Source organism: Mercenaria mercenaria, unplaced genomic scaffold, assembly GCF_021730395.1.
Source record: "Mercenaria mercenaria strain notata unplaced genomic scaffold, MADL_Memer_1 contig_1783, whole genome shotgun sequence".
Taxonomy (NCBI): Eukaryota; Metazoa; Mollusca; class Bivalvia; order Venerida; family Veneridae; genus Mercenaria; species Mercenaria mercenaria.
In genome coordinates, this window is record NW_026459787.1 from 528 (window position 1) to 72,616 (window position 72,089).

The 72,089-nt window shown below is 31.0% G+C and overlaps 1 protein-coding gene across 1 annotated transcript; it reads right to left on the reverse strand.

Moving 5' to 3' along the window:
• Positions 1-1,465: 1,465 nt before the first annotated feature.
• LOC128551869 (uncharacterized) lies at positions 1,466-28,865 on the reverse strand (the record flags this gene model as incomplete). Its single annotated transcript, XM_053532796.1, has 5 exons — positions 28,182-28,865; positions 5,290-5,481; positions 3,920-3,935; positions 2,298-2,406; positions 1,466-1,595 (listed from the first exon to the last, which is right to left on the reverse strand). Coding segments are annotated over exons 1-5 (505 nt in total), but the record flags the coding sequence as incomplete, so codon positions are not given.
• Positions 28,866-72,089: the final 43,224 nt, after the last annotated feature.

Sequence of the window (72,089 nt, forward strand, 5' to 3'; positions counted from 1 at the left end):
GCTTAAGGCAAAGAAAGTTAACAAGAGGATCAAATGACCCCAGGTCGCTCGCCTGAGGAACATCTGAAAAATCTCACTGAAAATGTGACTGAAGACACTGTAATTTCTGTATTTTTAAGGAAAGAAACAGAAAGGAATCGTTCCGGCTGCTGCATCCTTAAGGTATTAGATCACTAATAGTAATGTTTACAAAATGGTCTTTGCTTGGTATATTCTGAAAGGTAACCGTGTTTTGCAATATATTGCAATTTTTAAACAACTTTTACTGTGCCGTTTTTTATAAATTTTGTATAACTTATGGTATCTCCTCAAGCTCAAGTAGAGACAAATTCCAAAGTAATAGGCACTATCCAAAACGTTTGCACAGAACTCATTTTACCATTAATTTTAATAAAAGAAACATAAAACTATTGGTAAACAATTATAAAACACAAAATAAAAATGTCAACATCATTTTGTCTATGGTGCCTCAAGTAAACGGATTTAAGGAGACAGAATTCATACTTCAACATTGATAAAATAAGGTTGAATGCTGTGTTTCTGTTTTGAATTTTGTTTACTTCATTTAAAAATAACCTTAGGGCAGACGTAAAACCCACTTAAATTTCTTCCAAAATATAATATCTAAGAGTAAATGCAAAATAACGAACTTTCACCGCGCGTAACTCAATATTTTTAAAGATGTGTAACTCTACCCCTTCTGTTTAAGTAGTAAATTCACTTTGAACACCAAGAAATCACTTATAAGATTCATCTTTTTCAATTTTTGTACAAGAAATCAATAAAAAGTCTTGAAAGAAGTAAAAACTTACTAGAAAAAAAAGGAAAATAAGGAAATAAAATTTTGTCCCAGTAGGGCTTGAACCTACGACCCTTAATAACTGCAGTAAAAGTAGGTTTATCTTAGGAATTGAATACTCTTCAAAAAGGAGGTTTTCTATTAGTGACCTAATACCTTAACCTTTAACATATTGATATTAAAAGCTATAGGGGTTATCTACTCCATTTAGGCAATCATCCCACTAAGTTTGAAGGGTGCAGAGTAAAGGCTTCTCAACAAATACTACGGAAACTCTTTTCAGTGTTTAGACGTCAATGATTTAAACATGTGACCTAGAGATATATCAATTTACCAAACGGCAGATTTCTTAAAAGCGGATTTTTATGTGTTTCTGAAATATTTTGATGTCATAGATGTCGGTTTCTGCCATTCTTCGAACAAAACCGATAGTTCCAGAATACAGATGTACGGTACGGGGATTAGGAGCAACCCAATTAGCACGGTGTTGGGGGTAAATATCGACCCGTCCGAAAAAAACTACCGCGAGCGCCTTTAACGTTTTTGAACCGCAAGATGTAGATAAAAATCAGCTATAGCTCACTCAGTACTACAGATATGGAAAAAAATCCATGGTGAATGCTGTTGTGTTTGGAATAGATAAGTACGAAGCATCATATTACACACCATCCAAGTTAGCCCGATACACAGACATATGCTTTACTCCGCCACACACTAGCCCGATTGGTTTGTAACATTTCAAATTGCATTCAACGTTGTTATAGCTGTTTTCTAGTTCCTTGTCTATGCAAAAACACTGTACAATGATAAAAAAAGGAACTCGATATACATACGCACAATCACTCATTATATATTCAACTACTACAGATACTAAATTGCTTGCCTGGTATTTTTGTTAACATGCCACTATTATTATTATTCGTTTTTACAAAAAAGATGAAAATCAAGCCTGCATTTTTATTACAAAATAAGAAATGTTTCTGTAATGGTTTCTTTTTATATAAAAGTTCTGATCTGGCTTGCAAGTATTCTTTGCGAAGCGGGAAAGCAACGCTTACCTATTGCTTTTTTAACAAAAGCTGTCCTTTAACCCACATACGTTCAACCACCGATGCTATCTTATGCTTTGTTGGATTTAACGTAACAGCGACACAATTATAGGTCATATGGCGACGTTCCAGCTTTTCGTGGTGGAGGAAGACCCCGGGTGGCCCTTCATGCATTATTTTATCACAGGCGGCAGCTAGGTAGAACCACCGACCTTCCTTGAGCCAGCTGGATGTCTCCTCACATGAAGAATTCTACACAAGCGAGTTATAATTGTGTCTAGTTTCTGCTTTTAGCAGTATTTCTCCCTTTGATGTTACTAAACGCTTATATATTTCGGTATTAAGTGCTACACGTTTTTATTATTAAAGTCAAAATTTGCTTTTGCTTAACTATATTGCTTTGATGAAAGGTATACTACTACTTGTTGATCGATCATAAAAGTGACTACCTTCCCTTGGCTTATTCCAACTGTATTTTTTCCGGATCGTCTGCACAGTGTGTAACACGCACCGGGTCCATTTTCTTCCAACGGTAACATATGTGTCGCATGTGCTACATTAAGGAGGTAGGTTACCTTCATATTTGTATGTGCGCATGTCCAACCGGAAGCTAACGTGACGATTTACGACGACGTTTACGACAAACGAAATGTGTTTGTATATTCATTCTTCTGAAAACAAATCATGAACCTGTCTTAGATCTGATGCTTTATGGCTTAATAGTGCAGAAATAATGAATAAATTGCCGCAGAAACGCTTCAAAACAATGTTGCCTTAAAATGACGTCATTGACGTCATGACGTTACGTGTCAGTTACCGCGCAAAATTAATAGCTGTTATCTTGAAAGTACGTAATTCTGTGCATTTTCTTTATTTTAACTATTTTCAAATAACCATTATTTGCTGAAATATTTTTTTATGAGTCTGTTGCCCTGAATAATAATCAATATTTTGCTTCTTTTATGTAGTTATATTGAAATGTTATGCGGAATGTAAGGAAATGGACGATGGTAACCAATGTTATTTGGAATACAATTGGGTGAAAGGTTACTTGTTACGGCCATTTTCAAATAAAAAATCTAGCAGTTTGATTTGTAATACCTATTTTTCAGGTTCCGTTGATAATTTGTAACGTATATACTAAAATTAAGACCCAAAGTTGTTCAAATTTAAGTGGAAAATGTGGTTTCTTGAATTAAATTGATGTTACCATGGAAACGAAGCCCGTGACCTATGTATCTAAATGTAAAATTCAAAAGCGTTGACACTGGTCTATTTAAGAAACACAGCTTCAGCTTTTTATTTTCATTTTAACAATATCCATCAGAATAATAGCAGCATGCTGAACGATTTTTCCATGAAAAATGCCAGACGAGGTGTACTGCTCTGAGTATTCTTAGCTGTGAAATTTGTTTGAATAAATGCAAATAACACGAAAATATAACTTACGTTAGAAATAATATGTTTTAAAGCTACATTAACTAGAAAGATAATCTTATTCAATATTTTTAATAAGAAATTACGACAAAAAGCAAGATACAGGCTATTTTAAACATTTCTGTTGTCACGGTTACTTTAAACTTTGAGAAAAATAGGGTACCATGTAAAGCGCTTGGTATTTTGCTGATAATATTACCAAAATATTCCATGTTGGTCATTAATGGAATGGCACTAAAGCCGTCGAAAACCCGTATTTTATACATAGTTGTTTAAAAATGAGAGAAAATGCGTTACCATGGAAACACGAGCCCCGCGACATATACATTTTAAGCTTATATTAGAAAGCTAACGTACATACTAGTAAAATTATCAATTATGTAGACTTCTACGGATATCAATGAAACTAAAATACACTGAAAAGTGTTAAATATCCGTATTTTCCTTCTTCTTTCAATATGAAATACCTTTTGAGGGTCATGTTCTTCAAACCTGGATAAAAACTGAACTTGAAGGGACAGAGACAAACGAAATTGAAATTGTACCAGTTAAAACTTCATATTAGACGAAATACAAAAACATGCTGCGGCTCAACTAATTTGAATTTACCCTTGTAACAAGGTAACCTACCTCCTTAATAGGCACACACCCTAAAATGCACCATATTTATGAGAAGTTGTACTTTTTCTTGTTAAAAATTGTTTTTTACGGTTGATATTACAGAACCAGAAATAAAGGGTTTCGTAGAATGTGTTTTCTGAACACAAAACAAAATAACATTGTTGTTAGACTAGAAAACAAAAACATTTTTATTGGATAAGTTTTATTTTAAAAATAACTATAGATTCAAAATGCATTTAACACTTCGTTCTGTGGTGCTGAATGTTATTAGTAATTTCAATAACATGGTTAGATATTTTTAATTTTCCGAAATGCCATTTCATTTACACGTGCAATATATTTCTAAAAAAAGATGAAGAACGTAGTTGATGTTTAAAATTTACATAAAGAAGTTATTCATGAAGAATTTGCTCCTACAACGTTCCACCTGATTCCAGAAAATATTAACAAAGGGAAGCAACTACTTCAAACAAAGTAAAACTTTTCAGAATACATAGTTTAGTAAATTTTAGTTTATACTCTTGATATCGAATGGTTCAGAAAAAAAAGAAAAAAAAAGAGTTTCTTCCTAATACTTCATCACTTCATTGGCGCATTTACAGTAACCGTAAAACGATCGGAAATTTTGCAGTCAAATTACTTGTAAATGCGTTGAGAGAAATAATCAAAGACTTAGTGAGGTAATTCCTCATCTGTAAAAAATATCTTTACGTTCTGTTGTAATTCTTAAAACCGACGAGTCATTCCAGCTTTTGATCTCAAAAATTTATTTGGACTACACTGATCTATGTACTTTTTGCATTTTTATAGTTCTTAACATTCATAACAGCTGTAGTATTTATATTCTTCTTAATTGATATTTAAACCTTAAAAGCATGAAATGTAAAGCATGTAATAAGTTCAACTTTGGAATTTATAAAACTTCAGGTAAAGTAAAGCTTATGTAGGCTAAGCCGTAAACTACAATGTCATTTTAAAAAATCAAAGCATTGAGATGTCTAGTGGTTGCGGGTATTGTTAAATTTATTTTCTGTTTAAATGCCAATCAATGCATGAATGAGAAACAAATATACAAATGTGCCTCATATCTAAGATGAACTCTGTCTGACCTAGCTTGTGATGTAACCATGGGCTGGAAAACCTTATCATTGATAGATCGTATGTAATTCAAATGGTCAGTGTGAATGGATACAGGTTGAATCAGAACTACTTGATCATTGGTAATTCATCCGCATTGTTCATGAATGGAACTATTTTGTGTAGCACATGAACATCTTTTGGAAGTGATTTGGAATAAAATAAAGATGCTATATGATTGTCAGAATTACACTTGTAACTCTGGTATTGGGTAAACCCGCAACCAATAAAAGAAATTATTCTTACCAATGTATTCGAACACTGTCATCATTGAATAGTATCCGACCCATACTTCCCTGTTCCTTAGTTCGTGTTCAATTTCAACCGTGTATCTATTTTGTTTCACTGTTACCGCCGGGAGAGCTATATTACAATTCTTTAGCGTAATGGCTTCGTCCCAGAGAACATTGCCGGATAGTTCAAAATATTCCACAGATGCTAAAATATAATATAGAGATATTCTATATTTTAGTAATAATAAAAAGATACGAACAAAATTTAGTGAAGAAGTGAGATAAACAGCAACCCTAATGAACCCCGGCACTTGCTTAATTGGAATTCTGTGATACATACTGTGAAATCATTAATATTCTTCTGGGACTTATTTTCATGGATTTCATGTTTGAGTTAATCAACGAAATTTAATAACAAAGAACATGTAAAATTCCCATTTATTTTATGTTCAAAAGTTGAAATCCACGCATTCATATCCCTAAGAAATTGCAATTTTGACACAAACCACGAAATTTCATGCCTACGATATTAAATGATTTTACAGTATGTACAAGTCCGTCTCATAATCTCATAGCGATTATTCGCATACCCCTATATAAAAACGCACCAGAGATAGATTTCAGAACAAAACATTATTTTATACATATGTAATGCTTTCGTTGTACATATGATGGGCAGCTTTTACCATCTTTCAGTATAAAGACGTATAGTCTAGTAAGTTGCCTGTCAGCCTTATACCGCTGGTAAATGTTTTACAAATCAGCTGCAATTTGCGCTTATATGTGGCAAGTATGAAGTAGAAGGAAAGACATCTTGAGGTCAGCTAACAACAACAGGATCCCCCAAATTGATCATTATTAAAATACAAGAATTTAAAATCTATTGAAAAATAGAAAGCTTGACATATGGGAGCAGGCTTTAAACACGGTTTCAAACCTCCATTTTTTTATTGCCGAAATGTACTTCCTTTTCATGATCAAGATGCAATCATTTTATATCTAATAAACGTTGTTTTAAGAAGCAGCACTACTTCAAAGCATTTAACCTAAGTAACCTATGTCAAATTGAAGGTCGTGTTGGATTTAATACACACATAACTCTTTTATGAGTTACAACAGTTGAGTCTTTGCTTTGTACATATAAAAAAAGTAAAATAAATAACTAACACTCTAAGCATGTTGATTAAATATAGGAAAATATTGACAAAAATCGAATTATGTTTATGGAATATATCTACGCATTTGTGGGTAAGTATCAACGAAGCATCGTAGGCTATGCGAAGAAAAATGACATAAACCGCTATGTAGTTGCATTCTGAGACGGACTATTCTCTATGAGTCCAATAGACAAAGTACAGTGAGACATTCACGGTCGTTACACGGTACTTAAGGACTGTTGTTTTGATAGATAATACAATCTAGTTTAGAAAGAAATTAAATGTAATAATAGCTCACTCGTTTTAACGGAATCTGTTCTTAAATCAACCTGTCCCATTACATAGAAATGCCCTATCTCATGCGAATGAAAATTAAGAATGAATATCCAGGAAGGGAAGTAAAGTTCCAACGTAGCTTCTCCAAACCGCAACTCACTGCAGGTGGATGTACAGTAGAACCTGCATTAAGAGCCCACCCGTGAGTCAAACTAAATGTGCTCTCTTATTACAGGTGGTCTTCTAATTCAGGTGTGATGCTTTTCATATTTCTTTATTTACAACATTGTATGTTGAAATGCTCTAGTTAGTAATTATTATCATTATTATTATTATACCAGATTGATAATGGAAGTTTAAAAACAGAAGTATATATTTTCAGCTTTATTTACACAACCACACATACGCAGAGACAAAGCAAACATACGGGATCAAGGAGAACAAATAAAAGAAAACAATGGGGCACTACCTTGGAACGTCTGATTGCAAAAGAAACCACCAGGGAGCTTAAACTGGTTATGATGCGCATGTAACCTCAATTGTAATTCCGGCCCACCATGTTCCCTCGTAAATCTTACCATCTTCGAAAGTAACAAAACAGTATGAAAATGTCATTTCGACAGTTCAGTCCCTGAGCCATCCATTTCGAGAATGTTTGTGATAAAAGGTTACGTATTTTGTGTTAGCGGAGCACGAAAATCATTAATCTTAGCGTTTACTTCTAGATGTATCTTCCATGAGACGCACCATTCATGTTGACAAAAGAGAAGCCAGTACGGCCAACTTTAAACGTACGGAAACATTATGTATCAAAAATACTTAATACATTTTGGAAAGCATCACGTATTTAGTTCTAAATCTCATTAAATAATCTTATATTTTATATTATAATATTACTTATACTAAATTGTAAAGAAAACAAATACTTAATACTATTCAGAACTTCTAGGAAGATACCGAGTGTCCTCTAAACGACACTGAGAGTTGCTGAAAACATTTGGAACAATAGAAATAACAATAACATCTTACAAAGATCTTTTTGGAAGCATAGAATGCAGCCCCGCTTTGATCGAGTCATTTAATGAGATGTAATGAAATGTGATACGTCCACCTCATCACCGGCTTAAGCGGAATTCTGTTAAATAAAGCTAAATTGAATGGACTTTATGATCCGTAATAACCAGAAAACCTAACAACACTGATTCCAAGTACGTGGGGACTTTCTTAAAACCATTACTTGCCACTTGAAAAATTGTTTTGTGATAGTTATTGAAATTTTTAATATGACTTTTGAAAGCATAGAACACAACGAAGTAAAATTGATTGATGATAAAAAGTGAAACTACCCTCACACCCCTAACACTGGCTTAAACATTAATAATAGTAAAACTGAATGGATTGTATAAAGTCGTTTAAAGTCCTAATCTAAAATCATGAAGAAATATCTGAAAAATATTTACTGCAGCATAGTAACAAGACATCTTGAATTAGATGTGACTTACGATATTTTCTTTAAAGTTTTACTTGATATAGCATATTTGTTCTCTTGCTGGTAAGCTGATATGAATAATGTTTTGCTTTACAACCTAATATTTACAAAATGGAAAGCAAGTGACAAAAGAAAGCCTTAGGCGATCCAAAATCACTAGATTTTTATGAATGACCTTTTGATTACTCTTTGATTCTGACGCAATTTGTATCATTTTATTACAAATGCTCTCCGTGCTCTTACTACTGCTAAGACCTTTAATAAAGAGTGTCCATGCCTTTTCATAGTCTTTTACACCTAATTTAATTGATATTCGAATTTTATTTATCATGATTGATGCATAGTCTCTCATAGTGTTTCTCTATATCTATGAGTGTTCCAACACAAGGAACAATTTAGTCTTAGACTGTTCGATTTAAATATTACAAATATATTTTGTACATTCTTTCATGCTTGACTTTTAAATGTTTCAAAATGACTACAGTTGACTTCTTCATTTCATATCAATCAATATATTTCTTTTATCTTGGTTTGATATTACTTAAAAATCACAATTTTGACAACCTCTAAAAACTTTTAAATCTAAAATTCTTACATATTTTCTTGGGTTGAGCACCGTGTTTCAATAGAAATTCACTTGTATCGATGAGCAGTTAACCTAACAAGTGTTCCTGGATTCACTACCGGTACTAATCAGTTTTATATAAGTAAGCGCTAAGTTCTCCATATTAGAGATTTTCAGCTTACATCGACGCGTACTGCGGACCACGGACTGCGGACTTACTTTAGGGGTTAGCATCCGGTTCTAATGCCGTAATACTGTTTCCATTTGAAATATCTGAGAAAAGACAGTTATAAGATTTATTAATTTTCGCTTTATTGTATATATGAATTCCAATATATTTGGTCTTACAGGCATTCTTAACAGCGTGTGCGTATCTTTTTTAAATATCCTTTTACCTTTTAATGTATTTATTCAAATGTTTCGACTACTGTTTTTTCCTGAAGCAAAGTATCTACACAAACCATACATGCATGTGTTAAAAAAAAGCTTTCGGTCAATAATGTTAAAAGACTAGTCTCGACTACTAAGCTGGTTGTATCAAATGACCACACAGAATTGCTCAAATTGTGTCACTGGTGTTGGCTTAGTCAAAAATATAATTTCGTTGACAATTCTATGCATGTACTGGCCATAAAACATTTTTGAAATATGATTGGAATTTTGACCTTGGACGCTTCCCAGGCCCCATGTTCACAAAACAATTTTCGGTCTCAGCTGGGTGTGGGAACGCTAAATGATACAACTTCGCTAAATGATACAACTGGCGTTAAATGATACAAAACTGACGCTAAATGATACAACCAACGCTACCTGATACAAAATCGATGCTCGCTAAAAGATACAAAACTAATGCTAAATGATACAACATTTTTAGGCTCGCTAAAAGATACAAACCGTTGACGCTAAAAGATACACATTTTCTATAGGGGTATGTGGATAATTCCTACATTTGTTCACGATTCCACAAAAAATATTATCTCATTTTATGCACGGCATGTCAAACGGAAATTTAAATATAGTTTTTTATGATTCCTGTGAAATAAACATATACATGATCCCAATTTTATTTCCCTGAAGTGCTTGCCAGCGTATATAAACGAAGAACAAAGCGGCATGTATTCGGCCTTTATACAATCTCTACGCCATTATTAATACTTTTCAGTGGTATAAATTGAACACAGTGGTACATTTTTTGATTTCGTAAATCCTTCAAACTGAGCTCAAAACGTATCCTTGCCGTAGTAACATGCAAAACGGATACAATTTTTTTAAGAATATGTTATATTTGTGTTGTTGACACTGTTATTATAACAATTCAAACTTATTTTTAGTTCTGCAAATTACCCGCTACAATTGTATACTTTTGTTTTACATGGTTTTAGTAATTCAGCTGCTGCATTGTACTGCCTGCTGTTACCGGTTCTTTCAGAGTTAGTTGTATATTGTAAAGACTTCGAACACTTTGTTTCATGCAACTATTTTTTACATTTTAAAATGTGATTCAAATGCAAGTTCAAAGGAGCCTACTAATGCAATTAGATCATGTGCATCAACTATAAAATGATTTCTACGGACTAATACAAGTTCAGTGAAAATTGTTATATAAATAATTTTATGAGTCAATGATTTAAAAAAAAATATATGGAGAGTGTTGTAGGAAAATAAAAATGTATGACGTGTCAATTTGCAGAACTTTGAAAAAGATAAAAAAAAATGTAGAATGACATGTTTATATACAACTGATGTGAAGATGTGACTTCTGTTGTATTGATGTAAAGGATAGTTGGAAACATTAAAAGCAACAATAAAATTTGCTTCTTATTGAATGAAAATTAAGAATATATCTATGGATTATCGATCTGCATTTACAGAAGTATCGCTCATAGAAGCATCGGTACAAAATGAACACGATGTAGTACAACTCGTGCTGGGAATCATGCTGACGTTGAAACGTGCATGAAGACGCATGTTGTAAGGTGTGCTTTCCAGGCCCGTATCCAGAAATATTTCAATGGGGGCACCAGGTAATCATCGGCAAGGTGCAACGTTGGGATATGTACGGGTTGTACCCCCAACTCAAAATATTGAAATAAAGGTATGAAATGGTAGCTTATGGTGCATTATTGAATCTGCATTTTGACTGCAACTTTGATGAATATAGTTCACCTCTCAGCCGACCGCGGGGAAATGGTGGGCACTCTGGACTCTGGGACTCTGGGCCCTGTTCTGGATCAGAGTCTGTTTTCAATAATTTTCTTTTTCACAAAATGGGCTCAGTACTGCGTATGCCTTTCTCAACATGTCTTTAGAATTTTATTTTCTAGTAGTAAATGATTTTATTACTCCGTATGCATCTGTCAAGTTCATGAAACCTTATTTACAACAATGTCTATGAAAGTGTTGTCCGAGTGTTATCAGAATGGATTAATTCTCCCACATTGAACGTACACGTGCATTGAATGTACACTTACAAACCTAGGTTAAACCTAACCCAAACCTTTTTCAGAATAGAACAAACTCAGTGTGTGCGTACTAACGTTGGTTTGTTTAGTAAATGAATCTTTTTTATTTAAGATTGAATTGTCTCGTGAGCACGACATCGTATCTTGTGCTCCCGACATCTTATCTCGTGCGCACGACAACTTATCTCAAGCGCACGACATCTTATCTTTCTTCACGGCATCTTATCTCGTGCGCACCACATCTTATCTCGTTCGCACGACATGCTATCTTGTGCTCTCGATACCTTATCTCTTGCCCACAACATATTATCTCTTGCGCACAAAAACTTATCTCGAGCGCACGACATCTCATCTTTGCTCTCAACTTCTTATCTCGTGTGAACATCTTATCTCGAGCGCACGACATCTATTTTTTACTCATGACATCTTATCTCGTGTGCATTACATCTTATCCCGAGCGCACGACAGTTTATTTCGAGCGCTCGACTTTTTATCTCGAACACATCTTATCTTGAGCGCACGGCATCTTATCTCCTGCGTACGACATCTTATTTCCTGCTCATGACATTTAGCATTGCTCATGAAATGTTAGAAATTGAATGTTAGAATGGCATGGCACACTGGCCTTCCAAGCCTAATTGTACATGTTATTTAAATGTTATGGTTAAATGATTTTCTCTGGAGTCATGGCCCTTAATTTGTGGCAGCTTGCCTGACAAACTCCCAGATGATATATTTCCAGAGCAAACAATAGCCTGCTACAGGCTTGTCACTTACCTTGAAAGTCAGACGAAAATACTGCTTTTTTGTGTGTTTTTTTTTTCAAGATCAGTGAATTGTTAAGGGATATCTTGATAATGGGCAATGAAAAATGAAATTTTAGAAAAGTCAGGAAAAATCAGAGAAAAAATGACATTCTGGATGACATTCTGGATCGATGTTTAAAATGCACATATTCATATTTCACATTATACGTGCACGTATAAAAACATGCGTACACGTGTAAATATAACGTCCGCGTGTATAATTTATACATGCACGCATAAACAACCACATATTTAAAAGCGTGCGTTTAAAAATATACACGTGGACGTATATATTTAAGCGTGCACACACATTCTAGCTGTACTTACATATACGCATTTACAAGTGTACGAGAAAATATATACGCACACGTGTAATTTAACACGTGCTTGCGCAATTCTGGGTATATTATATATACGCGTGCATCTATATAATTATATACCATTATACACGTATAATCTTATGCGTGCACGCTTGATACTTGATCCTTGTATTTTTAGAAATTTATATTTATTCGTACATAGGTACACGTATATATATATATATATACGTGCACGCATATATGGCCATGCACGAGTGAATTTATACACACGTGCACGTCCATATAAGTATGCACCTACATATTTAAATTTGCACATATATTTTTATCACATGTTTGATGTCATGGGAATGAAATAAAGCCACCACAAGAATTTGATAATACGCTTATGTAACAAAGCTTTAACGTTGACGTCGTTTAAAGTATAAGAGACGTTGGTCGAATTTACTTGGTCTATAATAGTAGCCTATATGTAAAGAAAGAAGAAATTTTAATGTTTCAGCAGACAAAAGTTACATGTGATAAAAAGTATATTGCGTTTGTGTCTTCAGAGCCTCGCATTTTTTTTGTTCTATTTAACTCGTTTAATAAATTCCATATGACATGACACTCATGTAATATCCTCTATATAAGTGCACGTGTATTTTGAAATATGCGCTCATGCAAAGCAGAGACGAAATATGATATATATAACCTGTATTTCCGGCTTATATCCCTGTGCCATCAACTTTTCAATTTTCACTAGTTTATGTAACTAATTTAGAATAAAATGAATGCACGGATGTTACTGGCGAGCACTCCAGGAAAATACAATTGGGATCATGTATATGTTTATTTCAAAGGAAACATACAACACTATACTTAAATTTCCGTTTGACATGTCGTGCATAAAAAAAGATCTTAATTTCGTGGAAACGTCAACAAATGTAGAAATTCTTTATGTATCCCTATAGAAAATGTGTATCTTTTAGCGTCAACGGTTTGTATCATTTAGCGAGCCTAAAAATGTTGTATCATTTAGCGTTAGTTTTATATCTTTTAGCGGGTCTCGATTTTGTATCATGTAGCGTTGGTTGTATCATTTAGCGTCAGTTTTGTATCATTTAACGCCAGTTGTATCATTTAGCGAAGTTGTATCATTTAGCGTTCCCACATGGGTTTTAGATTGAAATTTTGACAGCTAGTTTTAATGGTACATAAAAATTAAATTCCAGCTGAGACTGACAGTCCATACTGAATAGTCTCTAGAAAATAGGCATGAATTTAAAACTTAAATTTTAACATGCAATTCTGATATTAGATTATGAAAATACGAAGTGGCTGTTTCCTTTTTTTTATTTTCAAACATGCTGATATATAAATAATTCAGGATGTTTTCCCTAAATTATGGTAATTTATCGGATATCGCTTCGACGAAGATGAAAGGTAACTTCCTGTATGTTCAGACAGTGAACTAAATTATTTAAGATATTTCATTAAAACGTCTATTTTATGAAAACTTAGATACAATCATCAGAATTAATGAAAAACAATGACCATTTTCGTACAGAAGTCAACGAGAATACAGTACATATACTATGCAACAAAAATTAAACCGACGTTCATTTTATTCAGAAAGTTTAGTTATTTTTTTCACAATATTATTTTGTACTCTGTACTGCGTTTGTATCTTATTTTGTTGCTAGGAAAAACAATTTTAGGAATCCGTATAGAGGAACACAAATTAAAACCAGGAATTGCCTATATCTTCAAATCCATGTTTCAAGTTGCATTTGTTTAATGCATGAACATATTAAGGTAAAGTATTATCGTATATAGTAGTACAGATGGTTCGAAACTTCACATGTCGTGTCGTTTGAGTCGTGCGGACGATAACTAACGCCAGAAATGTCTCGAAATATCATTTATTTTATTTGTTGGGTTTAACGTCGCACCGACACAATTATAGGTCATATCGCGATTTTCCAGCTTTGATGGTGGAGGAAGACTCCAGGTGCCCCTCCGTGCATTATTTCATCAAGAGCGGGCACCTGGGTAGAACCACCGACCTTCTGTAAGCCAGCTGGTTGGCTTCCTCACATGAAGAACTCAACGCCCCGAGTGAGGCTCGAACCCACGTCGGTGAGGGGCAAGTGATTTGAAGTCGGCGACCTTAACCACTCGGCCACGGAGGCCCCCTTCTTTCTTGCGAACCTTTAAGTATTTTGAGAAAACCCCTACTGTAAGTATGCAGTCCGCTGTCCGCATTTCGCGTCGAAGTAAGTTGAAAATCTCTATTAAAGAGAGGTGTAAGTCGAACAACCTTAGACATAATGTCTTTTATCAAATCGTTAGGAAAACAAAGGCATCACCCGGATACTGGGTACTCAAAACGTCTGTGTTCTATCCAGTGAAATGAATGGGTTGGTTTAGTACATTTCCCATAAAACTACTATTTCTGAACTTCAATGTTCTAAGTGAAAAAAAAATCACGATTGTGCTAACTGCTGCATGCGATAATAAATAAATAAATAAGCTTTTTGCAAAGCTTGTTTTCGTAAAAAAATGAATTATTTTGAAAATTTGTGTTGTTTTTTATTCTGCGTAGTAGTACTACGATAATCGTGAAAGTATCATGAAAATCTTATAAATTTTCAGGAAAAGAATAATATCGCGAAAAATTAAAAATGTTTTCATGAAAGATTGATTATTTTCACGAAAACTGTCACAATTTACGCGAGTATTATCTGCTTGTGTTTGCAGAAACATGACAACAGAACATTGTTTTCACCACTCGATGCATATGCCATTAAAAGGTTCATAAAATTGACCTTATTTTTTCAAACACTTTTAACAGAGTTTTAACAGGTCGCCATTACAATTCCCCTCTAGAGCAAATGTTTGAGGGATTGCATTACAAGTAGCTCACCCCAATCAAGCGTACCATACTCTTTGATTCATTGAAACGAAGAAGCCATTGGTCTGCCCATGCCCCAAGTGAATTTAAATCAGACTGTAAATCTTCACAATCATGTGTACTGTTCACTTCTCTATAAACCTTAGTTTCTACTCGAGGATTGGAAAATTTGAAAATCTAAACTTGTCAGAACACAACTCATAATATAAGTTCCTTACCCCACTCACATTCGTACACAAATGCTGATTATTTGGACAGGAAAAACAGAAAACAGAAAAGTGGCAGGCATCAATATATATTTACCCTACCTAAAATAATGAAGATTGATGTTATCAAATAAATTATTATGTTTTCATACGACTTTGATTGAAATAAATCAGACTTTTTGTAGGAACACAATTTAGCAAACATTTGAAGAAAATGGCGTAACTGCATCAAGGGGAAAAACTATAATGCAACTAAATATAACATCATGATATATTATAGACGATGTGTGCATAGTACGTATTTATTGTGATTAAAGTCAAAATTAGAACAATATAGGACTCGAATTATAAGCCCTCAATGAGGAGAGCGCAAGCCAAAAACATAAAAAAAAATTTTTTGTATTTTTGAAAATATACGAATGACATTTTACAGAATGTCAGGATTTAATGGGCATCACATTGCTGTTAATGGCCATTAATCTTACTATTAAATGAAATCGTACAGAACCTAAATATTTAATGGGCATTAAATCAAAGTTAAGAGCCATGAATTATCATGTTAAATCCAAAATATACAGAATTTTATTATTTTTTCAAAGCCATTAACATTTTTAGATACCAAACCAAAATTTTAACGACATGATTCATGGTCGAAATGGGTGTTTTAATGTTATTTTTAAATGCAACCCAATAATATCGTGAAACCTGTTAAATAAAGTGATGCATGAATTAATTGGCTTAATTAACGGTTTTTCCTATTTTAATGGATATTTTACAGGGTTTTAAACCATGTTTAATGGTATGTGCATCCAGTAGTGTTTCCTGGAAAATAAAAAAGTTTTCGCGAAACTTTATTTTTTAATGGAAACAGAAACTGCCTTTATAGATTTATCTTTAAGCAGTACTAAACACTACTTTGGCATATAATCTCGATAACTAGATAATATTTTCACGAAAACATTCTCCTAACTTCACGAAAGTTTATTCAATTTTTCGCGAAAAGTATTGTTCTTTTCCTCGAAAGTTCATAAAATTTTCATGAAAGTTATGTGATTATCGTATGCAGAAATATGCCACCATAGTATTCAATTCATCTTTTCCTTCCCTTGTAACATAACGAGATTTATTCTATGTCTAATTTATCTATCCAGTCGTGAACGTTCTTTTGCAACACGTGACCGTACAATATATTTCCTTATTGGACGCACGTGCGTACAAAAATAACTGTATTCTTCCGTACCTGGACGGTTAAAGAAGTCCCATGTTAAACATACGATAAAGCCCGAAACGGGTGAAAATGTTCCGAATGTTAATCGGGTGAAGTAGGTGCTCTATGCACAGAGTTATATTTTGCGTTTTGAAATGAGGAAGACTTGATACACTATTGAGTGAATCATTTTTAATTTAATCTTAAATAAAATAGATATAGAATAAAAAGGTTTTTATCCCCCGCCGATGAAATCGGGACGGGGGTATTGAAACGGCGTTGTCCGTCCGTCACGTCTGTGCGTCCGTGCGTGCGTCCATCCGCATCCATTTCTCAGTAACTAGCAGATAGAATTTCATGAAACTTGAAATTAACATGCACCAACATACTGCAATGATGCCCAATTTTTTTTTTTTTTTTTGATTGGTTAATTTGCCATAGAGTCATTGCCGTTGATTTAATGAAAATCCACGTCTGCAGCCATTTCTTAGTAACAAGCTGATAGAATTTCATGAACCTTGAAATATATATGAACCAATATACTTTGATGATGTCTTTCATTGTTTTTAATTGGTCAAGTTTCCTTACAGTTATTGCCCTTTAAATGTTTAAAAACAAACCAACCAATTGGTAGAATTTCATTAAACTTCTTTCATTCTTTCCCATAAACATTTATTATAAACATGTGAAGTCATGTACCCACACCTGGTCACCACCTTGCCTTGGTCACCCCCCCCCCCCCCCCCGCCCCCCCCCCCCGACCCCCCCCCCAAAAAAAAAAATAAATAAATATTTTCATTCATTTTTAGTATTTTTTTTCAAACCTTCCATGAATATATATCAACATGCAAAGTTGTACCGTTCCCCCAACTAACTCCTCCACCCAGTCATGACCACCTCCCCCACCACCCCCCCCCCCCCTCCGATAATGCATCACCCCGCCCCTACCCAACCCCACCCTACCACTCTTTTTTTTTAATTTTTAATTTTCTATCAATATTTATAATCAACATGTGATGTTTTGCACCCTCACCCGGCCACCCCCGCTGCCCTCCACCCCAATCAAAAAATAGCATTCATTTTCTGTTAAACTGACTTTGACTAATGGAGTTATTTGCTTCTTAGTAACATCCTTAACTTTTTGCCGGATATATAGAAATTATGTTTTTGCCATTCCTCACTACAAACCCTTTCGGCGGGGGATACCAATTCATCAAATTTGCTTGTTTAACACTGAACTGTACAATACGAGATATATTTGGACCCGTACCCAGCTGGGAAAACCATATTGGACTCGTTATCGGCTCGTCCAATATGGTTTTCACGGCTAGGTACTCGTCCAAATATATCTACGTATTGTACAGAACAATGTTAAATAACCTACTATTATATTGAGTAAATCATATACGGAAGAGAAATGTGATATTTCATTTCACGATGTACCTTTACTATTGCTAATAGTACTATGTTTTAAAATGATAAGATATTGTTGTCAGAAAACTGTTACCTTAAGATTTGTAAAGCCAAATAAAAGGTTATTACAATTTTACATAGCTTTCTAAATTATCTTATCCGCTACGAAAGTTATTATTATAATTATTACTTTAAGTAGAAATCTTTGTTTTATTACAAACTTTTAAGACTTTTCGAGACGTTTAGGTTACTATAGTTTTAGAGAAACAAAAACATCCAATCCCTTGAGTTCAGCTAGAATTTTCTGGAACGAATTTGGCATTTAATTTGCCAAGTTATATATAAGTAATACAATGAACGTGTTTATCTATTCTATAGATTTTATTATTGCTATGTATTATGTATTAGAATTTTTAAAGTTTCCTAGAAGACATTTTAAGGTTTACCCTTATAAGAAAACATGCTACTTTTATCATTAAAATCATCATTATGTTTTTTTTATTATTACAATTATAGTACTATTACAAAATTATTATCATAATGTTGTTATTATTCATTCATTCCATAACATGGATCTTTCAACAATAATAAAAAGAATATAAAAGAAAATGAATTGGCATTTTTGTTTTGGGCAGTGCTTTCAGAGTATCAATATATGTACGGTTTTGCTAAATGCATTTCGATGCATATATTAGTTTTATTAGTAAGTGTTTATATAGAGTTTCAGTTGGACCAGTAAAGTCGGTTTGCTTTCATCTGGATGATATCATCCCATCCCTGAGTACAGTTTATCTTGTTTGTTTCTTCTTAGAACTAATTAATGCCCTGTCTGTTACCACTTTTCTAAATCAATATACAATTAGTTTTAAGCGTTGTTATCCTGTACGAAATGTTACAGCTGTAAAAGACCTGTATTTTTGTTCAAATTACAGTGAAGGTTATTTCAAATTATTTACACCTGTAGATTTTATATAGCAACATTTATTTTCCAGCTGCAGATTTCAATTCACAGCTGTAAAACGATTGTAAAACAGTTCGAATTATACAAACGAGATACAGCTGTGAAACTAGTTACAGCTGCAAAAATGAAAGGTTACAGCTGTAAAACGGCCTCAAAGTTACAGCTGTAGAAATATTACAGGTGATGAAAAAAGAAAAAGTTTTAGGATGAATTTTAAGGGTTAGCAATTACTACAAAAATGGCAAAATAAATGATCATGTAAGGAAAAATAAATATGAGGGCGTTATGACGACAATACTGACGTCAATAAGTCTTCTTGGCTTCGCCTACGTTTATTACTAATCGTATAACATATATATAACAAGACTTGCGGATGTATATCTGTAGTTTATATGTCGCGTGCGATGAAAGCTATTATTTTTCTTCTACAGCACTTATCCTTATACACGAAAAGATATGTACAAGGAAGAATATTCATTTTACTACTTTCATACGAGATGTTTTAGAAGTTATTCAAATATCTGAGGTACATTTTAGGCATGTGCATTTTGATTTGTAATATTTGTTTTATTATATAGGTTGCGTTTATGAAGGGTTTCAGTGTAGGCAAATACAGTCAGTAACAGGATGTATTCTCCTTAAATACAACAGGATGTTTTCCCATCATTGAGATGATGGTGGTGTTACCAAATTTGACAAACTGCTAAGTAGATATCTGTTTTTGTTTTCATTGAACTGGTTCGTCACATAGATTTGCACAACCCAAGTTTATGTTACAGGTATTTTCACAAATACTTCTATCGTGTAGATTTTTCTATAATTCTTTACAGATATAGGTATAAATTCCACAAAATCACTTTCTAATATAAAAAGCACGGTTTGTGTTTTGGAAATTATAGAATTTACAAAACAACATCACCGAAATCTGCATTTCGGTTTACGTCAAAGATAATGCATAATTATTAAAATGTTTCTAAATCCACATGCTGACACATGCAATCTATTTAATTGTTCTGTATGTCACAGCGAATCGAACCAATAACACAATTCGCAGATATTAAACATTAACATGTGTCATTTGCACTAGCACTGCACTTTTCCTCGAGTTAAGCCACGTTAAAAAGGTAAAAAAAAATCAGGCTGGTGATCATCTTGAAGTTCATCAAAAGAAAGAACGGTGAGTAGAATTTTACGCTCCTTTGAATTTCGTAAGATAGTACTTCACACTAGATATAGAATGATATTATTGTCATATGTTTGTTTGTGAAAAAGAAATATTTAGCTTATCCAAATCTGGAAACAAAAACAATTACAGAAAATATGATAATAGCTAACTATTTATCAGAGATACTTTTACCACATGTACACTTTCGTCAATATTTTTCCGTACAATTTGGGACATGAAACAACTTTCAAATGAGAGCAAAAGCTGTTCCATGGTTTTAAATATATCCACAACTTCCAAACAAATTTATTGAACTACACAAAAGTCATATTGAGGACTAAAATATAGAAGAACGTTACAGTAATAATGTTATTACTTATTAATAATTTCTAAAACAAAACTTTTAAATTTACATTTTGACCAATGCAGGGCATAAAATTGTAATTTTAACACCTTGCTGTACTATATTTTTTTCATAAAGAGTTCAGTTCATGTCTATTTTTTACCTCTGCTTTTATGTTGGTTGTGCACAGTGTCCGAAATATAATTATTATTTGAAATTACGTTTGCGTTAGAGATTCGACAAATATGACTTAATGGTTACATTCAAAGCTGAAAAAACAACGTCACTTATCAAAAACACAACTAGCATCTAAAGTATACAACTGCGTTTCTTTGTGTTATTTCGATTTTTAAGGTAGTACTACGCTTTTTCCATTTTCGTTGAGTGGATTTTCAATTCAATAAATACAAAGATACGCAAATTGAATATAATATTTATTTCATAAAATGATCAATACTACAAACGTCGCTAGCATCCATACAAGTTCTTATTTCTATGTATCCCGTTAGTTATCTAACAGGTATTGACCGCAATCAATTAATATCATATGAAAAAGGACATTTTTACACTTTCTACTCGGTTTGTTTTGGGTAATACATATGAATTGTAGTTCTAATAATTTATATATAGTGCACAACAAAATACAAACACCGCGTCTGAACATAATTTACTTCCTCGTTCAGAATTAGAAAACGGGCCATCGAAATCATAATTATATAACAGAAGATTTGTTTATTTTGGATTTAGCACCATTTTTCGACAGTATTAAATAAACAAGTGTTCCTGGATTCTGCACTAGTACAAAACTGTTCTCTAGAAGTTACTGCCAGCTTTCCAACATGAATCAGAGGTAGAGGACGAATGATTTCAAACAGAATATCTTTAAGCAAATCGTCACGGAGAACATGCACCATACCCGGGTATCGAACTCCCAACACCGCGATCCATATATCTGAGCTCTCCCAAGTGTGCTAAGCAGGCGGGTTGTTACAATATAATCAAGGTCCCGTGGATTGCGTTACTTTCCTTAAAACAGAAACTTTTATTATCTTTGTTCTAATTGATGATACAGCAATTTATAATACACACTAAAAACATAAAGCTGCATTTGAGCACTCATAAATTAGTTACATGAGATTAATGCTCACAGATAATCAAAATACTTTCCTTTGATTTTACCGGATGACCTAGTTTTTGACCCCACATGACCTACATTAGACTTGACCTAACAGTTACCGAAATAAACATTTCGACCAAAACTCATGCGTTTCAAACGGATTACATGTGACAATTGATTGGAATCGCTGATAATAAAGTTATATAAAATATAACTATACTGGTATCAAGAAAGGAGAGACTTTTTATGGCGGCTCAACTGCTGTTGGCATAGTTGATAAGTTTTATAAGATCAAAACTCATGCGTTTCAAACGGATTACATGTGACAATTGATTGGAATCGCTGATAATAAAGTTATATAAAATATAACTATACTGGTATCAAGAAAGGAGAGACTTTTTATGGCGGCTCAACTGCTGTTGGCATAGTTGATAAGTTTTATAAGATCAAAACTCATGCGTTTCAAACGGATTACATGTGACAATTGATTGGAATCGCTGATAATAAAGTTATATAAAATATAACTATACTGGTATCAAGAAAGGAGAGACTTTTTATGGCGGCTCAACTGCTGTTGGCATAGTTGATAAGTTTTATAAGATCAAAAACAAGCGAGAATAAAGCATTCTTTATTTACTGAGTCTGTACGTCATTACGACCCATAGCTTCAACAGTGGAGGATTATTGTTATTAGAGACCATTTGCTGGACGATACCAAAGGTGCAAAAATTATAACGATATTTAGTTCAAGTACGGGAAGACATTTGACGGCTGCCTAAAATAATAGATGAATGGGAACTATTATATGGTATGATGATACAGGAACATTGCACACTAAAATTAGGAGCGGTTGCTTGTAATTTGATTGAGGAAATATAACCCGGACACTACTTGATGGTTTTGCCTCCGCATTTTCCAGATTTTGACTACGTCCTTATGGTTACATTACCACACCTACCTTTTAAGTTTGATACAAAGATAATGAAAAAATGTATGCAAATATACGTTCTAAATATGGAGTTACAGAGATGAAATCATATCCTTAAGATAATAATCGCAAATAATAACATGCTACGCGGAAATGTCTTATAATAATTGTTAAATCATGTGGTTCGAAGGATGTGAATCAGCTGGTCAACATAAAAATAGATCTTTAAGTGGTGTATTTCAAAATGATTTTAGACTTACAAAGTCTGTTGAGATCAAATAGTCATAATAATATTAGTTTCTTCACACTGACACTAAATTATTTTCTCAGAAAAACATTTTCTCTCTAGGCAGAGACAGAGGCAAGAGATATTGTAATTGTTTTTAGAAAGTGGTATCAGAGAGGATTGATTTTATGGACAGGTGCTTTACATTCAATGACTCTAACGACTGATACCAGTCTAAAATGATTTCTGAACGTGCTGAAAATATTTTGTTCAAAGATAAGTTAAGAGATCAAATAGTTTGTGTATAACTATATAAATCATAACCCTTTACTAAACATGTATGTATACCAGTACTTCATACAAAGGCATACAACGTTGGTTTAGTTTACTTGGATGAGAAACAGAAGATGAAAGCAAAACCGCTGAAGTCTGTTTTGGTAAAAGTGTCCTAAATTACCGGTAACAGCTGAAAAAAACAAGATTCTGAAAAAAAACTATTTATAGATAACCTATGTTTGATCAAAATTACTCTGTATTTTATACGAATCTAGGACAAACGCGTGACACTTGTGTACAAAACAAAATGACAAGAAGGAAAAATTAGTATATCTCCCTTTTTGTATGAAACACTGAACTTGGCTAAACTGAATTACGAATTATGCGGAACATTTTTCGACTTTCGCACGCCCAGTTTAATACATTGTTATCACTAAAATATGTCCTTTACGTTTAGGTAAATATTTAATGTAATTTTGTGTGTATGGTGAAGTCTTATAAAACAGAATTAATTATAATCCTTCCACATCCTTCCACATCACATACTAGTATTTCAAGTAGAATATGTGTTTATAGCAATGTTTTAAATTTGAGCGTTAACTGTGTGGTTATGCCACTAATATGGCAGCACAGCTTCGAGAATAAGTGTGCTGTTATACCTACAATACGGCAGCAGATGTTTCAAGTATAAATCTGTGGTTATGCTTCAATATGGCAGCCCATGTTCAAGTATAAATGTTTGGGTCCGCCTACAATATGGCAGCTCATATTTCAAGTATAAATGTGTGGTTACATGTATGCCTACAAATCGGCAACACAGCTTTAGGAATAAATATGTGGTTATGCCTACAATACGTCAGCCGGTGTTTCACGTCGTATGAATTAGTGTGTGGTTAAGCTACAATGTAGCAGCACGTATTTCACGTATAAATATTTGGGTATGCCTAAAATATGGTAGAACATGTTTCAAGTATCAATGTGTGGTTATAACTTCAATACGGAGATGATTACATTGCATAGACACATTTGCCTAAAACGTTTCATAACTAATTAATTTGTAATCTAAACACATCAACACTAAGTGTGAAGTTAAAGTCAAAATATATATTACCTTGAATTTCAAACATTTGAATTAGAACAAGAAGTATATCCATTACGTGTGGAAACATGTTGATATTAATTTAAGTGTAAATTTAACTGCAATTTAAATGACGTGCGGAATTGATAAACCGTACATAATTGCTGGATATACGAAACTGCACACGTCAGGCGGTTGTTCTTTCCTGTTTACAACTACATTTTAGTGTCTTAACCCTTACCCTGCTAAATTTCTGTAATGAACTTGTCTATCTTTCAATTTGGACAGCACCATTTACAGTTAAAAGGGGTGCTTACAAAAAAGAAATGGCTGAATTGGCGAACAGTGTAGATCTTGATCAGACTTCACGAATGTAGGCTGATCATGATCTAATTGTGTCCAGCATGATAAGGGTTAAAAAAAGTTCCTTGTCTCTTTGTTACATTAGATATTTGCCAAACCAGAACCTTTTTTTAAAATGAATTTCAAATTATTCAAAGTAGTGGGTTGCGCTAGTAAATTCGAAGAGTTTTATCATGAGGATATTTATGAAATTCTATGTCGGTATCCAGATTCCGACGTCAATATTAATATTTTTGTAATAATTGATATTCGAGAAATTCAGATTTGTTGATAGTACAGGAATTATATACGCAGTACACAGAAAACAACACAGATGTTAATAACTACCTCAGTGGTATGCGGCCATTTGTATTTGAAAATTATGTACAACCTCAAAATGCGAGCGATTTTACCGCTGAAAGTGGATATTGTTTGAGCCAGTTCACGTTAATTTTTAAAATGATTTTGTTGCCAACTTTAAAAATAACCATAAGATATGATAAATTATATATTTGGTAAATTTATTCTTTTTCTTTGTAATTGTATTCACTTATCCTTAGCTCAAATATTCATTAATTCATTCATTTAGTCATTCATCAATTTATTTATTTACTGAAAATGCTTGATCATTTGATATTGAAATAAAATAGTCAGTCAACTAAAAAGCTACTTCTTGTTCTAGTATGTATTATTATGAATTCAGTCAGGTTGTGTCAAGACAAAAAATGCTAGAAAATATACATACAGTTCCGTCTACATCGCGGTTTGTCATAATATTTCGCGTAACCCTATGTCGGCTGAATTATGAACACGTTGAAAGGACATAAATTCTCTTTGCAAAGGAAATAGAGTTTGATCTATGGATTCCTTCATATAAGTTAAAGTGATAAATCATTTAGAATTTACCAATATTTAACACTATTTATTGATCCACAATTTCTTATCGAGAAACATAGAAGCCGCCTTAAACAGCGTGAAACTTAACATAACTCAGATGCAGTCCCAATATAAACCATGTACATTGATCAATGGATAAATCATATTAAGAGGGTAAAAACCGTTTTGATCCGGAAGAAAATATAGTTTTCGTTTGTATATAAATATTTAAATGTTTATCAGAAAATTCAATTTGCGCAAAGAACGGGAAACCAGACTTTTGAAGTTGAAATTGAATTCTTTAATGTTTGGCGCATTTTATTATATCTTTGAATCAAACATAGTATTTATGCCAAAGTTTGGATTTAAACATTTTCGGTGTTATTTCGTGTGAAAGGCTTTTCTTTGCTGAGATGCTTTCGTGATGGGTACTTTTTGAGTTGACACACACACACACACACACACACACACACACACACACAAAATGATAAGATATTTTTCGACAATTAAAGCATGTTCTATCAACTAAATATGAAAGTCCAATGTGATATATTTTTCAGCTTAGATCTGAGATGCATCAGTCAAATTCGGAAAAACTGATTACGGATGTGCTGTATGTTCCTAGTAAAGAAAACACACGAAAACACACTATCTCTGTTTGCTACGAAAAACACATGAGGAAGTTAAATCAAGTTACATCGATTTTAACAATAACTTGCTCTTTAAAATGAAGGAACATGTAAAACTGAGCTTTTATTAAACTACTGAAGAATGGAAACTATACAGGTAGAACCTCAGATATGTTTTTTGCCTGTGAAGCGAACTTATTTACAACATGCAGACCGAAACATCACAAAATTAAATGGCTGATCCCGCCCAAAATAGTGTACTTTAACTGTATCTTTATAATTAAGATACAGTAGTATTAAAAATCGGATTTCTTATGAAATGAATGCATCGGAATATGATCACAACGAACAACTGACTCAATACATCTTATCAATAGTTGTCGCCTTAGATTAAACAAGCCACTAGACCGATGACAAAGAATAGTACCTTTTCAGTTTTTTCCCCTTTTTATTGTCAAATACTAAAAACGCTAATATATTTTGGAGAATTTATAATAACATTTAGGCTATATCTTGCTAAAGTTGCAGGCAAGAACGGGCGCCTGAGTTGAACCGCCGACATTCCAAAAGCCTGTTGGATGTCTTACACACCATGCGAGGTTTTATACCCACATCGGTGGGAGCAAAATGAAACCGGCCACATTAACCACTCTGTCACGGAGGCCTTTTTTTCAGTTTAAAAGAGAATATATCCCCCACCCCACCACCACACACACATTCCTTAAAACAAACCTTAGCCGAGAACTTGTCCAGCCGCAGTTAATTGCATGGGTTCCTATTTTTGAAAAAAGAAATGCAACTCTACGTGGTAAACACCATGTATAAAAGGCATAGTCTAAGCTTTTTCAGAATTACATGTAGTATTTCAAATAAACTTTTGCACACTCGCTTATGTTTTACATACTACTTTATAGAGTCAATTAACCGTTATTTCTTTCATTTCTGTAATAAGGAAGCAGTTTTCGTTATGTATGTTGAAATTATACGGATATTGCTTTTAAAACATTTATATAAAACAGAGCCGATCTGTTGAAAACAATAACGACACTGTAAACAAATTCTTTTAAAATTTTCTGGTCTAAATCAATTTTAATAATTTCAATACTATGATAAGCCAACTTTGTAAAAGAAAACTTTTGAGAGACGGGTTATTTTTGTAAATTTCGTTTTACTTTTTCATTGGTATCCAGTTATATTTGACGCTCATTAAGGTGACGTATGAAATTAATAAGACTGTATTTGTGAAATGCTCAAAAGTTTGCATCCTTCTCTTATACTTTAATAGAATGAAAACCTATACATTTTTGGAAAAAAAAACAGTCTAAAGAGATAGTTTAAAACAAAGCTGATAGTAAGGCTTACAATTACAAAAATGTATTTGTCACTAAAATGGATGTGATGCCTTCTGAGCACGCCTTACAGCTAGAAATAACCCAGTTTGGGGGAAACGCTTCACAAAATATGCAAGAAAAGATTTATTTTGTGAAATGTTTTGCACGGCTAAGAGTGTATACACTCTGTCAATGGACATACAGAACATAAAGATAATCTGGAGACAAATATCAAAATTATGTAACATTACTCTTTTATGCAGAAACTAGTGTATAAAATGCAGAATAACTTTTGTGTATAGTTGTAAGCCTTTTTCAAAGATCTATGGTATGTTAGACATTTTACTTCTTTGATTGGCCTACATCCTTTTGTGGTCCCAGTGATATAATCAGTTTTGTTGTATCCGTTTAAAGATTTAAATTACCTTTCAAAAATGTGTAGGTTTGTTTACTTTGTCAATATGATAAACTAACAATAGTGTTTTTTTTATATAATATAATATACAAACTACACGCGTGTTTATGTAATTAGATTCTTCTGTGACGCACTGCATTAAAGGGGTGTCAAATTACTGACAAAAAGAAAACAAAAACTGAAAATCTGGAGGTATGCTCAAGATATTTATGGAAAAAGTATAAGGCAAAATAGAATCTCCTACTGACTTTATGTAGTTACAATGTGTAACATCTTGGGAGCACTAGCTTTAATTTCCAATGTACACAATATTGGTTATCATAATTTACTTTGTATTTGTAGTTCTGTCAAAATATCACATTATATCAATATATGTAACATACACACCTATAAACTTAAACTAGAAAAAAAACCCATTAATTACCTTGAATTCCAAACACTTGAAGTAAGACCAGCAGTATATCCAAAACGTATATTAACATTTTAGTACCACTATACAATTTTCAACTTCTACCGTTTCTTTTAGATATACAAATCAGACGCGGAAGAGAAAACTGAAGGTTAGGTCATGTAAAAATCGGCATGCGTGCAGAACGGTGTTGTGACTAGTTTACGCGTTAAGACAAATCAAATCTTGTCACACAGGTATTTTATCTTTTAAATTATTGAAGGTACAACATTTAATTTTTCCGCTACAGAAATTGTGGATTTGGACGGATGTTGTATTTAATGATAACCGTTACGGATTTTATTAGTCTTATTAATAATATATTCTTTTACTCTTTTTTCTTTTCTTGATTTAGCAATATGAAAGGCATTCTTACACAATTATACACGCTAGCATTAAAAGGTTTTTTTTGAAGGCTTACTTAAAACTATTAATGTAGTGACGCAGTAAGATATCGATAAATATTGTGAACTCAGCTTATTGTGTTGTTTCTTTGTTAATTACATGTGTCAAAACTGCTGTTTGCTTTCACTATTTTGTTTTTAAGGTGTTATTCATTGTATGTTTTAGAATATGATGAAAGAGTTTCGACCTCCTTAAAAATAGTATAATTATTGTACTACTGTGATGATAATCTCAATGATATACAAGTTTTGCCTTTTATCAAAGACCTGGAATAAGTTAAGTGATATCTACCGAGGGCGTTTTGACGACAATACTGACTTGGCTCCGCCTACGTTTATAACTAATCGTGTAACTCATCTTGCCGCATTTCAGAAAGCGGTCCGCAGAATAAACACCCTACTTTCGTTTTCAAGTAAACAAGTCGAAAACATGCGAATATAAGCGTTATATTATATATAAGTCTTGTTTTATGTAAAATACATTCCAAGAGTGAAATAATGCCCTTTTTGGTCCCCGGTTTACGCACAAATGCGCGAAAAAAAGAGTTAAATTAAGGATCTATTTATTAGGGACCTTTTTCTATACACCACGGAAGCACATTTTTGACCGAATTTCTGCTATATAACCTCTACACGGAAGCACATTTTTGACCGAATTACTGCTATATATCCTCTAACAGATAGTTCGCTTTCAACCACGCAGTATGTTTGTTTTTCCATGCGCTGATATTTTTGCGTATTCCTTGAATTTGCGAAATCCTCGAATATCTCTACGTCCTCAACTTGAATTGTGTAAATAGTGAAAAACTTATTATTTTGTAAATTGTAATTTTCTTCATTAGCAAGTTTTGTTTGAAATGCATTATTTCCAAGGAGATTATCAATAATTGATTATAGAAATTCATTACTTCGAACTGTAAAATCATACATGTCGTACAAGAATAATAGTTAATTTTAAATTGGTATTTTCATGATATGATATTTTATTAATAATTTCTTCCTTCCTGTCTTGCGTCAAACTTTTACAGCTTGCCTGAATGCGAGGTTTTTGTACTACGTCAACAACACGTATGTTTTAAGTACTATCTAAATTTCGAAAACAAAACACCAAAAATCTTGAAACATGTCATAAATAATATAAATAATATAGTCGGTCATAAATACAAATTAGAATTGTTGTGGTTTAATAAGTCTAAACATTAGTTAGCAATTTCATGTTAAATGAACTCATTAAGTAGAACCGCAAAACTTAATTTCATTAGATCAGTTATTAATCTCTAACCTATACATGTTAAGTACATGCATAGTTTCGAATTAATAACTTAATCGTGACAGTTTTAATAAGTAACGAACAGAAAATAAAGAAAAAGTAATCCGTTACTTTCAAAAGATTCTAATAAGGACCATTAATTAAATGAACGATTAAACATAACCGCTTCTGAGAAAATTATTTCGATAGTGGATAATCAAAAGAAATTTAAAAAAAACGAAGATAATCGACATTTAGATGCTGTCTAAAATAACACAGTGATTATCTCAAAAGGACGATCCATTACATTTTACATCAGTTAGTCAGCTGTATACTTTGTTAATGACTACTCTATCCTAGAAATTAGTCCAAGTTTAAGGTTAACAATTCCTATTGTAGAAATAAAAATTATAATATGGAAGCACTAGCTTCGATTTCTGATGTTTACAAGAATCACTTTGAGTAGTGAATAAAATAAGGTTGCGGGCATTATTTGGCCCCACCTGCCCCTTGACCCCTTCTAAAAAATTCAACACCGACCAATTCAAATTTAAAAATTCCAAAACCAACCAGTCTTTACCCTCTTCTAAAATCCAATACCAAGCAATTAAACAAACCACAGATTTAAACCCAATTAAAAGTTTTAAATACATATGATATAGATGAGTTTACAAAATAAAATATATTGTTTGAAAGAAAGAAGATTTACTGATAATATAAACCCCCATTATGTTACAGCAAAAAACGGGAAAAGAATGATAATGGCCACCTGTTCATCTTGTGGAAGAATGAAATCAAAGTTTGTTAAAAGTACTATCAAAGCAGGTAATTTGGATATCCATAAAGCAGTGTTACCTTTATTACCTAAAAAAGGGTTAACACTTCCAGGATATAACTATTGTGGACCAGGAAATCCTTTAGATAATGGACCTCCTGTCAACGAACTGGACGCAGTATGTAAGACCCACGACTTTTGCTATGACAGCGGTGTAAAAAAGGGTATATGCGACAAAAAAATGCTTTCCAACTTAAATAACACTAAATCAAAAACATTTGGAGAAAAGATTGCAAAACATTTAGTTGTAAAACCCGCAATCAAAACGAAATACAAACTTGGTCTCGGACAAAAACGAAAGTCAAAAAACGGGAAAAGGGGGTATACTCTACCCCCGAAATAAATTGGAGTGATGAATTAGCAGAAATATTACACAAACCAATTAAAAGAAAATTTACAAAACGACGAGTGATTGTCAATGATATTGATGATACTTGGTCTGCCGATTTAGTTGATATGCAAGCTTTTTCAAAATATAATAAAGGAGTAAAGTACTTGTTAACCGTTATTGATATATTCAGTAAATATGCTTGGGTTATTCCATTAAAGAATAAAACCGGAGAATCTGTTACTGAAGCATTTGAAAAAATAATTTTAAAAGATAGAATTCAGGGACAAAAGTCCCCGAAGACTGCAAGGATTCCACAAAATTTATGGGTAGATGAAGGAAAAGAATTTTATAATAAAAAGTTTGAATCATTTTTGAATAAATATAAAATTAACATGTACCATACATTTAATGAAGGTAAGGCTGTAGTAATCGAAAGATTTAATAGAAGTTTAAAAAGAATAATGTGGAAATATTTTACAGCAAATAATACTTATACTTATTTAGATAATTTGCAGGAAATGGTTGATAAATATAACAAAACAAAACATTCTAGTATAAAAATGACACCAACCGAAGCCAGTAAAAACTTAAATAAAGGTACTGTTTACTTTAACTTATATGGTAATTTAAAGGTACCAAAGAGCAAAGCAAAATTTAAAATTGGTGATCGAGTTCGTTTAAGCAAACTTAAAAGACATTTTGAAAAAGGATATACACCAAACTGGACAGAGGAAATATTTATAATTTATAAAATTAATAATACAAATCCAAGAACATACTCTATTAAAGATTTAAATAATGAAATAGTTCAAGGTTCATTTTACGAACAAGAACTTTTACCTACTACACAAGAAGTTTTTAGAATAGAAAAAGTTATCAGACGAGACTATAAGAAAAAACAAGCTTTAGTAAAATGGAAAGGTTACAATGAAAAATTTAATAGCTGGGTTCCATTTAGTGAATTGGAAGAAATTTAAAGAGAATTCCTATAGCTTTTTTCCTTTCATAGAATTTTTTTAAATTCACATATATGATAGGAAAATTTGTGCTGAAAACAATGAACAAATAAAAACAATAGGTCACCAGGCTTGTTTTCGTGAAAAATTGTTTTGAACACACCCACTGTTGCTGAAACTGCCAGCGATTTTTCAACATTTTCGTAATTTTCTGCTTTTTTATAAATACCAACCAAAATATATATCCAGGCAGCCCAATACGGTTTTTTCTTTTTACATATTTTATTATATACTTATTTGATATCATAGTACTATTTGTAATACTCTATCCTTAAAATAATGGGTACAAATGAAAAAAAAATATTGTTTCATATTTACTTTTGTGAACTTTTTTCAATGAAAAATACCCATAGTGAAGAATATTTTTTTTTAAATTTTGAAAAAAAACTCTTTCATAGAATTTTTTCTTTTTCTTCTTGTGTATAGATAATTGTATTGTGAGCAAAAAAATGGCTAAAAATGTATGGGTCACCAGGCTAAATTTTTATGTTAAGACCGCTAGAATACAACACCTTTCGGACGAAATGGCGCGAACCTGGCCAAATTGATTACATGATGTCTGTTTAAAAGTTAAAAAAAGTTTTAAAAATTCTTAATTCTTTCTATAATTGAATACTAAATAATCTGAAAGGTGATATTGTCTTATCAGTACTAAGTCAATTATCTTACATTATATGAACAACACTGTCCTTGTACTATTATGCGGTGTGAAAACACAACCACAAAAATAGCAAGATACCTGTCTGGCACGATACTTGTCAATACAACATAAACCAGTATCAAAATTTGATTACTGATATAACTTCTTTATTTCGTTATTTCATTAAAAATTCCTCATAATTTAAGATTGTCTGTAACTGTTTCAACAAATGTTGACTTCAGTTCATTTTTCCCATAGAAAGTGTCGGCTGCGCAAAAAAGATGCGCATAAAAAACCTATAGGAATTCCCTTTAAATTGAAAATATATTATATAAATGAGTAATAAAATTTAATTTCTAATAATGGATAGAAACAATAGATCATTAATTATTCCCTAACTAAAATAGCCGCTCTTACAGAAAAAGTTATAAATTTTGTGGGAGAGTAAGTACTGGGTTATATATTACAACAAATATCTTTAGTTGTTCAGCTGCATTAGCATTGTTCCAGCTATTCCTATATTTATAGCAGCTGTTGGTGTTTTTTCCATCAGTAATTACCATTTTTATTAATAGACAAAAAACTTAACGACAAGAAAGCTATTTTAAAATTACATCACCACAAAACAAAACAACTAATAACAAAAGCACGGATTGCGGTTTTAAAGCTTTTCATAACCCTAATGATCCTAAAAAAGTAGAAGAGAAAAAAGTTATTAAAGATATTTTTACAATACTGTTAGAAATCAGAAAAAAAAAAATTTTATTTAATACCCTTTGAAAAGATTTATGAAAGAATTTAAACTTAAGGGATATAAAAGAAAAAAAGAAGAAGAGTAGTATTAAATTTTATGTGTGTATTTTAGAGATTTGTTTCTATAATTTATATTATATATAGATGGTTAATAGAAAGGTAGATAGAATGATTATACCAAAATTATCTAGCACTTTAGGAAAAATAATGAATCCAGACAAAAATTCATAAAAAAAAGTTCTTAAAAGAAGAATGTTATTAAATCAAAACTTAATCAAATAGTTAGCGATGAATATAAAAATAATGTCATTGATAAATTACAAAATGTTATAGATCCTTATCTATTAAAAGGAATTTATTTGAATGGGAATGTGGGGGTCTATTAACTGAAGAAGAAAATACCAAAAGGGTTTAAATGTGATTGTCCAGACCAAATAATATTCGAAACAATCCTAAAAAGTATTGCAACCAATTGGGGATACTGATGAAGAAAAAACATATAAAAGCACTTATGCAACATCTAAAGACCTCGATATTAATTCTGGTTAATAAAAATGTGCTGCAAAGGAAAAAACCAAGTTAAAAGTGGAATATCAAAAACCAGCGGAAAAAGAAAAAATTTTAAAAATTTTTTTAATTTCTTCTTAAACTTTTTTTTATTTTATTATTTTTTTTTAATCCTTTTTTTTTTCCTTAGTGATTTTTTTTCTAAATATAATATATAGATGGAAATAGAGAGTTCAAAAAACAATATGATAAGAAATTTGAAATTAAAATTACATATAGACAAGATCCAAAGAATCAATTATTTTAACTTAAAACGACTCTTATGAATACTTAAAGCTGAACTTAAAACTTTAAAAGGGTTTAAAAAATTTAAACGTTGTTTTTAAAAATAACTTTTGAAAAAATAAGTGCAACTGATACAATATAAAATCAGCTTATTTTCAATCAAAAGTTTTTAGAAATTATTAACACAAACAAAATAAAAAACACTTTACATCAAGCCTTTGATGAAATAATAAATAAATTGGTAACTGGATTTCAGAAGAAGGGGTTTTGGAGAATAGAGTCATTTGGGTGCTTTTATATAAATAGATATAAATATACACCACTGGCTGCTTCAAGTTATTTAGAATTACCAAAACCATTAAAACTTTCAATGAAAGGATTGATAAATATAAAGAATGATGATAATGAATGTTTTAGATGGTGTCATTTAGCTTACAAATTTCCTGTTGAAAAAAATCCTCAAAAAATTTCAAAAAAATATAAAAAACATATAAACGATCTTAATTATAAAGGAATAAAGTTTCCTGTACATTAAATCAAATACCTAAAATAGAAGTTTTAAATGAAATATCATTTAATATATTTGGTTTTGAAGAACCTAGGGGAATTTATCCATTGTACATATCAAAATATAAATTTACGAAGAACACTGTGATATGTTATTAATTAATAATAACGAAATAACACAACAGCAACATTATGTTTGGATAAAAGACTTTTTAGTTTAAATGTTTAAAAAAACACAAAATGTAAAAAAAAAAACATTTTTTGCAAATCATGCTTACAAAAATTTTTCACAAGAAAGAATATTAAAAAGAACATGTTGAAAATTGTTTAGCTATTAATGGTACCCAAGGGTTAAAAATGCCACCAGAAGGCAGTAAAATTGAATTTAAAAACTACCACAAACAATTAGAAGTCCCTTTTTTGTAATTTATGCTGATTTTGAAGCAATAACTAAAAAAGTTCAGGTGCTCAGCCAAAACCCAGTTTCCCTTCATTTACGGGAAGAATATCAAAAACATATAGATTGGGTTATGGTTTTACAAAGTTGTTTGTTGTTATAAACGACAAAATATACTAAACCAACACAGGTTTACAGAGGACCAACGCGGTTTATAAATTTATAGAAAAAATGCTCGAGGAAGAGGAATATTGTAAAGAAATATTTAAAGAGCACTTTAACAAAGAATTAAAAATGTCTAAAAAAGACGAAATTGTATTTAAAAAGCAGAAACCCTTTGCCACATCTGTGGAAAAGAATACACAAAAATTCAATAAAAGTCCGGGACCATTGTCATATAAATTTGGAAAATTTAGAGGAAGCGCTCACTCAGAGTGTAATATTAATTTTAGACTAACGCATAAAATTCCTGTTGTTTTTCATAATTTAAGAGGTTATGACAGCCATTTTATTATGCAGCAAATAGGGAAATTTAAAAAAGAAGTCAATGTTATTCTAATGAATGGAAAAATATATGGCTTTTATGTTTAGCGATTTAGTATTTATTGATTTCGTTTCAATTTATGTCTCAGTTGTTAGATAATTTTAGGAAAAAACATTCCAGAATTTAAATATCTTCTGGAAGAATTCCCTAAAAGGAAAATTGAATTATTAAAAACAAAGGTGTTTATCCATATGATTATAGGGAGTCGTTCAAGAAATTTAAAGAAAAAAAGTTGCCTCCTAAAGAAGAATTTTATTCTGCGTTGAATGAAACACATATTTCCCAACGAAGAAAAATGAACATGCAAAAAATATTGGAAAAAATTTAAAATTAAAAATTTGGTGAATACCATGATTTTATATTTAAAAACTGATGTCTTACTTTAGACTGACGTTTTTGAAAATTTCAGAAAAATATGCATTGAATATTATAAATTAGATCCATGTCATTATTTTAGTAGTCCTGGGTTAGCTGGGAGGCTATGTTAAAATGACTAAAACAAAATTAGATTTAATATCAGATATTGATATGTATCTATTTATTGAAAAAGGCCTTAGGGGTGGAATTAGCTATATAGCCAATCGCTATAGCAAAGCTAATAATAAATATTTTGAAAAATTATAATCCCAAAGAGGAAAATAAATATATATGTATTTGGATGCTAAAAATTTATATGGTTGGGCCATGTCTCAGTCTTTCCCCACAGGTAACTTTAAATGGACAACCGAAAAAACAATTTAAGAAAATTAATAGCAAAGGGTTAAAGTAATTTTATAGTTGAGTTGGATTTGGAATACCCGGAAGAAATTACATTCTTTACATAATGATTACCCACTAGCTCCAGAAAAAATTATTATACCAGATGAATGGTTATCTAATTACAGTAAAAACTTAAAGAAAAATTTGAAATAGGAAAAAGCAATGTAAAGAAGTTGATTCCAAACTTTAAAGAAAAAGGAAAAATATGTTGTTCATTTTAAAAATCTTGAACTGTATACAAAAATCGGTTTAAAGTAACCAAAATACATAGAGTATTAACTTTTGATAAAAGTCTCTGGTTAAAAGACTATATTGACTTTAATACACAGAAAAGATCTGAAGCAAACAATTCATTTGAAAAGGACTTTTTTATGTTGATGAACAACTCTGTATTCGGTAAGACGATGGAAAATCTGCGCAAGAGGGTTAATATTAAAGCTGACCCATGATGAAAATATTTTATTGAAGTATATAGCAAAACCTTCATTTGTTAGTTCAACGATGTTTAACAAGAATTTATTTGGTATTCATAGAATAAAAGAAAGTTTATTTTTAAATAAACCTTGTTATGTTGGAATGTGTATTCTGATTTATCAAAATATTTAATTATGATTCCATTATAATTACTTTTAAAAAAAAAGTATAAAAAACTCAGCAAAGTTATTATTTACTGACACAGACTCATTGTTTTTATGAAATTAAAACTAAAGATGCGTTAAAGACTTTATAAAGATAAAGAATTATTTGAAAATAGTGATTATGAAAGTAATTCAAAATTTTACTTCGGTAATAATAAAAAAGTAATAGGAAAATTTAAAGATGAAGCTGCCGGCATTCCAATAGTTAGTTTGTTGGATTACGGAGTAAAATGTATTCATATTTATTAAAAATTCGCCTGGGAAGGAAAACCAGGAGATTAAAAAATGTAAAGGAATTAAAAAGAGTTTTGTTAAGAAGAAAAATAGTCATAAAGATTACAAAGACACTTTGTTTAACTCAACATAAAGTATGCATAATTTAAAGTTATAAGATCGAAAAACATAATGTTTCTAGTTATGTTAAAAATAAAACATCATTATCATGTTATGATGATAAAAGATATATCCTCGAGGACGGGTACTACCCAGGCTTATACATAAAAAAAAAAAGATTTATACATCTTTCACACTTTTAGAAAGAAAAAGTTTCTTATTTATAGGACATCTTTTACGATGTAATTTTTAAACATTTTAGAAAGAACATAGTTTCTTATTTTTAGGACATCTTTTACGATGTAATTTTTCACACTTTAGAAAGAACATAGTTTCTTATTTTTAGGACTCTTTTACGATGTAATTTTTCTTTGGGACATCCCTTCCCAATTTTTAGCTCCGGTTTAGAGAAACATAAGTTTCTGTTTTTATGATTGTTTTAGGAGAAACATAAGTTTCTACTTAAATTAATAGAACCATAATTGTTACTTGAATATTTTTAACGTTCAAAGAATTAATATAAATAACATCATTCATGTTAAATTTATTAGCATAATTAATAGAAATGGGATTCATTTTTTTCTCTTTGTTTTGCATTGTAACTTTGAAGAATTACATTTTCTTTATTTTTTAGTTGTAATTTAGCTTCTCCTTTATCAAATTTTAAATTGCATCAACAAGAATAATTAAAATACAATTAAAATTAATTGTTACATTATTACCATTTTGAACTAAACCAGGACTAGCATTTACAGTTTTCCACTGAAATAATCCACTATCAGTATCTTCGGTATAACATGTTAAAAGAACAATGGAGTTTTTCTTTTTATTGTCTTTCTTTTTTACTTACTTTTTCGTTTATTTATTGAATATTCCCATTATATTAATTAAAGTTTTAAATAATGTTTTAATTCAAAAGTTTACTTTCTTTATAATTTACTATTCCCCCAATATGTAGAATTTGACATAACTACCTGTAAAAGAAAAAATTTTTACAACCTTCACGTGAGGGTTTCAAAATCAGCATAAGGATTAATGTCAAACATTGTATTTTCTTTTAAATAAATTTTGATTTTTTCTCATACACAGATACTGACGAATTGTTACCAAACATACGTACTTTATCAAGGTTAATGAAGTCACTGAGGTTATTGATGTCAATATCCTCCACGGATGTTATATCTACACTCCCAGAGGGAAATTCACCAACAAAACCCCCTCGCTACCACCTAAAAACCAAATGTGATATTGGGGATACATACCCTCTCTCCTTTTCCCTTGACTTTTAAATAAAACCTAGTATCTATTATATAAATTCCAGCTTTTTTTACTGAAAACACATTTTTAAAGGTACATCCGGTATAGCTAGTTTATATTCTTGGTTTATGTTTATAAAATCTTTATAATCTACGATATTTCCAGACTCTAAATTAAATAAATCAAAATAGCCCACACTAACCAAGTCTTTATCGACACCCCAGAGCCCCCCCAAACCAACAAATCATATAATGATAATATCCAAACACCGTGGTTATCATAATACTTTTTCATTGTTATTGTTATGTAAGTATATCTTTTAAAACCAGTGTCTAATATTTTATAATCATCTCTACTTTTGTATTCAAAAAGAAACACTTCACGTTTTACTTTTTCCAGTTCAGATTTATATTCTGTAAATTTATTTTCATGTTCGAGAATTACTTCAGCTAAATCATCAAGTCGTTTTGTTGTAGCAACTTCAGAAGCAGACAAATTGTCCCAAAAACACCTTTTGTTCTGGCTAATTGTGTTTCTTTTTTTAGGAAAACTTTTTTTCTTTTGTAATTTCTTCTGCATTAGTAAAAAATTTCTTGGGTATTAGCAGTAATTGATTCTCCTTGTTTAGTTGATTTTTCAACTACAGAGTCCAGATCATTTATTATTTTTTTAATTTTATCAATTAACTCGGTTGATATCTTTTTGTAATATTCTGTAAGTGTACTAATTCCGGTACTTTAAATTATGACGTGTGTCACAGTACTAATCAAAGATCCGGAGTTGTTTCTTAAAATTTTCTAACCGACCATTAATTATATTAATTGCTTCTCCCTTTTTTAGCTGATTTTTCAACTACAAGTCCAGTTCATTTTTTTGTTCTTCAAACTTTAAACATTAAGCTGCGTTATATCTTCTTGTAATTTTTTTGTAATATTACTTAAGTCTGCATACTTTAAATTATGACGGTTGTCAACAGTACTAATCCAAATTCGAATTTGTTTTTTAAAATCATCTATTTTAGAATTAAACTCTTTTTTAAGGTTATCTAATGTTGTGTCATGATCATCACCCCTTTGTGAAGCTGCTTTTTCCAGTTCAGATTTATATTCTGCAAGTTTATTTGAAATTAATTCTAATAAATCTTTATGCTTATTTTCAGTTTCAGTATTTAGTTTTTTTTATTTCTGTTCTGTTTCTAACTGATACATATTTGTAACTTTTTCTCGGCTTCAATAATCTTGTCTTTCAGTTCTTCATGTTAAATCATACTATCTTTTAATTCTTGAATTGAGTGAATAAATGTTTAAATTGCTCGAAATACTTCTTTTATGTTTTCGTTTTTTGTCAAATCAGATTCTCTTCAAGTTCTTTAATAGAATCAACATAGCTTTCATTTCTTTTTCAATTTTATCTTGTAATTGAATTTATTAATAATGAATTATTTTTAAAATCTTTTGTTAATTCTTCATATTCTTTACTTCTGCTTCTAGGTTTTTTTTATACTTTTAACATTTTCAAGATCATAGTCATCTATTACACTTTGAACTCTTTTAAACATAAAACCCTCTTGAAACTGCAAACGTTGGGTTTATCTGGATTTCCTAGGTTAATAAGGTTTTACTACCCAAACCAATGCTCTGTTCATTGTGTTATCAAGTTTCCCTTTTTTCTGTGAAGATATGATTCCTATTCTTTTTTAAGTTTTTTTAATTGTTTTTAGTAGCATAATCACTTAAATCAATATCAAATTTAACTTTACTTATACGGGCAGGTTGATTAATTTGTTTTACATCATTAAAAATCCCATCTATTAATTCCTGTAAAGTTTTTTCTAAAAAACTTCCCTTTGGGTTTTTCAATATATAAGAAACATATTTTTGATTTGTTGCATTGGGGAAAAGAGTTAGGGTTAATATTTTGTTCATTACAAATCATATCATTTTCTCGTTTTTCTTGGACTTTTTAAATAAAATATAATGTGAACAGTTAATCCGAATATCTTTTGGTGTTTTTTTAATAAGACTGACTTAAATAAATAACACAACAGTTTTTGTGACGTCCTTGAATAAAGTACTTATTATTTCATTCTGAACCTTTTTATCTTCACATACAAAATCATCAAATATTACTACTTTTTGTTTTCCTGATTCAAGATTCTCACAAGGTTCAATTTGGCTGGAATATTCAAGTATTTCATTTGGATTTATTTTATTTTTTTCTGCAATTCCATTTAAAAGTTTAATTAAATCCTGATTTTTAGATTGTTCTAAGTTTTTAACATATAGGTATAATTTATCATAATATATAAGAGGTTTTCGAAGTATATGCATTAATGTATTTGTTTTTCCAGATCCAGAAGATCCACATATTAACATTCTAAAACATGAATCCGGCATAAAAGGATAACGTTGTTTAAAGTTATTGGATTTATTACTTTTTGTATCATAATTTGGAATTTCCATTTATATATAATAATACATTATTTACATTATCTTACATTATCTTACATTATTATATAAATGCAATCAAAACTTAATGAAATGAGAATAAGAAAAAACTTAGTCGGACAAAAGATGAGGGCTCTTAGAGAAGAAATAATGAAAGAAAAAATTAGAAAAACTACAAATCGTGATATGTACACTGAAATTTATAAACCAATTACTGAAGGAATAGAAAGTCAAAAAGAAAAATTATCAAGTCGTTAAAAACATTACCTGGAATTAAGGAGCAATTAAACGTTATTAGGTGATGAAATGAAAGACATAAAAAAATATCAAGGTTTACCATCTCCTGAAGAACTGGCGAGGGGAAAATAAAAAATACAGGGAAATAAACAAAGAACCTACTGAAAAAGAAATTAAAAAAGTACTGAAAAATTATGAAAAAGAACAAGCTTTAAAATCGGCTTCTTATATACCGATAGATTGGGGAGATGAACCTGTTGGATGGGTTCCTCAAGATGAACTTAAGAGAAGAGAAGATGAACTTAAAAGATTAGAAGATTATGGAAGAGAAAAGATGGGAATAACTAAAACAACTGATGAATCAGAAGAATTAGAACAAGAATTGCCATTTGATACATTCGATCCAAAGGTATTAAATAAAAAAATTGATTTAAAACTTATAGATAAAAAATATAACACACCACAAGAAATATTTAAATATTTTCATAGCAAATCTAAAAATCCTGATGAAAGAATGACTAGGGAAGAAGTAGAGGGTATCATTTGAACATGCATCGGGTGAAATAAAAAAATTGGGGAATGAATCTGGGTGCAATAACCAGAATGAAAAATCCCACAGATCTTGATTTAAAACAAAGGAAAAAATTATAGACAAATCGGATAATTATAAAAAAAAATAGAGAAACGATTAAAGATATTCTTAATCAAGGAAAAATATGGGAAAAGGAATAAAATATCATAATCAAAAACAAAATTACACTTTTTAAAGGTTCTAAATCCATATAAATTTCACCAAAAGGACATTATGGTAATTTAATTATTAACTTAAATAAACTTTATGGTCAAAACAAATTAATTGTCAGGATCAAAGAACGGAAAAGAAGTAATTAACACTAAGTTAGGGTAATGATTTGATTGATTTGATTAATAAAAGATATAACAACAAAAAAAAACATTCAATTCATTCTAGAAAAATATTTAAAGAATTAACAGAAAAATCAGGATTACCTATCAATAAAGATTATGAAATTTAAAAAAGTAATTAGGGGACGGGCTATGACGTTTGTCCATGTAATCCAGAAGAATTGGTTAATGACTTGGAGTTAATTTGTGGTTCAATTGATGCTGGGAAAAGAAAATGAAGAACTAAAAAATGAGGGTATTAGGGTGGTAGATCAATTAATTTAAAAAAGGATAAATTATTACCAAAACAACATGAAATGTTATATAAAAATATTTTTCTTGAAAATATAAATGGAACAAAAAAAAGTATTAAGTTCTGAAAACAGTTAAAGATGATAATAAAAATACTCCGAGTGATTTACAATCAGATTTGGTCGTTCTTTAATTTTAGATAAAAATAAAACTTATGTTGTTGGTTTGGATAGTATTAACACTATGACTTATTTTTTGGGATAATATTAGTGATGAATATGATAATAAAAGAACTCGTTATAATAAAGGTAAAAGGGTTGAAAGATATTATATTTACAAATGGTTCTTACAGTTACACTGATATTAAAAATTACATAAGGGAAACATTAATAAGTAATGATTTATTATGAATTTGATAATTCAGGGCATTGCTCCAATAAGTTTGGGGAAATTTGATTTAAGTAGTTTTAAGATTTTGATTTCAATTAAAGATAATTTTATGTTGGATTTAAGAATGTCAAATTTTCTACATTGCTTGGATTTGAGAACAAAGCATTGAGAAATACTGAATGGGGAACTACAACACCAAATATAACTAACTCTGTGGATACAATTTATATTCATTGTGATCTTATTGATAATTCACTTGTTGATGGTAATTTCAGTGATATTATCTATGCTTTACGTACTGCAGATTTAACAAGAGCTTATCCATTTAAAAACCACAAAAAGTTGGATATTTTTGAAATTAATAAAAAATATTATAAAAATTTAATAAGGATATATATTACAGACATATTTGGTAGAATAAATTTAAATTTTAATGAGGTTGGAACAAGTTTTACATTGATATTAAAAGAAATTAATTAAAATTTAGTTTTATATAATGTACAAGAAAGTTTATGATAAAAATAAAGGAATATTTATTTATGTTGATGCTCACACGGGGGAAAAAAAATCATACATGGTATACCTGTGGTCTCCGAGGACGCAGTCCTTGGTACAGGTATCTTTGACACTTTACGAAAATTTTTTTCAAGTGGAGTTGCATCTTCAATTAGCACAGCTGGAAAAAAGCTTTTGGAAAACAGCAGGAAAAGCTTTCACTAGAAAATGGAACAAAAAAGGTTGGAATGGAAATTGGAAATTTAGCTGTTAATAAAATTGTTGAAAAATTTAAAAAAACCTGCTCCGGCAGTTGGTGATTTAATTTTTTAAGGAATTACAAGAAAAAAATAACAGTTAAAAATAATAAGGAGGAGGATATTAATATAAGAATAAAAAATATTGTCAGGATCGGGGACGCGTAAACGGATATAGATTAATTTATAAAAAATAAAATAATATATAAAAATATACATGTTTAGAACAAAAAAATATTGTGAAAGATACGAATAACTCCTATTCAATTAGATACAGCTTTAATATCTGTCTTGGGAAATAATGTTAGCAACAAAAAAAACGGATATCACTTTACAATTAATGATAGAAGCTCATATTTTGATTGGTTTAATGGTTATTTTGAAGTAAGTTTTAAAGTTAATAAGCCTGCTGATGGTGCTAATTATGCTGGTGGAGATCAAATTGCTTTAATTAATAATGCAGCTTCATTATTGATCAGTTAGTGGTTAAACAAAATGGGAAAATTGTATATGATTGTAATAATTTATATAAAGTAATAAATGTAAAGAATTTAGTTGAATTATCTAATGATTATGTAGAATCAACTGGAACAAATGAATTTATCTATTTAGATACTACTGCTGTTGCTGAAAGTAGGGATGACCAAGCTGGATATAATAAAGGTTTTGCTTCTAGAAAGTTATCAATCCAGGGTGGTAATGAGGTAAATGTTAAAATTCCATTAAATAATTATTCATTTTTTCAAGGTTTAGAAACTAATATTATACCTCCAAGTCAAATTCAAAATAACACTGCAGCTGACAGATGATGATGAATTAATTTTTAGAGCTAATGCTGCTGATGTGTAGAGTAATTGGGAACAAAATTAATTCTATGGGGTTTCCCCGTTTTATTTTCAATGTATTTGGACTTAATCTATTTCTGAAAAATTTACAAAAGCAAGATGGTCATACCTTCGGGGAAAAGGTGACCCCAATCAACTGATACACAACAAATAAATAACCCTTTTGAATAACAGCTGGTGTAACAAAACCACAACATGTATTTGTTTTTTTACAACGACCTGACAAAAGTAATTTACAAAAAACATAACCCACATTTATTAGATAATTTAAAATTAATGCAGCAAATAATAATTGCACTTTGGCTCCTGTCGTCTTGAAGTTGGTAATGGTGTTTTTTATCCAGAAAAAAGAATACACAAGTATATCAAGAATATATGATGATGTATTAATTATTATTATAAACAAAATAACAAAACTACTGGAAGTCTTTTAAATAGATTTAATTTCAAAGTTTGTTTGGATTTGTTCTTTTTTAACTTAGAATAAAAAAGGAAGTAATAACAGAGGATCCTAAGCATATTACATTAACAGTAATTTAAAAATATTCCACCAGCAGCTAATATTTCGTGTTTACGCATTGAAATTGTATGAAGAAACAGTTGAAAAAAATACTATTGGAAAATGAACTTTATTGTTTAAAAAAAAATAAAATTTAAAAATAAAAGTAAAAATAAAAATAAATATAAAGTATATAATGTCATCAAATTATATTGAATATAAGGTTAAACCTAACAGATGGGCAAAAGAAAAATTAGCAAAAGCTTATAGTAATAAAACTCCATATAATTTTAGATTAAAATATAAAACAACTGTATGGAAATTTTCCTTTACTTTTGACAAAGACACAGTTTAACAAATTAAAAATGCTGTTGTAATAAGAAGGGATTAGAAATACAATTTAAAAAAAACAGATGTCCAGCCCAAGGACAAAAGGGTGGATTTTTAGGAGCTTTAGCTTGTTTGTTAGGAAAAACAATTCTTCCAATGGTAGCAAAAATAGCTCCAAAAATATTAACCCCTCTAGGTATCGTGCTTTATCAGGACTTGCCATACTGGTGTCAGTAATACTTGGAAATGGTATGGTTTCAGTAGCTAATGATAAGAGAAATATGATAATACCATATATTACACCTAATAAAAAAAAAACAATTAATGGGTTATGGTGTAATTAAATTAACACAAAAACAAAAACAAGATGGCGGGTTTTTAGGTATGTTGGCTGCTAATCTAGGAATACCATTAATTACATCTTTATTAACTGGTAAGGGGAAAGGGCAGGGTATACAGATTGATTCTCAACGTAGGCCGTACAGACGAATTCCTATAGTAAAAAAAAAAAAAAAAAATTTATAAACAAACCAATTTCTAACTTTGAAATTGAACAATGGGTTAAAAAATTAAAAATTAAACATTTTAGGGGTGTATTTAGTAGAAATAATTTACTAAGAGTGAAACTCTCGGAGACCGCAGGTTTACCAAAACAAAGTTGAATAATGAATGGGGAAATTTAAATAATTTGGACGACTCTGTTGGGCCTGGAACACATTGGGTTTTTTATTTAAAACTTTGTACTTTGATCCATTCGGACTTCCTCCGCCGAAGGAGGTAATTGAATATATACCAAATGTAAAGTACAACAATGTTCAGTATCAAAACAAAACAAGTACACTCTGTGGTTACTATTTTTTTATTTTCTAAAAATGATACAAGATGGTATAAATATTTATGATTTATTGTATAAAACACTGAGAGTAAACAATGTAAACATAATGAACAACAATAAAATATTATTTCAATAATAAAAGTTAATTGTTCCAATATAAGACTATCAACTCTCATTATTATGATTTCAATCAAGCGTGTGCTTATGCCATAAGCATACGGTTGAATGATTCTGACAATATAAATTATTATGTTCAGTCATGCGTGGCTTATGGCATAAGCTTTACGGTTTTAGTGATCTGACAATATGAAATTATTATGTTCAGTCATGCGTGTGCTTATGGCATAAGCAAAACGGTTTAAGTGATTTTTTTACAGCTAACGCACAGATAAAGCAACTATTGGAAAACTATTGTGATCCCCAAGGTTTTCGCTGCTACTTGGATACATGTAATCAATACAAACGCTGTACTGATTCGTTGGGCTTGTTTGTATTGGTTTACCTTTTTAATTCTTGGAATACTTTTTTAATGGTTGTGAAATTTTTGGAAATATAATCAATGGATAAAGCACATTTTAAAATGTTGTTATGGTCGTTTGCAAATTCGTAAAAACGGATCAAAAAGTTGCAGTGCGACAGTGTATACTTAAAACCGTGTTTTTCTAGTGTATTTATAAATCCTTTTTTTTCTTTTTTTGATAATATTTTCAATTGTTTTAAGACGTGTCCTTTGTGGCATGAGTTCAAAATTATGTTTTGCTTGTCTGAGTTTATTAAACTGTCAAGTGTTTTCAGTTGTCCAATACATTCGTCTTCGGTTGGTTTTCTCTTTGGTGTATATCCTTGGGTTAGTCTTCTTTTTCCGAATATGATTGTTGAAGGTGTTTTTATTTTATTGTATTTTATTGCTGTTGTTCCGGGGATTTTGTTTTTTTTTTCGGTGTGCTCTGTTTTTGATTCATCAATTTTTTTTTTGGAGTTTTTGTTAGTTTTTTATATTCCTGTCGATATTTACTTAAGTCCCAGGCAAGTCTGGAGAATTCTGGAACTAGTCCTCCAATATTTTGCTGTTGTTGTTGCTGTTCTGGTTGTTGTTGTTGTTGTAGTTGTTGTTGTGGTTGTTGTTGCTGTTGTTGTTGCTGTTGTAGTTGTTGTTGCTGTTGTTGTTGTTGTTGTTGTAGTTCCAAGTATTCGTCACTTTTTAAAAGAATTTCATGATGTTGTTTCATTTCTTCTATTTTTGGTAACAGATATAGTTTTAAAACCCTTGTTTTTTTTTTTATTTAAAAAAAGAAGTTTGGTCGATATATTTCGAAAGTCTTAAAAGGAAAGTTTCTATAAACCTTCTCTGTTATAATACCTTTTCTTTCGATGCAACAACACCTTTCCCAAATACTCAAGCACGGAAAACAAATGTTGGTAAATACCCTGAAAATAGAAAAAATAATAGATTGTTTGCAGGGTTCATACGGTCAGGGGAAAAGTCAGGGGAATTTTTTAGGGAAAATTTTTCAAAATGCCAGGGGGAAAGTCAGGATTTTTATCTCAAAGAATGTGTACGAACCATGGTTAAATCCAATTTCAAAATATTCAAACATTGAACACAAATATTTTTTCTAAAGTTAGTTAAAGGTAGCAAAATAAAACTTACATTTTAATCGTTTTGAATTTTCCTTCCTTCTGTTCTATCGTTTGTTTGTTTTTGGGTTTAACGTCGTTTTCAACAGTATTTCAATCGTTGTTTGTGTTGTGTTATATGACAACAGCTTGCTTCTGCGCAGCTTTTTTTACTAACAAAGAATGTTCTAGCAAAGAAAGTTCCAGTGTGGCGTCTGATATAATATTGTTTTAGTATTCTTATAAGTCCTTTCTTTAATTATTTAACTTTATAAAACATATCCTTTGTCATAACTATTCAAAATAGCTTCTATTCCTTTATCTAAGTTGATAAATGTCCGATGTGTAATACAACACTATATTGAAAAGAATAATCTAGCATATCGATTGTCACTTCGTGCGGTAAACTCTCTCGATTGGATAAATTTGTATGGGGATTTAGAAACTGTCTTATTCGTTGTGTTTTACCAATAAGGGCATTACTATTGAAAAATGTTTCTCGGTGTTTTAAATGGATTTAAACTTGTGGGGGTTTTTAATTGTGTGGTAGATTTTCAGGGTACAAATACATTGAGTTAGTATTTTAAGATAGAAACTCTGTTTCTCTTAAAGACTGGTTGGTTTTGGAATTTTTAAATTTGAATTGGTCGGTGTTGATTTTTTAGAAGGGGTCAAGGGGCCAGGTGGGGCCAAATAATGCCCGCAACCTTATTTTATTCACTACTACTTTGTATACTTTCTAGAGACATATCAAAGAATAAACTGCAGGATTATTATATATTAAGTACTCTTTATGTTGTTATTTATATCAAATGTTGGGAAATTCAGGAAATAATTTTTAAACAAGCTCAAAGCTGCCTACTGAATCCAGTTTGTAATTTATATGTATTGTAATTATGTCTTTGTAAATAAAAGAAATGAATAAATAGAGTTTAAACCAACCACGTTTTACTTTATGATTTTCTCGCAACATAAAACGATATGAATTTACACCCATTACCTTGGATTTCAAACGTTTGAATTAGGACCAGCAATATATCCAAAACATATATAAACATTTTAAATAGTATCACTATATATATAACTTTCCACTTGTTAAATGTACCTCCCGTTTACATAATATACAAATCAGACGCGGAAGAGAAAACTACAGGTAACTTTAAGGTTTAACGGTTAAGTAAAAATGACGTATGGGGAAAAAGGTTTTTATGACTAAAGAAAAATTTTTAAAATTAAATGTATATACTTTACCGATTTTTTTTTTCCCTTTAAAAAAAGTTTAGATTGGAGGGAAATTTTGGAAATTTGTTTTTTAATGGTCAAAAAATTTGTAGGAAGCTTTTTTTATTCTTATTTTAAAAACCGGTTTATCTTTTTAAAAATTTTTAAAACCCGGGGTTGTTTTCTTTTCTTGATTTTTAAAATTTAAAAAAGGCATAAGTTTGAGATATCAAAATTTTAAAAAAACGATTTTTAAAACACTTCAAAGATAAAAAAAAATTTTAAGTCCCGTTTTTTTTATTTTTGTGTTTAATAAAACCCAATTTTAAAAATACAACTTTTAAAATTTTTTGGGAGGGCCTGGAGAGTGTTTTTTCGAAAATGCGGGCCGTCTTTAAAGCCCTTTCTGGTCCCCCGCCTGAAAATTTTTTATTAGCCCAAATGCAAAAAACAAAAAAATTAGCGTTTACAGTGGCGTTTCAAAAAAACTTGGGTGTTTTTCGGGTCGTTTTAAAAATGGGCATACAAAAAAAAACTTTAATCTTATTCAACGAAACATTCGTTTCAAACAAGTACATTTAATTTTTCTTTCTTTAATGAATGGAAAAATTTAAAAACGGGGAAAGGGCATTTCATTTAATAATTTCAAAAACAAATAATTTTTCATGCGCATTTTGATAGGAAAAAATTGTTTTTTTTTAAATTTATAGTTATTTTTTTTAAATTTTTTCATCAAGAAAATACAGTTGATAACAGGATGTTTTTCCCCTTTAAAAACAACAAAATGTTTTTTTTTCCATTATTGAAAAGTTTGGTGAAAAACCAAATTTGATAAACTGCTAAGTAGTTTTTCGGGTTTTCTTTTACTTTAAAAAAATTGGTTGGTAACATAATTTATGTTTACAGGACAGGAAAATTTTCACAATTATTTTCTTTTGGGGAAAGTTTTCTGAAAAATTTTTTGTACAGAATTTTTTAAGAAATATCCAAATTTCCCTTTTAAATTTTAAAATTATAAAAAAAAAGGTTTTTTTTTTTTTTTTTAAAAAAAAAGGGGGGGGAAATTCCTATTTTTTTTTCCTTTTCCATAGTTTTTTTTTAAAATTTCAAAAATTGGGATGGGAAAAATTTTGTGCTAAAAAACAATGAACAAATAAAAAAATAGGTCACCGGGCTTGTTTTTGTGAAAAATTTTTTAAACAAAACCCCTTGTTGCTAAACCTGCCAGCGATTTTTTCAACATTTTCATAATTTTCTGCCTTTTTTATAAATACCAACCAAAATAACATCCGGGCAGCACAAAAAAGGTTTTTTTTTTTTTTAAACCAGATTTTTTTTTATACTTTATTTATATCATTTTTAAAATTTTTTTTGTAATATTTAATCCTTACAATAATGGGTACAAATGAAATAAAATTATTGTTTCATATAAACTTTTGTAAATTTTTTTCAATGAAAAAAAACCCATGTGAAAAATTTTTTTTTAAAATTTTGAAAAAAACTCTTTCAAAAATTTTTTTCTTTTTCTTCTTTGGGGTATAGATTTTTGTATTGTGGAAATAAAAATTGCTAAAATTGTAGGGTCACCAGGCAAAATTTTTATGTTAAGACCGCTAAATACAACCCCTTTTCCCGGGAACGGAAATGGCGCGCCCCGGGCCCAAATTTGTTTAAACATGTAGGTCTGCTAAAATTTAAAAAAAAATTTTTAAAAAAAATTTTTTTAAATTTTTCTTCTAAAATTGAATACTAAATAATCAAAAGGGTGATATGGCCCTTACCCGTACTAAGTAAATTTTTTTCTTTTATTTTGAACAACCCCTGCTTTGTACTAAAATGGATTTTGAAAACAAAAACCAAAAAAAATAGCAAAGATACCTTCAGCGGGAAACTTTTTTAAATACAAAAAAACCAGTACCAAACATTGAAAAACTAAATATAACTTATCAAAAATTTTAATTTCTTTTAAAATTTCCCTCTTTTTTTAAAGATTGTCTTAACTGTTTCAAAAAAAGTTGCCCTTCAGTTCGTTTTCCATAAAAAGTGTGGGCTGCGCAGAAAAAATGCCTTTAAAAAAATTTATGGGTTTTCCCCTTTTTAAATAAAAAAAATTTACAAAATAACCCCATCGAATCTGCATTTTGGTTTTCGTAAAATCCATGGGTTAATCATCAAAAAAAAATTCTTAAAAGCCCCCAAAAATTTTGTTTAAAATGAAAATTAAAAATGAACGATTTCAAACCTCTTTAAAAAATAAAAACCTTATTGTTAACATTTAGTGTTGTGATCATAATCCCCAAAGTATAAAATTTTTTTGCCTTTTCCCCCGCCCCCCTTTGAAATAAGTGATTTTAAACCCGAGGGCGTTATGACGACAATATGACGTAAATTTAATCTTCGGGCTCCGCCTACGTTTATAACTAATCGTGAAACTTATTAAAACAAGACTTGGGCGGATATATATCTATGGTTTAAAATTCCGTGCAAAAAAAACTATTTTTACTTTTCCCTACAAAATAAAAAAGCGCAGCACTTATCCTTAAAACCGATAAAAATTGTACAAGGAAGCATATTCATTTTTTTTACTTTCAAAAGAAAGGTTTTTAAAAGGGTATTCAAATTTTCTGAGGTAAAATTTTTTTGGAAATTTGGGCATTTTTTGATTTGTAATATTTGTTTTATCATATGGGTTTGGCTTTTAAAGAAGGGTTTCAGTGTGGCAAATACAGTCTGTAACAAAATGTTTTTTTTCCTTAAATAAAAACCAGGATGTTCTCCCTTTCATTGAATGAGGGGTGGTTTTAAACCAAAAATTCGAAAAACGCTAAGTACTGTTTTGTTTTCTTTCCTTAAACTGGTTGGTAACAAAGATTTGCAAACCCAAGTTTTGTTACGGGATTTTCACAAGAAACCCCTACCCCTGTAGTTTTTTTTCAAATAATTTTGTACAGATTGGTAAAATTTTCCCCACAAAATGACTTTCTAATATAAAAAAGCACGATTTGTGTTTTTAAAAATTATAGAATTTACAGAACAAACATCCCCGAAATTTGCTTTTTGGGGTTTACTTTCAAAGATAATGCAAAAAATTAAATTAAAATGTTTAAAAAACTTTAAAAAAAGCTGAAAAAATTGTTCTTTATGTCACAGCGAATCAAAACCAATAACAAAATTTCTAGATAAAAAAAATTTTGTAAACATTGCCCATTTCCCCCAAACGCTGCATTTTTTCCTCAAATTAACCCCTTCGTTAAAAAGGAAAAAAAAATCGGGGCGGGGTGATCATCTTGAAGCCATCAAAAAAAAAGAAGGGGTGAGTAGAATTTTACGCCCTTTGAATTTCTTTAAGAAAGTACTTCACTTTTAAACATAACATTTAGAAATATTTCATCATATGTTTTTTTTTTGAAAAAAAAAATTATTTACCCTTATCCAAACTGGAAACAAAAACAATTACAGAAAATATGATATTAGCTAACTTTTTAATCAGAGTTCCCTTTTACCACATTTTAAAACTTTCGTCAATTTTTCCGTACAATTTGGGAAATAAAAAAAATTTCAAATGAGAGAAAAAGGGCTGTTCCAGGGTTTTTAAAAATATATCCAAAAACTTGCAAAAAAAATTTTTATTAAAACTACACATATTGAGGACTAAATATAAAAGAATTTTTACAGTAAAAATTTTTTATTATTTTTAAAAAATTTTGAAAAAAATTTTAAAATTTAAAATTTTGACCAATGCAGGCAAAAAATTTGAAATTTTTTTAAAAACACCTTTCCTGTACTATATTTTTTTCATAATGAGTTCATTTTCATGTGTCCCTTTTTTCCCTTCTATTTTTTGTTTTTTTTGGAACAGTGCCGAAATATGATTATTTTTTAAAAATTTACTTTTGGGCATTAGAAAAACAAAAATTTGACTTAATGGTTTAAAATTAAAGCGAAAAAAAAAAAACTTTAAACTTATCAAAAACACAAAACCTTTTAAATAAAATTATTTTGGAGTATACAACTGGTTTTTTTGTGAAAATTCAAAATTTTAAAGGGTACGTTTTTGGGGCCATTTTCGTTGAGGGGTTTTTTTCAATTAAGGGATTAAAAAATTTTTAACCGGTAAAATAAAGTTTAGGGAAAAATTAAATTTTATAATATTTTTTTCCCAAAAATGACCCAATTTTAAAAAAATTTGTCTTAGCATCCATATAAGTTTTTAAATTTCAAAGTATCCCGATAGTTCCCTAAACGGGTATTGGCCCCGCAACCAATTAAATCAAAATAAAAAAAGGACATTTTTACACTTTCAACTTTGTTTTGGGTAAAAACATTTTAAATTTTGTAGTTCAAAATGATTTAAAAAATCTGCCCAAAGTACATCTCCTATTACCTACGCAAAAGGATCTGAAAACCGAGCAAATTGGGGGCCTCGTTTAAACAACCTTTCCCGCTAGCCAATAAAAAAGCTAACTTACAACTTTCTGCAAGTTTAAAAAAACCTTGGTTTTTGATTTCAACAATTTTTTGTCAAAAGTTGTCAGAACCCCGGTTACCCTCATCGGTGGGCCCCTCTTGCCTCGGTAAGCGGAGGCCCCGGGGTTTTCGACCCCGGGAAATTAACTGCAAATTTTTCTTACTCTTGCCCTCCAAAACAAGTTGTCTGATTGATTAAAAGGGAAAATAGATTTGCAAAAATAAAAATAGCAATACGGGAAACCCAAAATTTATCAGAAGACGAATGGGAAGGGGGTCGTTCTCAAAATTTTCGTTGGGAAGATCAAGTACTTTATTCAGATTGAATGATTTATAAACATGCACAAAAAAAATACAAAAAATGCATCTAAACCCAAAAATTTTACTTCCTCTTTTGCCCCCCTTTCTAAATAAAAATTTTAAAATTCCCACCAAAAATTTGGTTTTTTTTGGGTTTTTACCCGAAATTTTTGGGCGACAGTTTTAAACAACAAGTGCCCTGGTTTGCACAAAAGTAAAAACCCTTTTCCTCTACAAGTACTGGGATTTTTCCCACTAGTACAAACCGTTTCTAAAAGTACTGTCAACTTTCAACATAAAATGAGTTAAGGACGAATTTTTTAAACGGGAATTTTCCCTTTTATCGAATCGCCACAAAAAACATGTCCTTCCCCGGGGAATTTCGAACTCCCAACACCGCGCCCGGGAAAAAAGAGCTCCCCCAAAATTTGTGTAAAGGGGGGCGGATTGTTACAATAAAATAAAGGGTCCCTTTGGTTGCGTTACTTTTTTTAAAAAACAGAAATTTTTTAATTTTCTTTCTTTAAATCATGATACAGAAATTTTATAAATACACACTAAAAAAACAAAAAGCTGCTTTTGGACTCATAAAAAGTTCCCTGGGGAAAAAATGCTCCCCAGATGATTAAGATACTTTCCCCCGTTTTAAAAACCCCCCCCCCCAATTTTTAAAATATAAAAGACACAAAAATGCGATCAAAAAAACTCGCGACACCTATCCGAAGCACCCAAAACCCACATTTCCCCGAAACTAAAAAAACACAAATCCCACCCACATGCGTTTAAACAAAATAAGACCTACGTCCCGGGAAAACTTCCGCCCCAGCAAAATTTTCAAAACCCTGACAGTAATCGCCCTTTTTTTCCCGTGGCGGGGGCCCTTTGGGTCACAACAAACCCCATTTTAAAGGGATCCCTTTCACGGGCTTATATCACCCATAGCACCACACCCCAAAAATTTAAAACAGGCCCGCAAAAGCCAAAATTTTTAAATAAAATCTTACGCATTTTCGAAATTTAAAATCTACTAATTTTAATTCAAATCTACAAAATGGTGTTTTTTAAAACATGTCATTGAATACAAACCAATTTTGTTTCGATTACTTTCAAAAAATTTTAAAAAAAACCAAATGCAGCAAATGTGAGAAAGGGAAGATATGTCAATCCATTTTAATGGGGAAATCAAAGAAGGGAAATTTTCGTAATACGGGGTTTTTTCTTTTTACACTAAATTTAGATTTTTTAAACAAAAAAATTTAAAGCCAAAAGAAATGATTTTCAGTAGGGTTTTAACGGGTATATCGTAAAACGATTTTTCCGCACCTGACAGTTGCAAAAATAACTTCAAAAATTTGGCTTTTTTCCTTTTACATACCTAACTTTTTTTTCATCTAAAAGGGCGGGAAAGATAAACTTTAAAAATTTCCCCCAAAACCAAAATTTTGATCAAACACAAAACCCAATTCTGGAAAAAAGGGTTTTTATTTTTTTTCTTATTTATTTCCAATTTTTGGATTATGTTTGCTTTGAATATATCTTTATTTTTACGATGAGTAAAAACGCTTTAAAATACATTTATATAAAAAAAATTTTTACTAAAAAGGTCTTGAGTTTTAAAATATTTTTTAAATAGGGGAAAGACCCTTGGAAACATTTCTATTTTTTTTAAAAACCAAGGGGTTCCCCAATTTTTTTAAAAGGAAGAAAAAAAACCCTCGTTGCCCGTTTTTAACACTTGTAAATCTTTGTCAGAAACATCATAATTCCTTCTTGGTTTTTTGTTTCGCCCGCTTGAAGTATGTAATTTGTTGGAACGCCATAAAAAAATATCCGGTTTCCCTACTTTTTTCCGTGATGAAATTTTTTTTATAATGACAATAAGTGCCCTCCTTCACAGGGGGATTTTTTCCATTATTTGTCCCTTTCTTCCCGAGCACCTTTTCCCCAAAAAGTTTTGGATATACCGTAAACCTTATTGTTTTGAAAATTTTTTAGTTTTTTAACCGTTTATATGATTTTTAGGAATTTTAAACGGTCAACATTTTTGGGCTGGTTTGTTATCAGTTTTGGGTTCCCAAAAGCCCCATTTCAGCATATCATAAGTGTCTTCTGCTTTGCCAGTACCGTTTTTTCTTTTTTTGGGTAGCTGGTTTTACGTTGCATTGACATCTGTTTTCAAAACTTTATTATAGTTATTTCCGCTTTCCAAGTATTTATTTTCTTTTTGTGGGAGCATGACGTATCGATTTAGTTCCCAAACCAAGACCCCTTTTTAGTTTTTTGCCGGGACATTTCGAAGGTACCCCGCATAATTTTGTGTCTAGACGATTGGGGAACTTTCCCCTGTTTTGTCAGCAACATGATTATAGACGGGGCTTCTTGACTCACTTAAAAGGGGTTTTCTCATTCAAAGGGTTTTTTGTATACCCGGTTTGGGGGGTTATTTCCTTCAAAAAAAAATTATTTAAAATTTAAATGTCTTACAAAGGAAAAACTTTAAAATTTTTAGATGTGCTTTAAAAGGGAAATTTCCCAAAAGAAACAAAAAATTTTCTATTTTTCCTCGAACCTTTAAAATGCAAAAAATTTTTTTATCGGTCAAAGAAGCACTTTCAGATAAAATTTTAAACTTACTGTGAAAAAAAAAATCCCTAAAAATGTTACCTAATTAGATATTAATTGCACATATACCACGGGTTTAAAGATCATTGTGTATACGCATCACAAAAAAAAGTAACAATTTATTTGAAAACAAAGCAGATATTCCCCCCCTGAAATCCTTCAACGGGCCCCAAAAACCCTTTAAAAAATAAAAGTTAAAATTTACCTTTTTTTTTTTAATATCAAAAAGGATAACAGCCACAGCAATAATAACCCATGCCGACCCAAACCGAGGCCCCGACAATAGAAACCGACATTAAACTAAACAGAAAATACAAAGTAAAAATTTTGAATTTTTTGGGGAGCAAAAACTATAAATGTTTTAATTCTCGTCTAAGGTTAGGGTTTCCGCTTTTCCGCAAAAAAATTTTCCATTTTCTGCCCGGGAATCAAACGTGAATTACAAATGATTTCAGAAACAATGTTTTTCTACCCAAAATCGTCAAGAAGAACAAAAAAAATTTCCCCCGGGGATTGGTAAAAATCGTAAATCGTCCCTCTTCTAATTGATTTTTGGTTTTTCTTATATAAAAAGAAAAATTAACCTTTCCCCATTAAAAAGATAATCCCCCTTAAAAACCCCCCCGACATTTTTTGTTAAAAAACTGTGGAACGCAAAAGCTGAACCTTAAAAGTTTAACGGGAGAAAATTTTTGGGAAGACAATTCCTTTAAAGATGCTGGCCGTTTTTTTAAAAGGAAAAAACGTCTTTGAAGATGACTCAACGTTTTTTAATTACTAAGTTTTTGGGGAAAAAATTCTGTAAAAACATTGTTTTTTAAAACACAAAATATGCATCCTACACCCCCCTATAAAAGGCCTTTTTAAGAAACCTACAATGAAATTTTCTTGCATAAATGACCTTGGTCGATTAAAGTTTAACTTTACTGACTAAAAGGCCCAATAACCTAAAAAGCATTAAGGTCATAGCCCCTAAAAAATTCACCGGTAAAAGGTCAAAAACCCCATTTTTAATATCAACGTGCCCTTTTTACCCTGGCCCCCCCTTGCCAAAAAAACCCAGCAGAAGTAAATGTCCGCGGGGAAATTTTTTTCTTTTTGAAAACGAAATTATTTTCAGTTTTTGAGGTCACGCTGCTTTGTTTTAAACAAACTGATCCAAAAACAAAACAGAACTCCATCTAAGATTCCCAGTCAACTAATTAAAATTCTGAAACCCTAGCTTTCCCTTAAATTATTGAGGGGAATCCTTTTAACACTCTTGGGGTTTGTTTTTATTTTTAAACCATTCGACATCAAAACAAAAAGGTCATCTACTTATCCCAGGTAATTACTTATAAAATTTGGGGTTTTACTGAAAGCTTAAGCTTTTCCCTAGTTACTGACAAAAAAACAAAGGGGCTACCAAGGAAAGGGACCGCAGAAGACAGACAGGAAAAGAAAATAATCCCCTCTTTTTTCATTTTGAATGCCTCAGGGACGATTTTCTGAATGTCCATTAGTGATTCGTAAATTCATTAAGTTTTTAAAAAAAAAATTAAAAAATACAACCTAGTGATTCGCAATTCTTCTTTTAAACCCTTTTTACCCTTAGGATTAGTAGACAGTCTGTCGATGTTTTTTGCTTTTTTCGTTTTTGGGGTACTAAAGAAGTAGGGGGGTTTTTCGGGGGGAAGTATTTAAAAATCAAACAAAACTTTGAATTTAAAATTTTCCCAAAAATTGTTTGATATGTAAGTAGGTTTTGCATTTTTTTTAAAACGAGAAAGCAGTTGAAAGATTGCTCTTAAGATAAGGCTTTTTTTCTTAAATCTAGTTTTTCCCCTCTTGAATGTTTAAATTGGAGGAATAAAACCAAAAAAATTTTTTTTTTTGGGAAACCCCATAGATTGATTAAAAACCTCAGTTTCCCGACCTGTTTGTGAGTGGTAAACCCAAGCACATCCCTTTTGGACCTAAAAACCCCTAATAGCCAAGTCTTTTAAACCCGGGAAAAAATTTTTCCTTTCGTAAAACCCAATTGGGAAAATGTTTTTCTGTTTTAGGATTTGGAAAGTATAACACCAGGATTATTAAAAAAAAAACCCTGAAACCGAATATCGTATTAAAAAAAAAATTCCCGTTTCTCGATGAAAAATTAGCCTTGGGGGGTTTCCCGATTTACAAAAATATATCTAAATTTTTGTAAAGCAAAACCAAATCCCAATAAAAATATATGAAGTTTATTTATCGACGTCTGAAAATGACGGCCATTTTTAACTAAGGCCCTATAAAAATCTAAAAATTAGTTTCTAAAATTTTTATCAACGCCTTAGAAGGCAATGATTTTTCCCCTTGAATTCTTCACTTCCTTACCATTTGAAATCCAGAAAACTTGTGCACGTTTTAGTTTTTAAAACATCAGGGCCCATATAATTAAAAAAACCCACCTGTTTAAAAAAACAACCGCACGTATTGATAGAAAACATTTGGGGCATGTATGTCTGGGAAAAACTTTTTAAATTTTTTAAAACAATTCAGCTTTTCACTTATTTAAAAATTTTTAAAAGATTACACTGATATCTTTAAATTGGTTTTTTATGCGTATTTTATCTTTTTTTTCTTTAAAAATAACGGGGTTTTTTTCCTCATTTAAAAATAAAAAACATTCTAATACCCGGGCCAATTCCAAGAAAAAAAGGCTAAAAGTGAGTCTGTTTTTTTTTAAAAATGTTATTACATTATGAGGGGTAATTAACTTATCCCCTTTAAAATTTTTTGTTTTAAAAAAAAAAAAATTTTGGGAAAACCCTTTTGGGCCCAAGAAAAGTGACGGGAGTCAAATTTATGTTGAATAAAATTTTTTTTTTAAAACCCCCCCCGCGATATTTCATGTAAATCATTTATTGGAGGGAACCGTGCTTGTAACGTCATCAAATGTAGATTAGTCTCTCGTTGTTTTTCGTTGATTTGAACACGATCTTTTTTTGTTTTGGGGAAATTTTCCCAGAAATTGAAAAATATATTCCCAATTATTTTTTTTCTTTACTCCCAAGAAAAAACATGACTTGAAATGTATATTTCGGTTTTTAAAATACCTTCAGTTTTATAATTGCCTTCATAATAGAGTTAAATTCAGTACTAAAAAAAATTAAATTGTAAAAAGGTACAATGCTTAGAGTTATGGGAATTTTTAAAAAACCTTTTTTAATTTTTAAAAGACATGACATTTAAACTTGAGCCGGTGCAGCGTGATTTTTCCCGGTGGGGACCGGTCCAGGTTTTAAATTTATGTTTTTTAAAAACCTGCCCCACATGTTTATTCTTTGCCCAAATTTTTTAAAAAATCTTGCAAAAAAAAACCTTTAAAAATATAGTTTTTGGGAAATTTTAAAAAAATTTGATTTGTTTTTTATTTTCCTAAAAAATTTAAATACTTTGATTTGAATAGGGCCAAATTTTGAGTTTTTTAAACCGGTTTTTTTTGGGGGAATGCTTCTGAAAGAAAAACCTGCAGAACACAGTAATTTTATTTTTTCGACAAAACGGGTTTTTCCTTAAAATTTGGGTTTAAGGTTTTTAAAATATTTTGTCGGGAAAAACTGTTTTTCATTAATAGCTACTAAAAAAATAAGTTTACACGCTTTTAAAATTACCTTTTTGCAAAAAATTGCGAAAACATGGCCACGCTGTGTAAAAAATGGGTCTTTTTTCAAACGGGCCCCATTTTTTTTTCATTTAAAAACTTCTTGCCCAATTTAAACTTTAATAACTTGCTTGACTTTACCCGGGGAAAAAATTTTCTGTTTTTCGGTGTAAAAAAACCTTTTTGGAGAAAAGTGTGATTCGCACTTTTTAAATTCATCATTCGCCCCCTAGGGACCAATGGCGGGATCAGGGCTTGCAAAACCCACTAATTCTAATTACTTTAATTCTTCTAACCCCTACAGGCCCTTTTAAATAAAACCAAGCAGAAAATTCATACTAATTATGGGCCCAATTTTTAAAATTTTTTGTTTTCTTCACTTTCCCTTTTTTTGCACTGTTTAGTTATAAATTTAAAAAGACAGAAATTGGAAAATTAACGAATTTTAAATTTAATGTTAAAAATTGCTTTTTAAAAAGGTAAACGGTAAATGTAGACAATGCTACAATCGGAAATGCTCAAAATTTTAAAGGTCTTTCCCCTTTTTTTTTTTCAGTTAAACCCGGAATATATTTCTTTGGGTATAAAATTTCATCTAAGATTTACCCCTGTATGTGTAACTAGCTTCTAAGATATAAACTTCGATTCCCCGAGAACTTGTTGTTAAAAAAAAGGACGGTTTTTGGAATAATTAAAAAGTTTGTAAACGCATCTTTCATGATGTTGCCTCTGTCAATAAAAATTGAACAACCTGACAGAAAAACCCTAAAAGCCGATTTAAGATTAGGTTCCCCCTTTTTTGGGGGAAAAATTCGAAAAACCAAAAAAAAAGAACATGATAGGGAAAAAAAGCAAAAGTTTTTTTATTAACATTTAACAGCATAAAAACATTTAAAAAAATTTTACAAAAACCCTTGTTATTTAATTTAAATATGAAATTTAATTTTGGGAAAAGGGCCCAGAAGGGGGGGCCCCCACATTGGACAGTTTTAGCGCCCCTTTTAAAAATCACCATAGCGGGTTCAGGCCTTCTTTTCGAAGCATTTGCAAGAAATTTTCCCCGTGTTTAAATTAACAAAACAAAGGGAAAAACCGTTTTTGACAATTGTTTAATTTTTTTTTCTTTACAAATGGCATTTTTTTTAAAAAGGGGGCAAATCCTTTTGAAAAATTTTTAAGTATCCCCAACCCTATGGGACGAACAGTAAAAAAATGTATTGGGGCAGAGAAGTTGTTTTTTTCAAGATCCTGTTTGAAAAAAATAAAAAATTCTGGGTTTTTTCGTGATATAAAATTTCCAAAAATTTAAACTTCGAACCCTAAGTTTGAAACCCCATTCCTGCAGAAAGCATGTTCACCCGACGTTATGAAATAAATTTTAACCCTTGTCTGTTGAAACGTTTTCCCGTCTGTGTTGAAAAAAAATTTTTTGAAGTTTCTGGTTTTATTCTGCCGAAAAAAAAACACGGGTGTTGTAAAATAAAAAAATATGTGCATATCCGTTCTTTCCGTTTTTTTTGCGGATTTTATTTTTTCCCTTTTTCATTTTGCTAAAATAATGCAGAAAAGTGTAAGCTTTGGGCTTGATTTTTGGAATCGTTTTTCAGAAGTTTAAAATTTTTTTCAAGAAGATTTTTAATTTTAAGGTGTTTATTCTTATAGAAATATTTACCGTTTTTTGCACCCCCAAACATCTTTTTTTTCCGGGTTTATTCATCAAAAAAATTTTAAAACTTTTGCGGGGCCTTCCTTCCAATACCCCTTTTCGAAAAACGTTTTTGACTGTTATTATTCTGGGAAAAAACATAAAAAGGTTTTTGAAAAGATTTAAACCCTCGTAAATGTTAAATTTTTTAAAATAGTACAAAAGATTAGATAAAATAATACCAGATAAATAATAAAATTAGATTCACTCGTTTTAAGATGGAGTATAAAACGCATGGAAAGGGGCCCAAAGCCTTTTTTACCTTGCCACAAGAAAATTTAATCCAAACGCCCAAGGTGACTATTGGGTTTTTTTTAGCTGACAAAAATATTTAAAAAAAAGTACAACCTGTTTAGAAATATATATCCTTTTATAACCCTTTTTTCCCCTGGCTTTCCTCACCCGACCATAAAAAAGTTTGTATTGTGAGCTCAAATCTTTCGAGGATCAGGCAAAAAAAATCAAATTTTTTGAACTAACAACGTACAACAATGAAATTTCAGCTCCAAAATTGACTGGTCCCTTTTTTTTGAAGTTCCGACAAGACTTTGAAATATCGCAACAACGATTTCCCATTTGCAAAAAAAAGTTAAACCTATTTCTTCCCTTTAAATTTAAAAATGCCAAATCCCGTATGGGTTTTTTCGCAAACTCCTTTTTTGTTCAAGGGGCCTGTAAGCTCCATAGTTTTTTTTTTGGGTTTTAAAGTCGCAACGACCCCAGTTTAAAAGGGGGTATGACAATTTTTTAGCTTTTATGGTAGAGGAAGACCCAAGATGCCCCTCCGTGCATTATTTCATCACAGGGGGGACACCTGGATAGAACCCCCGACCTTCCGAAGGGCCCGATGGATGGCTTCCTCAAATGAAGAATTCAAAAACCCCGAGGGGAGGTCGAAAAAAAATCGCTGAGGGGGCAGGTTAAATTTGAAGTCAGCGACCTTAACCAAAACCCCGGCACGGCGGGCCCCTATTATATTTAAAAATTTTTCACTGTAAGGCATTAAACCCCCAAGTCTTGACTGTACTAAAACCAATAACGCGAGGGCCCTTTTCTGTAACGGAACTCTCCCACTGTCTTTGAAGATTTTGAACCCATGTGTCTTTGTCTCTTTATTGCTTTTTACTGGGAATAAAAATATTAATAAAAACTTTGATGGGGGCTTTTTCGATAGTGGATACAGAAAAATCTCACTATGACAGTTTTTACCTATCTATACCCAAATAAATTCTGTCTATCTAAAGAAGGGGCAATTTTTTTGGTGCTATTTGTAGAACTTGGGTTTTTGGCTGGTTTTTTTTTTCGCACAAACATTTTAAAAACAAGTAATTTTCTCTAAAAAAAATGATGGTTCACTTTAACTATTGCATAATGTGCGATATGGGGTTTCGGCTTTGACGCAATTAAAACCCCAAAACTACCATAAGTTACCAACAAATTAAAAAGATAATAAACGTAACAATAACAGAGTTTAAAAAAAAGTCAAGCACTAAATTTTTGCTACATTATTTTTACATCAATTTTACAAAGTATTTTTTAAAACTGATTTTTAAAAACCTGACTTTTTTTTAGTATCCCACCTGTGTTTTATATATTAAAAAACTCAAATGATACTTGTCCCTTTCAGATTTGATAAACTATCCGTTTTTAATTTGTAATTTTCCCCGTCATTTTTAAAAGGGGTTGCCTTCATGGGGGAAGCCCCAATTTGCAAAATTCCCCTCCCCCTCACCCCCCCGGGTTCCCATGAAAGTGGGGATGAGCCCCTTCTACAAATATAAAGTTTTTTGTCACATGTAAAAACCCTAAAAACTAAAGCTTGGGCCCCTGTATGTGATTCAACATACAAAAAACATACTTTGAAAAGGTTTTTTATAGTAATAAATATTTAAACGTTTTCAAACCCTTTTAATGTTCAAAACCCGGGAGGTACTTTTATTTACCGGTATATTTTGAAAAGGGAAAATCAAGTATTGGCTTTTTTAATTTTTTTCAACTTTTTTTTATAATTGTGTTACTTTCATGGGAAAACCCTTATTGGCTTTCAAGTTGGGCTTAAATTTATTAATGTTTTAAAAAATAAGAACAAAATTTGTTTTTCCCACAAAACCCCCCCCCAAAAACCATAAATAGTCCCTGAAAGAGTTTTTGAAATGTTTCTATTTTACATCTTTTTAACCCAAAAACCGTTTGTCTTTTAATAAATTGACGTATATTTTTAAAAACGAATTCTTCGCTGCCCAAAAAATTTAAATTTGGTATTTGTTTGGGGATAACATTTCTTAACACTCTTCCCATTTTTCCACCCCTACGGGAAAAATAACTTTACGGGTTTTTACAATTTTACCAAAAAAAAACACCAAAAAGCTAGGTTTTTGTTGTCCACAGTCTGCCAAGAATACCGTCCCTATTGCACAGATTCAAACTTCAAAACACATTTTTATCTTTCATATCTAAAATCTGATCTTTAGTGACAAAAAAAAAAAAAACAGAGAGATTGTACCCTGTAAAATGCCCCCTTTAAAGTGTATTTTTTTTTTCTAGGGATAAATTCCCAAAATCAATGATATCAATCCTGATTATTATTGACTTGCAGACTGGGTATATGTTTAAACATCTAAGAATTCCTAACTAGTACGGTTTTAAGCTTAATACAGACTTAATTTTTCTGTCAAACCCACTTTTAAACAGCAAACAAATGGAAAAAGACAACAACGTTTTTTTTATTTCTAGGTTGCACGAGTTAAAAAGAGCTTTCATTGTGAAGTTTACTTTACGAAAAAGAAGAAAAATAAATAACACTTTTTTTTTCCCAAAAAAATAGGGTAATTTTTACCAAAAAAGTACATAACTGCGATTATTTTATTATTTTATTATTATTATTGAATACCTAACTTTTATGAAATTTAAATTTTTCAAAACGAAACAAAAAAATTTTAAATTAAAAAAAATGGGGAAAATTTGTTTTAAAAACACAGTTAAAAAAGTTATATTTAGGGGGACTAACCCCTTTTTTAGTTATTTTTTTTGATCGGGCCCAAAAGATTTATTCCCCCAGAAAAAAATATAGAGCAAAAAAATAAAAAACCCCCCATTATTAAACCTTTTTAGATTGACACCCCAATCATTTTTTATCGCATGTGTTATGTACGTTTTTCAATGGAAAATTTTTAAAGGGTTTTAACAAATAGGTGAACCGGGAAAATTCCGCGTCGAAATTCATTTGATTTTTCGCAAAAACACTGATTAAAAAAAGGGGACGCCCAAATAATCATAATATCATACCTTTAATTTATAATTTACTTTTCTTAAAAAACTTTTTTTAAACAAAATAGTGAAAACGTCCTAGAGCTTTTTATCCTTGGGCCCAAAAATTAAAATTTCCCTTTTTGGATAACAATTTGTTAAATAGAAAAAAAGTAAAATCACCAAAAAACAATTTCCCAAACATGGGGAGGGCAAAAAAGATAAAAATCAAATTCCCCCTTATTTCTTTTCGCATAACTTTAATTAAAAAAAATCAAATTTTAAGAATTTTTAAATTTTGTGTGAATTCTAAGAAAAAATTTTAAGCATTTTTTCCCTTTACTTCCGCTTATAACCCCAAAAGTTTGTTTCCTTCCACAGGAGGGGAAAAAAAGACCTATTGGTTATTCTTTTTGACTCGATTGGGGCGTGAAAAATTTTACTTTTTGATGCAGCCTAAAACAAAAAAAAGCAAAAATTAGCCTGTTTTAACTGAGTTGTTATTTATTTTAAAATAAATTTGTCTATCTTATAAGCAAAATAGGGTTTGCAAAAAAGTAAAACGGAAAAAACAGTCATTGTTTTTTGTTGTGTTTCCCCCCTTACAAATTTCATTATTTTCTTTTTTTACCCAAAATTTAAAAAAATTTTCCCTTTTTTTGGGTTTTCCTTTTTATTCAAATGCCGTGAGTGCCTTGAAATATCCAACCCCCAAAAATCGTCTGTTACAGTTTTTGACCCTATTTAAACAGTTAATTTGGGCCCAACCCTTTTTCGGAAAAACTGGGAATGCAGGGGCACAAAATTTTTAGGCTTCACCCATGTTTTCAGGTTCCTGTTCCCCTAGTTCGTTTCCCACCGGCTACAAACAAAATTGAAAAAAATTTAAAATATGCTACTTTTAAAGGAAAATACTTGGGCCTTTTTATAAGATTAAAAGGGGGCATTGATTTTCTTAAAAAATAGTGAAATAAAGCAAATTTTACATATAAAAAATGGGTAAAATATCTCCCTGGGGGGTGTTGTGGCAGGTCAAAAGGCCAAATTTTTTTCTGACAATATTTTTTAAGTTTTTTGATAATAAAACCGGACACAGAAAAATTTAAAAAAAGTTTTGGCCCAAAAAAAGACCTTTTTTCTTTTTTTTCAGCATGATATGAATCTAAAAACAAAAGATTTTGGGAAATGTTTTTGTCAGTTTTCTTTCAGCAGATATTGTCCGGAAAGGAATTATTTAAAAACTTAAAACCTTCGGCCATTAAGTTTATACCCTTTACAGAAAAAGAATGAAAATGGGGTTTTTGTGCAAGTCCCAAAGAGATAAGAAAACCCTCGACCTAGAATTAAAAAAAAAGCTTTTATTGATGTCTATAACTGGGACAGAAAAACACAGAAAGTCCCGACATTAAAAGGGATGGGTTGGGTTTTTTTCTTTTGAACTCTAGAGGGGGGAAAAAACCCTCATTTAAATCCCGAAAAAGGTTTTTAAATGCACCCCAATTAAAAACCCCCAAAAAAGTTTTTGAATTTTCTTTCCCGGAAATTGGGAAATGCTTCAGTCAAAAAGGTAAAGCCCCTTAAAAAAAAAATTAATTTCCCGCCCTGTTAAGTAAAAAACGGCATGACCCCAGTTTTTTGCTTCCGTACCAAAGGGGTTAAAAAAAAGACATGTTATTTTCATTGCACAAAATAAAATCAGGTACTTTTCCAACCCTTTAAGACTAAACGTTTGGGGCCCCCCCCAAAAAAGATAAGATAACGTTCAAGATTTCATTGCATAAAGGGTTCCCCCCTTAGTGTTAAGCATCAAAATTTCTTTCCACAAGCAATGGTTTCCCGAATGGGGGGAAATTTATGGTTAAAGAATTTGGAGTAAAAATGGGGACAAGAAAAGGGAAATGTCTTTAACCCCCGCACGATACATAGCTATAATCCCTTTGGGGTTTCTCATAAAAGTGCATCAAAAAACCCCACCCGAATTTGGGGCTATCTAAATCCCGCGTTTGATGGGTACTAAAACCAAAACCGGAACGTAGTTAAAAACAAATACGAAAATAAACAAAAAGAAAAAATGTTTTTCGATGATGCTGGATCGGGTAAACTCTACCCCGGGGAAGAGGCAAGTATTTTAGTCTTTTAAATCACTTTCAAAAAAAAAAAATTTTAATGGGAAAGACCCCTTCAAAACTCCTGCATCATTAGGGGAGGAAAAAAAGTCCTTTTACATTAGCTCCCCAAATTTTTGGTCCGTCTTTAAAGGAAACCCCCTTTTCCCCTGATTGTGCATCAGCAAAAAGGGTAAAAGCCCTTTTTTAAAACCCCCATTTACATATAAGACAATCTTGCGGAAAAAATAGCCCCAAAACATTTAACCCAAAATAAAAAATTTTCAAAAAGGCCAATAATCCGTTACTCCCAAAAAACAAAACTAGTGAGAGAAAAATTGGGCCCATTCCCAAAACGGGAAATACAAATCCCGGGCCCGTGCCTATCTGCAAAAAACCCAGTAAGTAAAAAGTGAGCCCACAATCAATTTTTTTAGATAACCTTACCAATAACATTTAAAAAAGTATCAGGGAAATGCAAAATTTTATTCCATTTTCCCAAATCGAAAATTTTAGGCCAAAACAAAAATTTTACATTTTTGGCCCTTTCGTTTTATAATTTGACTTTTTTTTTTGGGACCGGAGTATTTGTTTTATCAATTTTTAAAAATATTCTTTTTAAAAAAATATATGCTAAATTTTCGCGGGCAGAGGTTTTCGGGGTAATCGTGCATAGAAATTTAAAAAAAATTTTTATTATATAATTTTTAGAACAAAACTGCGCAGCAATTTTAGTTTTAAAAATTTTTTAAAAAACCACGTACAAGAAAATTAAATTAATTTTTCTTTAATCCCCAAAATTTAAGCCGGGGCGCGTGACAAAGTTTTACCTTTAGTTGCATTTTTATACCCGAAGCATTACCTAATAAGGGGCGATTATCATACCTATAGAAACCAAAAACTGAAGTTTGAAAATCCCTTTTTTAAACCTTGAAAATAATTTTTAAAGTTAACTTTTTTTTATGAGTTTTTCGTCATTAAACTTTAAAATTTCCCCATTTCGGTATTAAAAAAACCCTTAATTTTTGTACAAAAGAATAATTTACATGTATTATACAAAACCTTACCCTTTAGTATGGGAAAGGGTTGAAAAGTTTAATATTTAAAATAATCATAAAAAAAAATAAATTTCCCGTTAGCCAAAATCATAAATTACACTATAAAGTTAAGTTTCCGTTTCATCGTATATACTTCCCAAATTGTTATAGATAGGAAAAAACCTCCCTACATGCTTTAAATTTACTTCCCTTTTTTACTGGTTTTCATTCCCCAAGGGGCAGTCCCTTTAAAATTGACATGCCAAAAAACTTTTTTTTTACATATTGATACATGTTGACTCCTTTTATAACCATACAATGTTTAAATTTAAAACTATTGTACATTTCGGGATATTAAATTTTTTTATCAGTTGTATCCTTAAAAACACAAAACAAAGTACATGAGCTGGAAAATGCGAACAAAATCTGAAACAAGAAAATAATTAAAAATATTTCTTCTTTTAAAAAAAACTGCAAAACAGGTTTTTGGTGGGGGCGGGATACTTCATATGGGAGGGATGTAATATCAGGGGGAAAACCCGTCCCAAGGGGGTTGGTAAATTTTAATGTGGGGGGAAAAAATTTCCCCTTTTAGACGGGCTCTCCTTCAGGCTAAAAAAAATAGGGGCGTAAAAAAGGGGGGTTTGAAAAAAGTTAATTAATTTTTGGGGAAAAAGGTTAAAAGGGTTGGTTGGGGTTTTTTTTGTGGTTAATGGGGTTTTTGGGGTTTAAAAAGGGTTTTAAAAATTTGTGGGGGGTGGTTTGTTTGGGGGGGAAAGGGGGGGGGAAAATATTGGTTTTTTTAAAGGTTTTAAAGGGGGGAAAAAAAATTTAAAAAGGGTTTAATTTTTTAGATTTTGGGGGGATTTTTGGGGGGGGGTAAAATGGTATGGGGGGAAAAATTTTTTAAAGGGGATGGGGGGAAAGTTGGGGTATTTAAAGTTTAATTGGGGTTTAAAGGGGGTTTGGGGGGGGTTTGGGTTTTTTGGGGGAAAATGATAAAATTTTTAAAGATTGGGGGATTGGGGGAATTTTTTCTTTTAGGCTTTAAAAAAAAACCAAAAAAATGTGTGAAAAAATATGGGGAATTGGGAAAAAAATGTTTATTTACTTTTTTCCCTTTTCTTTGCTCTGCAGATATATTTTTTCCCTTTTATTTTTTTTTTATTTTTCTGAAAACCACGATTTGTTTTATGCTTAAAAATTACGTGGCCAAATTTGATCAAGAAATATTTGCATTTTAAAAAATGTTTTCGTTTAAACTTTGGGGTTTTAAACACTACTCTTTTTTTGCTGATTTTTATAGTGTATTTATTTGATCTAAAATACTTTGCTCGCACAAAATGACCCAACCTTTCCTTTATCCCTTTTTTGGGGTTTTTTTCCGCACTGACAATATTCTTCAAGGAAAAAAGAATGTTTCAAAATTAAAAAAGGGTAAAGGGTTTTTTTTCTCAAACCCCTTAGGGAAATTTCTCAAAATTTTTTACTGAAGGGAAAAAAAGACTTTGTTTTTAAAAATGGTTAAGCCTACACCCAAAATCCGTGTAAAATAAATAATTAAATCTTTTTCCCGACCAAATTAGGCCCCAAAATCCATCATGTCATAAACTGAAATTTAAGAAAACATTCTTGACCCTTATGTGAAGAATTGTAGTTTGGAAATAAAACATTTTTTATTTTAGAAATCGTCATGTTTTCTTGGGAAAAAAAACCTTTTTTTTTCCCTTTCTAAAGTTTCATGTTGTGAGGAACTGCGTTATTTGGGGCGTTTTCTGCTGTCCCCGCGGATCCTTAACCCCTTGTTGTCTTTTTTAGAAGAAAATAAATTTTGAAACCTTGAATTTTGGGGACTGTGTTTCCTCAACATAAGTTGGGGAAAATTCTACGTAATGAACAAAAAAGTTACCCGAGCACTGCAATTATCCTTTTAAAAGGGACACATCAAGTAGGTCATATTAAAAAAAATTTTGGCCCGGGTTGGGTTCAAAAAACCCCGCTTTTAAAGCTTTGGGGGGGTTTTTTAATCAACCCCCTTCGATTTTGGGCCTGCTTTTTTAAAATTTTTTTTGTTTGGGGTTTTCCCGTTTATATGCCCGGTCCTTTTCCCTAAAATTCCAGTTTGTTTTGTTCAGGCCCCCCGTTTAGATTCCCCCATTTAGAGCAAACCATTTTTTAGTCGCCGGAAAGGGAAACCGACGACAAAATTTTATACCTTTTTGTATTTTGCCGCGGTATAGAGAATTAAATTTAAAAGGGGCAATGAAAAAAAAGTTTGAAAAAAAAAAAGAAATATAAGGCAGTTATTGAAATTTCTTACAAAAGGAATTAGGGGCGAAAACAGCATTAGATTTTTTATTTTTTTTCAAAAGACCGCATTTTTAGGAAAATAGGGGAAAAATGTAAAAGAAACCTTTTTCCCTAGGGGTAAAAAAAATTATTACGTCCCGCTAGAGATTCCCAGCGAGCAATGATTGGCTGAGGGCTTTTTCCTGTGTCTACGCACGCTGCGTATATTCCGAATATTACTGCAGACAAAAACAAATCTACAATGAAGGGGGGCAAGTAAGGTTAAAGGGGAGTAAACACAAACTAAGGGCATAAAGGGATTGGGTCCGAAAACCCATCAATAAAATCCGCCCCTTTGGGTTTCTGTTGCTGCTTTTCCCCCAACTTCTTTTTAAAAAGGCGGGTTTTTAAAAAAAACATTAGCAAAAGACCGCTTTGAAAATATATCAATGATTTCTTTGTGAAAAACAAACAAATTTTTGAAAAAAAATGGTTTAAAATAGCTGTCCCAAAAAGGCCCTTTAAATTTTTTTATTTACCCAAATGTTATCTACACGACATTAAAAATTGAATTAGAAGAAACCGTTTAAAAGTTGCCCCCCAAAAAGCCGGCTTCTCAAAAAAAAGTGCACTTTCCCACTTTTCGCTAGAAATTGCTGGCAGGAAAAAAAGTTGCGTTTGTCCTTTTGCAGATCAAAGGTAAAATCCCAAAAACATAGTTAACCCTTTTAAAACAACTTTTTTAAAAAAATTAAATTTAGATTATTTTATAAATTTATTTTGAATTTAAAATATTTTGTCCACCCTTTTGTCGTGAGACTGTACCCTTTCCCCCCTAGGTAATAAATAAAATAAAAAAAAAACACCCCTGTGCAGTCCCCATATGGTGTTAGTGATTTCTTTCATCTAGGGAAAAAATTTTTAACCCGATAAAGAAATTTAATTTAAAGGGTTCAATACCTTTTTTAACGTTGGGGCAATCCCTACTGTTCTCATTTTACAAGTAAGTTTTTCGCTGCGCTGCTGTTGCAACTGAATTTCGGACCTGTCATCCCCGCTGTGATACAATCAAGTTAAGTGTTCCCCCTTAATTTTTATAATATATTTTTTAAAATACCACGCAGTTTTCTTAAAAATAAAATAAGCCATTTTGGGGTTAAATTTTTGTACTAAATTTTTTCGTACAAAAACCCTTTTTAAACTTTTAACATTTTGGGGTCTTATAAAAATTTTTTTTCAGTGGGGGCCGGACATTTCTCGATTTTCATAGGGCTGAATTTAAAAATCCCCCACAATTAAGTTTTAACAAAATTTCCCGACCACAATGTTGAAAAAATCTATCACAGCAATGGCACAAAAACCCAAGGGGGTGACAAAGGATTTTGCCGAAACCATTAAACCCTGTTGTTGTGGGCTAGACCGGGTTTGGAAAAAAAAGGGAAAAGAAAACCTTGATTGTCAAATTTACAGTTCATATAATTAAATTATCTTATTTTGCAAAAAAAAACCCCCCCCCCCCCCCCAAAAAAAAAATAAAAAAAAAAAAAAAAAAAAAAAAAGAAAAAAAAACCCTGAAAATAGAGAAACCAGATAAAATTTAATCCATTTGCATTTATTTTATCTATATTAAAAGGGGGGTTATAGATTTTTACGATAGCGAAAAAGGTTTAAAAAAAAAATTTTTAAAAAAAAATAATCAGCGACA